The 66057-nt window shown below is 32.5% G+C and overlaps 4 protein-coding genes and 2 pseudogenes across 7 annotated transcripts in view; 3 read left to right on the top strand and 3 right to left on the bottom strand.

Moving 5' to 3' along the window:
- Window positions 1-6681: 6681 nt before the first annotated feature.
- On the bottom strand, window positions 6682-32690 carry LOC101253591 (structural maintenance of chromosomes protein 6B). 3 transcript variants are annotated; one of them, XM_004239963.5, is made up of 28 exons: window positions 32351-32690; window positions 30914-31019; window positions 29328-29461; window positions 28486-28541; window positions 28209-28295; window positions 27662-27982; window positions 26890-27009; window positions 26298-26432; window positions 25310-25386; window positions 25108-25183; window positions 21068-21142; window positions 19665-19769; window positions 18019-18188; window positions 17734-17836; window positions 17223-17335; window positions 16507-16711; window positions 14885-15016; window positions 14645-14759; window positions 14459-14544; window positions 14260-14355; window positions 11910-12046; window positions 11744-11846; window positions 9475-9554; window positions 9299-9377; window positions 9113-9170; window positions 8217-8314; window positions 7341-7435; window positions 6682-6907 (listed from the first exon to the last, which is right to left on the bottom strand). In XM_004239963.5, exons 1-28 carry the CDS (start codon window positions 32493-32495, stop codon window positions 6850-6852), a joined length of 3165 nt encoding a protein of 1054 aa, XP_004240011.2. In that variant the 5' UTR covers window positions 32496-32690; the 3' UTR covers window positions 6682-6849. The 3 variants fall into 3 exon arrangements, with proteins under 3 accessions (XP_004240011.2, XP_010321475.2, XP_069154385.1); XM_010323173.4 differs by having other exon boundaries at window positions 32137-32648; XM_069298284.1 differs by lacking the exon at window positions 14260-14355.
- Window positions 32691-40268: 7578 nt separating this feature from the next.
- On the top strand, window positions 40269-41226 carry ASH2 (acylsugar acylhydrolase 2; annotated as a pseudogene). Its single transcript, NR_144630.1, is given in 1 exon segment — window positions 40269-41226. The product of NR_144630.1 is annotated as an acylsugar acylhydrolase 2 (transcript).
- Window positions 41227-47531: 6305 nt separating this feature from the next.
- On the bottom strand, window positions 47532-48500 carry ASH1 (acylsugar acylhydrolase 1). Its single transcript, NM_001329407.1, is given in 1 exon segment — window positions 47532-48500. A coding segment is annotated over 1 exon segment (969 nt).
- Window positions 48501-56847: 8347 nt separating this feature from the next.
- LOC112941592 (U2 spliceosomal RNA) lies at window positions 56848-57017 on the top strand (annotated as a pseudogene).
- Window positions 57018-59545: 2528 nt separating this feature from the next.
- On the top strand, window positions 59546-63192 carry LOC101256288 (QWRF motif-containing protein 7). Its single transcript, XM_004240195.5, has 5 exons — window positions 59546-60294; window positions 60956-61192; window positions 61330-61419; window positions 61881-61988; window positions 62981-63192. The coding sequence occupies exons 1-5, from the start codon at window positions 59650-59652 to the stop codon at window positions 63062-63064; spliced, it is 1164 nt and encodes a 387-aa protein (XP_004240243.3). The 5' UTR covers window positions 59546-59649; the 3' UTR covers window positions 63065-63192.
- A 23-nt stretch (window positions 63193-63215) lies between these two features.
- LOC101256593 (leucine-rich repeat receptor-like protein kinase TDR) overlaps window positions 63216-66057 on the bottom strand; it is a 5897-nt gene continuing 3055 nt past the window's right edge. The window contains exons 2-3 of the mRNA XM_004240196.5: window positions 65431-65922; window positions 63216-63751 (exon numbers count right to left, since the gene is read on the bottom strand). Of these exons, the coding sequence (XP_004240244.2) occupies window positions 63369-63751; window positions 65431-65922 (875 nt within the window). The 3' untranslated portion in view covers window positions 63216-63368. The remainder of the gene's footprint in view (window positions 63752-65430; window positions 65923-66057) is intronic.

Raw genomic sequence — 66057 nt, 5'->3', positions numbered from 1 at the left:
CAACTAACTCCATAGATAACGTCTTAATGAACATCCATAATAAATTTGATTAAAAAGACGTCAATATTTTGAATCACTAAAAATTTATAGATTATATTACATGAAAATAGTCAAAATGAGATTTACCTACTTTGGGGCTCGTTTGACCTTCAAAATGGTCCTTTTTGGCCGTCAGTGCCAACTAGCTCCATAGCTAACATCTTAACGGACATCCATGAAAAGTTTTTGCTAAAAATACGTAAATTCTAGATCACCTAAAATCTATGCTCACAAAAATCGACAAATGGGAAGTTTACCTGCTCCGAGATTCGTTTGATCTTCAAAATGGATTGTTTTAACCATCAGGGCCAACTGGGTCTGTAGATAACATTTAACGGACTCCACAAAAAATTTTAGCAAAAGAGATGTCGAAATTCTGGATCACCAAAAAAATCATGGATTATAGTATAGAAAAATTGGCAAAATGAAGGGTTTAACTACTTCGGGACTTGTTTGACCTTCAAAATTGACCGTTTTGGCCGGACGACCAATTAACTCTATCGATAATGTCTTAATGTACGTGCAAGAAAATTATAGCAAAGGATATCGGAGTTTTAAATCCCCAAACTCCAAAGACTATAGTACACGAAAATCGGCAAACTTGGGTTTACCTGCGTCAGGGCTTGTTTGAACTTAAAAATAGACTGTTTTAGCTGTCATACCAACTGGATCCATATGTAACATCTTAACAGACGTCCACGAAAAATTTGGGTGTGAAAGACGTCGAAATACAGATTACAAAAAAATTTATGGACTATAACACACGAAAATTGAAAAAATAGGGAGTTTACCTGCTCTGGGGCTCATTTAACCTTCAAAATGATCTATTTTTGCCATCAGGGCCAATTGGATACAATGCTAAAGTCAAAAGAATGTCAAAAAAATAGGCAAAAAAGATGTCTAAATTCTGGATCACCAAAGAAGATCGTGGACAATAGCACACGAAAATAAGCAAAATAAGGGGTCTACCTGCTCAGGGGCTTGTTTGACCTTTAAAATGGCCCGTTGCGGTCGTCAGGGACAACTAGCTCCATAAATGTCGTTTTAATGGATGTCCACAAAAAAAATTGGGCCAAAAAGACGTTGGAATTCAGGATCACCAAAAATTTATGGACTATAATACACAAAAATCAACAAAATGGAATTTACTCATATCGGGGCTTGTTTGACCTTGAAAATGGATCGTTTTGACCATCAGGGACAACTGGATCCATGGATTATGTCATAATGGACATCCATGAAAAATTTAGGCAAAAAAGACGTCATAATTCTTGATCACGAAAAATCAATAGACTATAGCACATGAAAATCTACAAAATAGGGGGTTTAACTGCTCCAGAACTAGCTCGTTTGACCTTCAAAATGGGTCATTTTGGATGTCAGGGTCAACTATATCCATAGTTAACGTCTTAACGGATGTCCACAAAATGTTTGGGTAAAAAAGGAGTCTGAATTCTATATCACCAAAAAGATCATAGACTTATTGTACACGAAAATTTGCAAAATGAGGGGTTTACGTGCTCTGGCTCTTTTGACCTTCAAAATAGGTCATTTTGTCCGGCAAGGAAAACTTGCTCTATAGGTAATATCTTAACGGACGTCCATGAAAAATTTGCGCAAAAAAGACGTCGAATTATGGATTCCCGAAAATCCATGAACTATAACGCGCGAAAATCAGCAAAAATCCTTGTCTCATTTGACCTTGAAAATATGAGTTTTTAGACGTCATGGCAAACTGACTCCACTGCTAATGTCTTAATAGACGTCTTCAAAAAATTTGGGCAAAAAAGACATTGGAATTATGGATCACCAAAAATACATGGAAGATAGCACACAAAAATCGACAAAATGGGGGATTTTACATGCTCCGGAGCTTGTTTGACTTACAAAATTGGTTGTTTTTGCCAACATGGCTGATTGGATCCATAGTTAATGTCTTAACATACGTACACAAAAAGTTAGGGCAAAAAAGGCATCAAAATTTTGGATCACCAAAAAATATCTAGTCCATGAAAATCAGTAAAATAAGGGATTTAATTGCTCCGAGGCTCGTTTGACCCCAAAAATGGGTCATTTTGGCCGTCAGGGCAATCTGGATCCACAGATAACGTCTTAAAGGACGTCCACAAAAATTTTGGAGAAAAGAGATGTCGGAATTTCGTATCACCAAAACTCCATAGACATAGTACATAAAAATATGTAAAATAGAGTTTACGTGCTTAGGGGCTCATTTAACCTTGAAAATGGTCCATTTTGACCGTCAGACCATCTTGCTCCATTGGTAACGTCTTAACAAACATCCACAAAAAATTTGGGCAAAAAAGACATAAGAATTCTGGATCACCAAAATCCATGGACTATAGCACACAGAAATCTGTAAAATGGGGGATTTACCTACTCCAGCCTCAATTGACCTTCAAAATGGGTTGTTTTGACAATGAGCCAACTGGACTATAGCACACGAAAATTGGCAAAATGATGAATTTACCTGCTTCGAGGCTCGTTTGACCTTCAAAATGGGTCGTCTTGACCGTCATGGATAATTTGTTCCATAAATAATGTCTTAATTGATGTCCACAAATAATTTGGGCAAAAAAGATGTCGAAATTGCGGATAACCAAAAATCTACGGACTATACACTAAAATCAGTAAAATAGGGTTTACTTATTTTGGGGCTCATTGACCTTGAAAATTGGTCATTTTGGACGTTAGCGTCACTTGGCTCCATAGTTAACGTCTTAACGGCCATCCATGAAAAATTTGGAAAAGACGTTGGAATTCTTAATCACTGAAAATTCATGGACTATAGCACATGAAAATCGATAAAATTGGTGGTTTACCTGCTTCGGGGGTCTTTGACCTTTAAAATAGATCGTTTTGGCTGTCAGGACTAAGTGGATTCATAGTTAACATTTTAACGGACATACACAAAAAATTTAGGCAAATAAAAAGTTAAAATTTTTGTTACCAAAAAAGATCTTGGACTATAGCATACAAAAATTGGCAAAATAACGGGTTTACCTGCTCCAGGGCTCTTTGACCTTCAAATTGGGTCGTTTTGGACGTCAGGGAAAACTAGCTCCATAGATAATGTCTTAACGGACGTCCACAAAAAATTTAGGCAAAAAGACGTCGACATTCTGAATCATCAAAAATCCATGGACTATAATACACTAAAATTTGCAAAATAGGGGTAACCTTCTCAAGGATCGTTTAATCATGAAAATTGGCCATCTTGATCTTCAGAATCAACTGGCTCCATCGCCAACGTCTTAACAGATATCCATGCAAAATTTGACACAAAAAGACGTTAAAATTTAAGATCACAAAAATTTCATAAACTATAGCACACGAAAATCAATTAAATATGAGGTTTACCTGCTTCGTGACTTGTTTGACCTTCAAATTGGGTTGTTCTGGCCGTCACGACCAATTGTATCCAATGATACTGTCATAAAGGATGTCCACAAAAAATATCAGCAAAAAAGACGCTCGAATTCTGGATTACCAACAAAAATTATAGACTATAGCACACGAAAATTAATAAATTGAGGGGTTTACTTGCTTCGGGGCTTGTTTGATCTTTGAAATGGAGTGTTTGACCGTTAGGGAAAACTGGCTCCATAACTTAAGTCCTAATGGATGTCCATAAAATTTTGGATAAAAAAGACGTAAGAAATCTGGATCACTAAAAATCAATAGACTATAGCACATGAAAATCTGCAAAATAGGGGCTTATCATATTCTGAGCTCGTTTGACCTTCAAAATGGGTCGTTTTGGCGGTCAGTGTCAACTAGATCCATAGCTAACGTCTTAACGGATGTCCATAAAAAGTGTAGGCAGAAAACATGTCGGAATTCTGGATCACCAAAAAAGATTGTGGGTTATTGCACACAAAAATTTTCAAAATTAGGGGTTTAACTGCTCTGGTGCTCGACCTTCACTATGGGTTGTTTTAGACTTTAGGGCCAACAGGACCCATAGATAATGTCTTAACGGGCGTCCACAAAAAAAATTGGCAAAAAAGACGTCAGAATTTTGGATCACCAAAAATTTGTGGACTATTGTACATGAAAATTGACAAAATAGAGTCTACCTACTTCGGGGCTTGTTAGACCTTGAAAATTGCCCGTTTCGACCGTCAGTGCCAACTGTCTCCATTGCTAATCTCATCAAGGACTTTCACGACAACTTTAGGCAGTAAAAATATCAAAATTTTGTATCACCGAAAATTTGTGGAGTTAGTACACGAAAATTGGTAAAATTGGGGTTTATATGCTCGTAGGCTTGTTTGACCTTCAAAATGGATCGTTTTGTCCGATCAGGGTCAACTACTAGATCCATAGCTAACGTTTTAACGAACGTTCACAAAAAGTTTGGTCAAAAAAGATAATTGAAATTTTGGATCACCAAAAATTCATGGACTATAGCACACGAAAATCAGCAAAATCAGGGGTTTACTTGCTCCGGGGCTTGTTTAACTATCAAAATAGGTCGTTTTGACCGTCAGGGCCAACTGGATCCAACTATCGTTATAAAAGACGTCCCAAAAAAATCAGACAAAAATGACGTCAGAATTCTGGATCATTAAAAAAGGTCGTAGGCCCCCTTTTTACGGATTAGTCGACATTTTTCACAAATTTTACGAACGAAAGCTCTTATTTTCATATTTATCATTTCTTTCCTTAATTCTGAATCTATTTCTTGGAAGAAAATAAGTTTCTTGAAATTTTTCATCTCGAATTGTATTCCCACGAAAGGAATGGTGAAATTGAAAATCTAATCCTTCAAATCTTTGTTGTGGAGTCGATAAATTATGTCCTTTGGTTGAATCACAGGGACTTACTTCAATTTTAACTCTATCTCCTGGCAGTATCTGTATAAAACAAAGCTCCTTTGAGGTATCAACTAATGCGAAAGATATTAGACAACTCCCCTTCCCCCCCCCCCCCCCCCCCCCCCTCTTTTTGCAAATAGGAAGTTAAATAGTACACGAAAATAATAAAATGAGGTTTTACCTGCTCCAGTGCTCATTTGACTTTCAAAATGGACTGTTTTGGCCGTCAAGGCCAACTAGTTTCATAAATATCGTCTTAATGAATGTCCACAAAAGACATTAGAATTTTTTATCTCAAAAAATTCATGGACTATATTACACGAAAATTGGCAAAATAGAATTTACGTGCTTCAATTTGATAATGGATGTTTTGGTCGTCATAACGGACGTCCACGAAAAATTCGGTCAAAAAAGACGTCAAAATTCTGAATCACCAAAAATCAATAAACTATAGCACACGTAAATTGGTAAAATAGTGGGTTTACCTGATCTGAGCTCGTTTGACCTTGAAAATGGGTCGTTTTGGCTATCAGAGCCAACTGACTTCATAGCTAACATCTTAATGAACGTACACGAAAAATTTAGGCGAAAAAGACTTTGAAATTCTGGATCACCAAAAATATATGGACTATAGCACATGAAAATCAACAATATATGAGGTTTACCTGCTTCTAGGCTTGTTTGACCTTCCAAATTAGTTGTTTTGGTTGTCATGGCCAATTGGATCTATAACTAACGTCTTAATAGATGTCCACAAAAAATTTGGGCAAAAAAGACGTCGAAATTTGGATCACCAAAAATGATTATGGATTATACACGAAAATCAGCAAAATGAGGGATTTACCTGCTTCAGAGCTCGTTTGACCTTCAAAATGACCATTTTAGTCATCAGGGTCAACTGTCTCCATAAATAACGCCTTAACATACGTCCAAAAAAAAATTGATCAAAAAGACATTGGAATTATTGATCTCCAAAAATCCATGAACTATATAGTACATAAAAATCGATAAATTAGGGTTACCTACTTTAGGGTTCGTTTGACCTTTAAAATGGATTGTTTTGGCCATTAGAGTCAATTCGCTCCATTGTAATGTCTTACCGGATGTACACAAAAAATTTGGGCAAGAAAGTCGTCATAATTTTAAATCCCAAAAAAGATGATGAACTATCAAAAGGGCCCATTTTGAAGATCAAAATTTTGAGTAGTTTAATAAAGATTATAGTCCACGTAGGCTGGTAATTATACTAAAACTTAAATAAAAAAACAAATTAATACTAAATGCAAAAAAAAAAATCAATTCAATACTAACTTGAAAAAAAACACGTATTGGGCCCACAAGATAGTGTCACGTAAGCCAAGAAGAAATAGAAAATTGTTTTTTAAATAAGTTCACATGAGTAATAGAATCTTAGTATAGCATAAGTATCTCTAAGATTTCGGATATAGTTTGGGATGTACTTGTACATTTTCCCTTGAATATTTGTTCATTACTTTTATATGCTTCAAATTTAATTTCCTTTAATATTTAGTCATGTAATTAATACTTATTAAACTTATATTTTAACATGATTTAATAATTTTTAATTATAACATTTCCACCACAACTTATTAATTAGCAACGTTTATTCTACGCACTTACATTATTTAATTTTTTGTTGAATATTTAGTGTCATTAATTATATGAAATTGTGTTATTTTCTTAAAAAAACACATTAAAGTTGTATTTTGATACGACTAAAGAAATATTTGAAATACAAGTAAATGATATATTTGTATGATTACTTTATCAGAAAAACGTGAGGTTGAAAAACCATGTTCTATTGGTTCGATTTGATTTATAAATTTAAATATCCGACACAAATAATTTGATTTTTGATATTCGAAACCCTACCAAAAACCTACTTCATAATCATACCAACCCGAAAACCGCAAAAATAACCACATCTCCCAAAAAGCAAAAACAAAAGCAATCAAGAACGAGGAGCCGCCATTTGCTGCTTCTTTACTCTTTCATCCTGCTTCACCATACTGAATACAAAAGAATGTTTAAGCAGATCAATATTGCAACCAATTCGAAGCAAAGATAGAGAATTAAGATATTGAGATAAATAGCAGGCAGATTCAAACAGTTTTGGCTGAGCTCCCTCTAATAAATTCTGGCCATACAACAGTTTGATAAATTCTATCCAACTGTGTATGAAAACAGCCATTACCCTGACTTTACCTTTTCCTTTGTAAATTGGACACAAATAGTCCAGATGAAAGCTTTTATTCTGGGTAACGACGAAAAAGGATCTTACTGACCTTACAGACTTAAAAGATAAATTGCAAAATTGAGCAGAGACAAACTTATTAGTATGTTTAGCAAGTGCATGATCCATCCTTCTATAAATTTAAGTAGCAAAAACAAATCAAGGCTTTCAGATTGATATATAACTTATTATTCGTATTTTCAGATTACCTGATGTCATGAGGGGTAATAAATATCCACTGTGATCCTTGTGCCAATGCAAAATCCACGACAGCGTCTAGGCTGATTTTTCTGCTAACAGCATCCTGTACATTAATGGGAAGTTACAGATTGCAACCAATTGACTGTTTCTCTACGATGTTTAGTGCAAACTAAACTTGTCCCTATGTAATCTACAGAATGAGGATTCATAGATGCCTGACAGATTAGTATATTTCAATTCTTATTCATGATTAAGACCAGAAAAGTAAACCAATCTCCCGTTGCGACAGTTACCACACTATGCTTGCATCAAAAGATCCATCCATCCAGATACATGGGGTGGCACTAATCTATGAGGAATCTAAAAGACAACACCTCAAGTGTCACAATTCTTTGCAGCTTCTGCATTACTCCATTTGAGCTACCTTTAAATTTACAGAATAATACAAATAATAATCTCATCTAGACATCTGATCCCTGATGATGGCAGTTATAATGGACAAATTGTGAAAAGCAAAACATACAGCTAGGTGGTTTCATTCATTTATCTAACAGAGAAGAGACTTCTTATTACCTTTGTTAATGAAGAAATAGCCAGTAATTTCATGGTAAAGAGGACAATAAAAGAAAAACCAGAATACCAAATCCTAGCGATGACTTAGCTTTCAACAGATATGTGGTTATGAATGTTCTTTTTTTTTTGAAGAAGAAGAAGATTATATGGTTATGAATGTTTTGCTACTATGCCATCTGATCATTACAAACAAGTAGTTGAGATATATTCTCTACTTAAGAGAAATCCTTCAGCTTTTAGAGCAGCTTTTTGAGCAAGTGCAAAGCATTCTTTAATAAAGTTTAAAAACAAAGCCAAGTTGTAAAACTCACCATAAATACATCAAATTCATCCATTGCTCTAAATGGAGCTTCAGTCATCTCATGAAGAGCAAGTGCAAAGCACAAAGTTGAAAAAGAGCGTTCTCCCCCTGATTTTCCATGAGAACAAAGTTACACATCAGATAAAATTACCAGATGCTCAAAGAAGGCATCCATACATACTCCCAGGAGTAATAATTCATTGTCAAAGATAATCACAAAGAGGTACAAATAAAGCATGCAATTAACAAGCAAATTAGATATAATTTGTCATGGCCCCTGAAAATGCAAACATCATAATACATATACAAGCCTCGGGAAATGGGTATTGGAAAAGCTTCAGGTGGAAAATGAAGGGGAAAGGAGAGAATTGACCAGGCCACTCCCCATTAGGATTTTAACATGCGGGGGCACTGCCCCCATCAGAAAGTGACTGAACCCTTGGCCAAAAGTTAAGTTTCCGTTGAGAATTCGGACATCTCATTTATAAGGCTTACGGAAGGACATGAGTCATGACCAAAGAATCTATTGGAACCACTCATTATATCCTCTATGTGTGCACATTTATTCATATCGTATCTGCAATGCTGTCTAGATAGAAAAATATTGTTTCCCTTCCGGTACTTGAAGGCTGCAGCATCGAACTAGTCTCACATCCCAATTCTAATGACCTAAAGTTGATCTTTCTCAAGATGTTAAAGATACTTTCTTTCCCACACCATTACCACATGTGATCACAGTGCCAACCCAACTAGCTATGGATTACGGCTTAGTTGATTGATTGTGGTGTGAGTATCTATATAAATTTGAGAAAAAAGGGATTTAGCATTCAAATTTTCCGTGCTAGGGCATCATCCATTGTTTCTTGCATTCACTATCCAAGTATTTGTAAAGAAAGAGAAAAAAACCTGAAAGTCCTCGTGTGTCACGAACACTGCTGCTTGATGCATCTTGGGGCATTTTTACCTGAGGAATATTTCAGAGAAACAAAAAGATATATGGGGCGGAAACAAAATTTAAAGAATCAGACCACATAAATAATAATGGACTACTAGCTTAGACAAACAGAACCATATCATGTTAGTTCAAATCACCTCTATTGAAAGAGTCTTCTCTTCATAACAAACTTTGATGTGCCCACTGATTCCTTTTTTACCCAAATGTCCATTAAATCTAATGCAAAATTGGCAATCAAGAAAAATTGAGATATGAAGGAACTAACAACGAAGGAACCTACATAATATGGATATGTAAATGATAGAGATCATACTGCCATGTTAACTGTCGCTTCAAAAGAGTAGCATTTCTCTGGAATTTGCTCCATCGTAGCTCGAGGGCTTTATGGCATGCCTGACAATATGTTTAGGAAGATTTATATTAGTTAACTTTAACAAAACAAAGGGCCAGACCCCAAGATGGATTGCATTAGCACTAAGCAAGTGGGTAAAAAAGTTACAAATGGAAGTGAAGAAACAATTAAAAATCCAAAAAGTATTAGGAACAAATAACGGACTTATTATAGCACAATTCCCCATATGTCATAAATATTGGCTGAATTGCAACAATTAAACTAACAATTATAACACATAGCTTAAGGAGGCATTGCCTCACTAACTTAGCTGTGAGGCAGAAACTTGAGTAAAGTTGGAGGTCAAGATTCATGATTTTAAGTAGCATTTCTAGTCATTCCAATTAACTCAGAACGGGTACAGAATCTGAGAAATTAGATGTAAAATTTTCACTAGTCAATCTTGAACAATCACTTAGTAGGTAATCAAATACTAAGTATTTGGAGAAAGCAGCTAGTAATCCATATATAACACGAACAATTGTCTGTCTTACTGTTTACAGATAACTCTAGCATAAAAGAAAAAAACATTTTAACAAAGAAAAGTATTTGCCCTTCGGGGTGGCCCAGTGGTTTGAGCTTGGGACTTCCATGTTGGAGGTATCAAGTTCGAAACCCCTTGCCAGCGAAAGCAAGGGATTGTCTTCTGGGTCGAGCTCGTCTCACCAAGCTTGCTTAGTGCGGGTGACCTCTCCTATGTGGTTTGCAAGCTATTGCATAGGAGTGGGTTTTTACTCTGTGCGCACCCAAAGGGTAGCAGCTGCGGGTTTCCCTTGTCATAAAAAAAAAAGCATTTACCAAAATTCAATAAGAATTAAATGTTGCCATATTCGATAACATTCAACTGTATGAAAATCAAAACAGCCTATAGCGTCCTTTGGTTAGAGGGATCAGATAAAATAATCCCAGTACAAATTTGGTATTGTTTGTCATTTGTTCCAGTATAACTTGTTGTAGAAAAATTCAAGCATCATCTTCTCTTTTTTCAAAAACCGTGGTGTCCGGGTCAACTTGCGTGCCCCTCAACTAACTCCACATGATACTTGCAACTCCAATATTTAGGTATCACTATCATCTTATACTTGATACAAGCGCATACCAAAATACAGGAATTAGATACATGGGTATTAGTGTTTAAAGCAATCACTGTATTATAAAACTCCTCTAAAACTAGTATATGAACCAAATTATACCATAATGTTTTCTTACTGGTACATTATAGGCCCTAAACCGATGTGGAAAACTCTAACACTATCCAGTTCTATAATAAAATCCTCCTTATATCATCTCAGATCAACCATCTCTTCCTTTACTGTAGAATAACCAACATTTTGTGGAATGTCTTTATCAATAAGAAGTACATGAAAGAGTTATGCCTAGGAAAGTTACGCAGACCCTGAAGTTATGGAGCAGTTATGCAAGCATTTCCGGGCATAACGAAAGATGGAAAATCATTCCACCTCCGTGTGGAAAGAAAGAAATCTCAGATGCTTCCAGAACAAGAGCAATTCCATCCAGAAGATTAAGATGAACTGCTTAGTTTTGTTTCTTTTTTGGTGTAAACAGGAGTAAATGGTAGATCTAGAATCAATTAAAGATGTTTTAGGTTCCTTGTAAATTTTGCTATAGGATTAAAGATCTTCCTGGTACTCTCCACAATTGTAATTAGGAATCTGTAACTTATTTAGGCAGGTTCTGGTTTTTGTTTTGGAATAGAATACAAGTTGTTACTGTCTCAAAAAAAAAATATCATCTCTGATTATGATAGAAAGTACTGGAGATTTTAAAGCAAATTGCCTTCTGAGGAAGATCACACAACTTTGGTAAGATTTATCGCTTCCAACATCTCTCTGTACCATCTTCAGGAAAAGATATGAAGAACCAATAATGCAAGACCAATACAAAAAATGCAAAGAGGTTTCCAGGAAAGCTTTCCATACTAGCATAAAGCACCAAGCATCAGTGAGGAAGTAAGTCATTCATATCAATAGCAAGAATATATTTTTCTTCACAGAACAAAATTTAACATCTAAGCACACTTAACATGATGACAAAGCAAAAAAAGACTTGCTAATCATCTGGTAATCACAAGAAACTCCTTCATTACCATTTTCTATGAGCCAGGAAAAAACAATTTTTACGATTTTCAGATGGAGGAGGGTGAACTATAACCATAAAGTAGGTAACTTACACCTAATTTCTCACGAAATGCTTTGTAGGTTTGCTGCTTTCTTAAAATTTTGCGTTCTTTTTTGTTGTACAACATGCGGAGGTCCTCAATGGACTCTGGATGTCTGCATGGAAGTTTATAAATGAGTTTGAATAGATAAACAATCAAACTTAAATCAAATCCTTACCTCCGACTCTCTTGCTGAAGTCTTTGACTTAGCCTAGCTAAATGGGCACTTAATTGCTCCGGAGTGCTTCCATCACAGCCACCTAAAGCCTCAATTTCACTTTCAGGACAGATGATTGAAGCTTTTTTGTAGCTCTCCTGCAGCCAGGGGTACAGTTAAAGCAAGGTACTGTAAGATGCTACCTCTGACATAAATGAAAACTAGAGCAGTGAGAGAGAGAAGCATATATCCACTTATAAGGTAGACCATGAAGAGGGGGGACAAGGCAGTGAGCAGTTAATCAAACTACAAATGTAAGAGCCAATTACATTCGTGATCATAGTTTTCATACTGTTAGTATTTCGGCTCACCAGTAACTGACTTATATCTCTAATAATCACTCTATAAATACAGTAACTGGCCAAAGGTATACTTCCTGTTATTTGCGCAACTATCTTAACAAAAATATTTCCATTTAAAACATTTCATGGAACTCCAATATAAGTCAAATAATTTCAGAAAAAATACCAAGTGCTTGTAGTTCTATGTGCAATACCACTGTACTCTCAAAAAGAGTTCTTAAAAACAAAAGGAGAAACTAAACATGATGTTTCTTTCAATTGCATGAATAGCTTCCACTGACCTTTTTTTTAGGCTGGTTACATTAGTCTATAGATATTCACAGGTATACTACAACCAAAAAGTGTAGTTCCCCTTCAAAAAAGTATTACATCTTTACAGAATCTTTGGGCTTTAATCAGATTGAAGCCTACAAACAATCTAGTACATCAAAAATGTCTTCTATTCTAAGCTAAAATATCTTGTTAACACAAAAAATAGAAAAGAGCTAAGCAGTTAATTCTAATCTTCGGAAGGCTTCCACTGACTTTTATTGAAGTGTATAATTTGTTGGAAACCAATATATGCTTTTCCTAATAGTAACTAGATTTTGTTTTAGTAGAAAAGTCAAAAGTATAGGCCCAACAACAAAAAATTGAGTGATAGAACATTGAAAATATCACAAAAGCACAAACAAAAAAGGCATTTACAATAGGAAAACGGACTAGGAAAGCCAATAGTCTCAATCAGTAAACAACAAAATATTATAATTAATTAAAGACCCTTTGAGTTTAAGCACTTCATCAAGCTTTTCTGGCTAATATTTAACTAGTTGAACATTATCATTAATAATTATGGAAGTTCAACAATGGAGAGCATACCTACCGGAAGGAAGTCATTAGAGCAAAATATGAAGAGGAAGATAACTGGATGACCAAAGAAGTGACTATATTATATGGGGTTAGTGTATGGAGATCCATCAGATCTCCGTGGTCCGAGTTTAAGGCTAACACACAGATCAAAGTGAGGAATGGAGAGAAAACAAAATTCTGGAAAGATGATTGGCATGAGGCAGGTAGGCTAGAGGCCTTGTATCCTGATATATACTCTCTAGTATCTCACCAACAGAAGACTATAGTAGATCACTGGACTCCTCAAGCGTGAAACTTCATCTTTAGAAGACAATTAAATGATTGGGAGATTCAAAGGGTAGCAGATATTTTCAACACCATTGGGCAATTTAATGGACTGGAAGGAGGTCAGGACATTTTGTGGTGGAAAGGCAATCGAAAGGGCAGCTTTAAGGTGGGTTGTGCATACAACTGCTTGAACCACACCAATCAGCCTCAAAGTCACTGGCCATGGAGAGGAATCTCGAAGTCAAAAACTCCACTTGAAGTGGCATGTTTTGTTTTGTTGTTAGCCAAGGAGGCTGTATTGACTCAAGACAACTTAAAGAAAAGGGGGATACCATTATGTTCCAGCTGTTTCTTTTGTGGGGAAACTGCTAAAACAGTTGACCATCTCTTTCTACACTGCAAGATCACAAGTCAACTATGGAGGTTATTCCTGAGTCTTAAGGGTATGTCATGGACCATGCCTGCCAAGATCACAGAAGCAATTCAGAGTTGGGAGGAAGCAGGAAAGCAATCCAAGAATAGAGACAGATGGAGAATTGTCCCAGCTAGCATATGGTGGGCAATATGGAAGGAAAGGAACTCTAGAGCTTTCGATAGTGTTGAGAATAGTATGCAAAAAGTCAAACTAAATTGTCTTATGCTATTATGTTTTTGGTGTAATCAATTATACTCAAATGATACTATCTCCTTAATTGATGTACTAGACTCAATTTAGTAAAAGATAGTAGAATTTGAAGTACGTGTTATAAATACTGATCAGTGTACTGACTTTTGAGGAATAGACGAAGTTACCATTTTCAAAAAAAATATATATTTTGGTTTGGTACAATAACAATATCTTAATCAATCCCTGTTAGTGCTCATACAATTATATGAATGCGCAATTATTATACCCTACGGTTGTGCTCAAGTTCCTGATACTCTGCTTCCGCTCCAGTGAGTTGGGAAAGAACTTTTGTACTCATTACACCTTCATAGTGATTCTTCTTCTGAAATAAGAGTTTAAATTGCACCAAAGTACCATAAATTTTGACAAACATCACCACAGGTAAGAAAAAAAACATGAAGTGTCAACTAAAAGTAGAGCTGAACCAGTTCTGCATCTTTTAAATCTTTATCAATCATCATTAGCTCACGTTCTGCTTCCTCCAATGCACCAATTTCCACTTTTGCTGATTCTATATTTTCAGAAAGGAACAGAATTTATGAGAAGGACATATATAGTAGGAAATATACTGGGAGGTACTCGAACCTGACAAAGAAGCAAAATATGCATACCACACAAATTTTCAAAGGAAATTTTGACCTCATTAGCTTTGTTGTCCGCTTCTTTCAACCTCAGTTGAAGCTTTTCCAATAAATTTTCTCCTTCATGCATCTCATCACGGACTTTCTGTACATTGTTTTCAAGAAAATAGAACTATAGTAGATGCCTTCTAAAAGCCAAGAAAACATTGAATTGAAACTGAAGCACCGGAAATGGAAGTGAAATATGGGTGGACGAAAAGAGGAACAAACCGATAGCTCAACATGAAGTTCATCTACTGTTGATACAGCGGTGGAGCTAGATTCTGCAACATATGACTTTTTAAAATCTTGCAAGCTAAACTCCTTGGACCTCAAAACTCGCTCTGCATCGTGGCGCCTCCTCTACAGGAACAGAGAAACTAATGGTTATATCAGTACTTGTTCATTTCATTCAATACTTAGAAAACCCCACTAATATATATCGGCAGAATTACTCTTTATAAGAACTCGATAAAGGAATGCTTGTAATAGCAATTTCCCCAGGAGCCGTAAGGATCAAAAATCTAAAAGGATATGAATAGCAATCACTTAGACAACGAGAGCACTCCTTTGTCTTGACCATACAAATGATGCTCCAGAAAGAATAATACACCCTATTAGATAAAGGTAGCACCAACTTCTCTGCAGTACCAAGTACATCATATTATTCGTTTCTTTTCTTTTTAGAAGGTTTAGCATTGCTTCACTTTCAATGAGGCAGGCAGGCAGCAAACCTCTGCGAGAAGAAAAGTAACAGCAAGTCGAGGTTTCTTCTTGTACCTAAAAAGCGGTTGCATAATTCTTCAGGAAAGAACCATCCATGAAAAAGCATATTAAAATCTTAGCAATGGATGATCTGACTCCTCCAGTTCTCACAGTTTCAAATTTGTTACCAAATATGGATACAACAACAACATACCCAGTGAAATCCTACTAAGTGTGGTTAGGGAAGATAAAGTGTACGCAGACCTAACTGCTACCTCGTGGAGGTAGAGAGGCTGTTTCCAAAAGAACCTCGGCTCAAGTGCATCAAACCCAAGTAAAAGAAGAAGAAAAACAATGAAGAAAGCATAGCAGTTAATATATACCTTTTCTTTGTTTCTAGGTAGTAAAATCACATTTTCCCCATATATGTGGAGAGTCACTCAGATGTTTTCAAACAACCAGATAGAGGCATTGTCCAGACAATCTAAAGATATAAAGAAATCATACACAAACAACTAATGAAATCAAAGAGAGAAGTTAATCCTAGTAGGTCCACACGTTACTTTAGTATATCATTTTCTGAATGTTAGCTGTTTTTTAGCAAAATGATCAATCACATGAAACCATTCTGGTGATCAGGCAAGCCACAAACACTCTTTCTGCAGAATAATCTTTGAAGGATCCTATTTAAGAATTTGCAAGGGCAGTTTATAATTTTATGTTCAGAGGTTTGGGCTTAGTGGCCATGCACTAATTTTTTCTTGCTCCAAATTTTCAACTGTCTGGTAAGATCAAACAGTCCATGAGGCTTGTTGCTCTTTCACGAATTTAAAGGACGGAACAGCAGAAGTATGATGCAATTGATAGATAGACTAATCATTATCTAGAATGGTTCGAGGATTGTGTATATCGACTATTCATACACAATAAAGTAATGACAGACACATGAAGACCAGAATGCAAGGATAACACTGAGATGATATCCCTTCACAAAAGTGTGATGAAGAAAGAAAGAATCACAGAAGAAAGCAAAACGACTTCTACTTCTGATAAAGTAAAACCTAAGTGAAAATCTACAACCTTAGAAAGGGAGTAACAACTATTACTCTGGTGGAAACTGCACTCATTTAACTTAAAATAACCAATACCTTAGCGCTTTGCAGATTATCATGGAGTCCTTGAAGCTCCTCATTGATACTCCTCTTCATACCCTTGCTTTGTCGAGCTTTGTTCTGTGCCTCAAATGCTTCGCTTTCTAGAGTTTTAATTTTATCATCATATGAACCAGAAAGACGCCCACCTCTCATATTCTTCATGGGTGGAAGAGTAGTTTGGACAGAACCCCGAGAAAACCTAGGAAGTTTGGGTATGTTAATCATGTCAGTGCAAAATGAACTGTTCCATCTAAGCCAAGACTAAAATAAGAAATGCAAAAAGAGTAAACTGGATTAGATAAGGCTCATAAAACAAATTATAAGTTTTAAGTCATCCTGAATTAACATGATGGTTATAGTGGAGGATTTTCTCTTGTAATAAACAAACTATTGTCAGACTTGTTTCCGCTGGCAGAGCATCAGGCTAGTCATCCTAAAACAACAGAAAATAAGCCGATGGAAGGCAATTTGTATTTAACCTTACCCTTATCAAAAAAAAAATTGTAGATTTAATATATCCGGGATATTATCAAAAGCCAATTGGCAAATATTTTGTCCACCAAGTACTTGGTGAATCTACACGTGAACCATGTACAATATAGCCAATACCTTGACCTGACTCATACGTGAAATTACTCATGGGGTTACAGAAAACAACCTAGAATGGAGATAAAAAGTTAAGCAGCATATGAGAGACTACATAATCTTACATTTTGTAACCATCAGAAGTGTAAACCTCTTTTAAATTTGATATCCTTTGATCAAAAGCAACTGTTTTTCCAGCATCATAGTCTTTAACTAGAACTTGCCTCTCAGCACTACCCTAATAAGACACAGGGAATATCAAGGCATCATCAGAAACATGGTAAGCGGATGCAACAATGAGTAAAGATCAACACAAGAGACTGCAAAACTGTCTGAAGTTCATGGCAACAAATAAGAACACCAATCGAAACTAACAACTTAGACAAACCAGAAGTGAGGAGAACAAAAAAATAAAAAATTGCAGTGACTAAAAGAGATAAGCCTAGCTACCATATTCATAATCGATATGACAATAAGGAGTGTTCACTGCAAATTTGTCATCATATGCCTACGCCTAAAAATCAATTAAATTTGAATTCAAAACTGATTATGACCAGTTAAAAGCTATAGAATTACAGAATAGCTTAGCTTTCGAAATTATCAGGAATAAAGTACCCACAGAAATAGAAAATTTACCACATCAATCAAGACATTTAGTACGGTAGGATTGTCTGAACGTAGAACAGAAATTGCTGTTGGATGATGAGTCTGGGGAAGCATGTGATCGGGAATATGCAACCTACACCAATAAATATAAGCAAAAGCTTGATAAATAAATAATCCACTTATCAGAAATAAACTAGATAAGTATCTATCTCCACAGAAGTGAGTGGTATATTTCATCGATCAACAATGTTTCAAGAATTTAAATCATCCGTGTCAATACACACAAACGTCAAACACATAGAGAAGGATCAGTACCTTGGTCTAGAGAACTCATAAATGATAATCTGTAAGTGATTGTAGTTCGCTTCCCTTGCACATGCTCTTAATAAAAGGGAATCTTTATGATCATTTACAATAAAAGCATTAAGCACCTTGCCAACGGCACATTCAATAGCAGTACCCCACTTGTCACCATCAACCAAGCTCTGCGATAACATGTCAATAAATGTTTAGCATGAGTCTCAAAAGTTAAACAAGCAGGAAAGCTAAATGTATTAATTGCAAATGCAATTACGATATCTAATAAAAGCAAAAAAGTGATCGATTTTGGAGTCTAATATGATCATCCACAAAGCTAGTTTTCCTTAACTAGTGCCAGAAAATGGAGTGGCTAAAATTAAAAATACACATGTCTTGGAAGTTGCTATATCATGTATGCTCACTGTGAATCCCCCAAATAGTAGGGGATGCAATTCTAGAAGACACTTACATGTGTGTTCAATCCACCATGAAGAAAGTCTTTTTTGTTAGTATGAATGTTACTTTTACAAAACTGAACCTTGTTATAGTGCAACCCAAATTAGAGGATAACTCTCAAGGATCTCAAGTGGAAAAAGAAGCTTTGGTCAAGGAATGAAATCTCGGGCATAAAATAAGAGTTGGGAAATAGTTAATCATTCACTATACAAGAAACTGGTCGGGTACAAGTGGATGTTCACAGTGAAACATAAAGGCAATGGTTTGATTGAGAAGTTAAAGGCCAGATTGATAGCAAAGGGATTCGCCATACATATGAAGTAGACAACCAGCAAACATTTGCTCCTGTTGCAAAAACAACACAACCAGATTTGTGTACTCCTGAGCAGCCACCCTTGGCTGGGAATAGCTGTCGTTTGATCTCAAAATTGCATTCCGGCAAGAAAAACTTGAAAGAAGAGATGTATATGAAGATTTGTCCTGGATTTGTTGATAAGTAAACTCAAGAAAAGCTGTGTAGTTGAAAAGAATAACTTTTACACGGGCTTAATTTAACAGATCCAGCAAATTCAGTTATAAACAAAGGAATGCAGATCACACTCTCTTTATAACACATCACAAGGGCAATCACTCTTTTTATAATTGACATTGATGACAGTCATAACAAGAGACGGCTCGACTGAAGAAGCTGTTGGCTCAGGTGTTTGATATCATGGATCTAGGGAAGCTGCAATATTTCTTTAAAATTGAAGTAGCCAGATCACAAAAAGGAATCTTCATCTGTGAGAGGAAAAATATTTTGGAGCTCAGGAAAGCAACTGGTAGGTTGGATTACAAACAATCAAGATTGCCAACGGAGAGCAACCATAAGTTGCAAGCAGGGATCAAGATTCCATGATAAATAGTAGTATCGGGCAGACACCCATTCATTATTAAAAAGAAATTCCACATGCTTAGTCCATGAAAAAAAATCTTATGCACAAGAGCAAGAATGTTGAGACATAATTAAGTAATTAACAGCGTGCTTTCTCTAACAACTTGACCTTTTTAGACGAAATGGTCACAAACTTCAACAATTAGCTTGTAAGCTCAGGAAAGAAAAGCAGGACAAGATATACTTCACTAATGTATGATGAGTTCTCTCTCACATCAAGCAGGACAAGATATACTTCACTAATGTACAATGAGTTTTCTCTATCACATACCACATGAGCACCTATTGGACCGATCGGCGCCCTGTTGAACTTTCTATGTTGTCTTTCAATTACCTCCAAGAGGCCCATCACTCTGCCTCCTCCAAAGGCCGTAACCTGAGGGAAAAAATCAGTGTCAAAAAGCAAAATTTGCAGATAAAGAAAGAAAAAATAATCACTTAGGAAATGCAAATAAGTCAGCCGGTTTTTGTGTGTAAAGCCTAATACAAATTCTTATGCTAACAGGAGACAAAACACAAACCAGATGAAATTACAATAAGATTTTATTGTTTTTATATTATCTTTACAGATCACATTGTCATGAACTTTGACATTATTATAAAATTCACCTCCCCGAAAAAAATCCCATATGGAATACTCAAGTTCTAATGTAGATTAATACCCAAATAAACTGAAAAAATTCCACACGGCTGACAAAAACAACCCAAAATCTGCAGGATAGTTCTGTCAAGCCTCAGTTTAATCAACTGAACAACACTACGACTCTTTGTAAACATTATTTAAACCCCAACATACTTGAGGGAATAATCAAGCAAGTCATTCCCCAAATTTCTTCTTTTTCTTTTGACAAAAACATAGCTTGTTGTTAATGTGTTATCAAAGGCTAAAAGCACAAAAAAGCTCTAAGGTCCATGGAGGCTTTAAGCGCAAAGAGGGAATAAAGCGTGGGCTTTAATGGAAAAAGGCACAAAGGGAGAAAAGAATAAATATATATTTTAGTCCAAGTCTAATAATTATAAACATAAATGACAAATATATGACCAAAGAAATTGAAAAAAAATTATGATAAAAGTGAAATATCAAATAATTAGGTTCACTTCTTCATAAGAGGCTCATTGGCAAGGAAACGTTTGCCTTAGAACCTTGATGACAACATGAAGCGCACATAAAGCAAGGCGAAGCGCTTAACACGTTTTGAGCCTCGCTTCAGGGCTTAAGCGCGCTTAAAGCGCGCCTTTGATAACACTGGACTTGTTATAATGCGTCACAGAAAGCAGAGGTAAATCCATACAGAAAAGGCATAAGAACATCCAGAGAAAGATTGAGTTACTCGTTGCATTCACTCGACAAAAATAAAAATAAAAACACAGTATGATTGCAGAAAATGGCATTATAAGTAACTGAGCTCTTGATAGCCAAAATACAATCTAATGGGTGATCATCGAAACAATTGTTGAAAGTGGTAAATAAGATGGTACATCTAGGTCAATAGAAAATCATATAGTAATGCCAAGATTATAACATATCTAGCAATAAATTTGGCAGACAAACAAAGTATCAATTGTTATGAAGGGAAGCTTAGAATTTTGCAATATGAATTTCCTTTCTTCAAGCAAGCTAAGAATAAAAAAGCTCTAAGCAAAACAGTAGTCGAGATATTAGAGGCAAGATACCTTGTTACTTTGATGAAGTTGCAACTCACGAATGCGAGAGCGAATGTCACGATCCCTCTTGTCATTCTCTTCAATCTGAAAGAACCAAATAAGAAGTACAAATTTAATTGGATCTAAAAAATGAAATTAAACGGCAAAATGAAATATATTAGGAGACTACTCAAGAGTCCTTTTACTTCCCCTGTGGCTTTTGGGTTCTATAAAAAAAAAACAAGAGCTAAAATTAAACATTTCCTTGGAATAGAGTTTCTAGCAAAGTCCCCGACACAATACAACATTGCATTTTGTTCCAATTCTATCCTTTTTCAGCAAAAACTAAAGAAAAAACAATACTAGCAGTGCCATAGCAGCAGTATTAGCAGTAATAATCCTAACAATAATAACAAATGACAATTAATGATAAAATCAACAAGACCAAAAATACCTATTAAGTTTACGTATGAAACCTTTGTTGTGCCAATATGCCAAGTGCAAGCCACTTATAAACAAAATGAAAACGAGAAAAAATAAAATTGAAGATGGATGTCTCAAACAGTTGTTAAAGGAACCAAACTTGGAATGAAATAAGTACAGACCATTCTATGCATGAATTACACAGAAAAAACACACTGAAGTTTTGGTTGGCATAAGAACTGATGTTTAGGTTGCATAATTAGACTTTCAGGAAGGGGGAGGGGAGTTCGAGTGTTTGAGATGTTGCACCATTAGCCATCATGTGGGTTAGATGGAAAAGGAAATAGGAAAGCGTATGAAGAGTATTCTTTCTAGTTTCCTTTTGGTGTAACCATGAGGTCCCCATATGTATAGAAGATGGGGTTCTTTTTGTGTAAAATCGCATTTTGTTTGTATGTTCTCTACCTTCTGGTATACAGCTTGGATACTGGGTTGACCACGTCATTCATATATTTATTTACTTTACCAAGAAAAAGAAGCCTTGTTTAGGTATAATTGAAATGGGATTCGGTGCTTAAAAAAGATATATACAAACTTAATGAAACGAAGTGTATATATAGGCATTACCAACAAGTCAGATTTGAGGGGGACTGCACAATTTGTTGTGATATACCTGTTGATGTTAATACAACTATTACCTTAACCAGAATAAGTATGATTAATTACACATTATTGTGTTGCGTCATAAGAGCCAGGAGGTATGCAGAAGGGCACTGAGTAGGGGGGCTTTTATCTCCCCCTATTAACGGCATCACCCAAAATTCACACGTCTATTAAGGTTATGTTACCATACAGAGGACGCAAGAATTGATCGTTCAAGTACTCCAATTGTATTGCAAAATGACAAGAAGAGAGACATATAGATGGGGAAGATATCCATCTATTGAATAGTGGATTTTGAAATGATGAGATCATTTTTTATTGGACAAAAAAGGTCTATTGAAAAAGGTTAAAGAAAATCAAAGAGGAGAAAACACGTTTAGATATACCCATATACGGCAGACCATCTTTCTTATGTCCCCACAGGGAGGGCCACAGATTATATGCTCTTGTAGTGTGAACCAGCCATGCCCCACTCCCCACTGAAGGGATAGTTCAGTGATAGCATATAGTATTTCTTCTTCAATAAGGCTACTTCTGGCTTATATTACTTGGATCCTCCTAAACTGTTTTCTTTTTTGTAAAATAAAAAACTTTTACCAATTGTGAAAATGCTGTACTAAAAATCAAAAGCAGCTCGACAACCCTAACTAATAGTATACACAACTCTCTACTAATTTGGTACACATGCCCAGTAAACTACACTAATTCTTCCCCTTGCTCGATGGATACAAATTGAAATGCTCAAATTTCTATGCTATCTTCCTCCTCACAGCCCCTGCATAAAAGATCTCCTGAATAATGTGTTATGTGATAGCTTCTGGTTTTTATTTTGTTGAAGGACTCTTTGATTTCTCTCATGCCAGATGTAGTATATACATGCAGCCATAGCCATCCAATAAATTTCTACTATAGTACTTCGTCATCTAACAGACAGGTGCTGCCAGTTCAATTCTTCTTGCCAGTCCATAGGTGTTCTAGATAGCTCCTGATGCTTAAAAGCTATTCCATAATTGAGCTTATACTTCACACTTAAAGTACAAGTGCGGAATGCTGTCTATCTCTGTTGAGCACAAAGGGGCGAACCTGATTAATAATTATAAACCTGTTACCAAACATATCCCATATAAAAAGTAAGTCATGTGCTACAAGTCTTAGGATGAAAATCCTTTTAGGAGATCCGTAATTTTTGCACACTAATATCCTCTGTGGTGCCTTAGGAAACTCCCCTGTCATCATGATATACATTATTTCAATGGAGGAACCTTTTCATGTTCATTAGGTCACTTTCCTCAACTTTCAAAACTTTTTGAACCATAAAAGAAGCCTGCTTTGGTACAGTATTTCAGACTTATTTACTTTTGAAGTAGTAGGCATGCATCCATTTCACCCAAAGCTTATCTTTCTTACTACAGAGGTTCCATAACAGTTTGCTAACAGCAGCTCTATTCCATATTTAATGTCCAAGATCAAATTTCCAACAGCTCTGGGCAAGCAGATTTTTTCCCAGGCTAAGAGAGCTCTTTTAGTTACTTCAACATGTCCACCAGTCATCTCCTACACATGGCTTCCACATTTTCACAACTTTAGTAGGCAAGACAAATATTTGAGACCAAACTGTTTGAATTTTTTTTTTTTGGACGACAAGGGAAACCCGCAGCCGCTACCCTTTTGGGTGCACACAGGGTAAAACTCCGCTCCTATGCAATAGCTCGCAAACCACATAGGAGAGGTAACCGCCACTAGGCAAGCCTGGTGCGAGACCAAACTATTTGAATTGAGAACAAGGCATAACTGAATTCTAGAATTAGTTGTCCAACTTGTTACCTTCCCCAACATTCACTGAATCAATGGTTGACATTGAACATAGATAGTTTTAGGATTTAAAGGCACCTTTAAATACCGAAAGGCATCTCCTTTCGGAAAGTCCAGCATGTCTATGATCTGTTACTGACATCTATCCCCAAGCCACCAAGATAAATGAAAACTCTCTGTAGATGCTACAGAAAATTTCTGAGAAACACTCAACATCCCCCTAAAATGTTGCCTTACCATGTTAAATCCTCCAAAAAAAACTGGTACGGTGCCATTCAATGAAGATCCGAGCAACATAGTCGTGGTTGATGCCAAAGTATGTTGTTGTACGAAAGGAACCCTTCCTAGAGTCATGCTCACAATTGCACTTCTACATACACAATGTGTGCACTTTGAGTGCATAGTTCCGCACTAGCAAGAGTAGCCATTCAAGCTCTTAGAGGGCCAGCTCCAACTTCAGTAGCATAGAGCCCAGTTTGATTTGATACAGCACAGTTCATACATGCAGTTTCATCAGCGTATGCGAAGTGGTCAATATGATCAAACCTTCGGGCACATCACTATAGTAGACTTGGTCAATCCAGTCAGCAAACAGTTGCATCACAGCATATATTATATAGCTCTTATAGAAGACTTGTCCCAAATTGTTAGGGACAGACCGAGGGTGCTTACTGGATCTATCTGACTAACCCCTTATATTTAAGTTTACAGAACCCAAGCATTCCCTGCAACAGACGTCTGAGTACCAGCATACTTTCAGCTGTCACGATTAGCCTTCCGTTCATCCGGGAGGCAGTAGCTTTGTCTTTACTTTATAATGTTATGCTTCTTTGGGCTGATTTCACTCTGCTTTATTTAGATACTCCATGGTGATAATGGATTGTGAATGACTGTTGATTACTTTAGACACTGTTTTACAATTATGATTTTTTATCGTATTATGCAATATATGACTGTTCTTTGAGTTAAATGATTTCACATATTGGTCCAGTAATATAGGGTTTTCTCAGCGGGCAATGGTTCAAAATGTGCCAGTCACGCCTCACTCAACTTTGGATCTTGACAAAAGAAAAGAACAGAATTGATCAAAATGGTTATAAAAAGTCAGGACAGCTTTCCGTAAAATTTGGCATGCTTGTTGAACAGTGGAGAATCAGCTAATATCTTCATACCTCATGAACAATTTTGTTTATCTGATCCTTCGCCTGATTAATTTTATCTATTAGGTTATCTTCTTCATTCCTCAACCTGCCATATTACAGCTTCAAAACTTCAGCTGGATCAAGAGAATAATTTCTTAACAAACAAACATTACTCTTGAAGGAGTCAAATGGTAACACAATCAAATATTTCAAGAACATTATATTCAATGACCTTTGAAATACAACATTGGCACTGTCAATCTCAGCTTGGAACTCCTTCAGTTTCACCTCCATGTCAAGCTCTTCAGCCTACAGAAAAATTGGAAGGTATAAGCATGTAAATCACTTTCACAAGATAAACATAAAACCCCACACTTAGCCAGTTGAAGGATTGAATTCAGCAACACAGACATTTTCCCTAGATGACTAGTTTAATTCTTAGTTTTCACCCAGTTGAACCTCAAAGCTACAGTAACCAAAGGTGGAGTCAAGATTGGAGTTTATGTGTTCTGAAATTGCCACCTAAGTCTGTTTTTAGATACTGGGTTCACAATTACATATTTATATATGTTTAATGGATTTCCTATAATCACGCAAAATCTACTAGATTCCTCCAAACCCAACTTAATATTGTAGCTCCAACCCTGACAGAAACAGCTTTTGTATAGAGCTAGAGGTATAGTAACTTATCTAAAATCCTACCTTATTCACCATGTCTGGAAACAAGCTAGAGTATCATTTCATAATAAAAAGGCTATGCTACTCATCAAAAACAAGAAGATCAATTGAGAGGCCAAAATCAATTTCAACATCACTGTACAAGTTTCAGCCCTTACACTTGAAATGCCTACAACTTATAGCTCCTGCATTAACCTCATCCATGGAACGCGACCTTGATGGGTGATCATAAAGGAGATTTATATTATTATTATTATTACTAGCTACCCTCAATGTCAGCATATAACATCAGAAAGCCTCACCCATCCCAACCTCTGAGAAGTGGAGTGAAAAGTTCCAGTTGACTTACTACTTTTAACTTAAATACCGGAATGCTACTGTCAAATTAGGAACCAAATCACATCAAGAAAGGCTTGAAAGGAATATCTGAAGTTAAGAAGGAGGAGCATACTTCCATTCTAGGGTTGCAATATCAGGGTGTACTGAGAACTAATTATATAGAGTACCAATTCACAGAGGTAAAGAAAACCTGTGTAGAGGACCTGTGTATTTCTAATATTCTGCTCATCCATATCACGTATTTGTTGTTCAAACATCTTGACCCGTTTTGCCATCTTTTGAATGTAATTAGATTTACGACCCCGCTCCTCTTCCAGCTCAAGTTTTTCCTTTGTAGCCTAACAAATGAAATTCACATAGATTAGAAAAGTTTCGGCCACAAAAATAAAAGCTAGACAAAGAGCATTTGAATGTATACAGCATTTAGTCATTGTCAGCAGGAAATACAACCAAAAGAGCAAACATAGCAAGTACTGTACGTTTATTTTTGAAGTATGAGATCACTACTGAAGATGATAAACATATACATGCTGATGACTTGATTTCTTAACTTTAGATAAACATATGGAAGAAGTAAGGAGACAAAGAAAATAAGAAGAAAAAAATTCAATATAAAGAATGGGTCTAGAAGGAGTGACAGGAATAGCGATGATTCATATAGGACGACAAGAGTAGCAGAACTGAACATCAGCTACAACTCAAACTAGGACGACAATAAAACCATCTTTTTATCATCATACATATCAAATAACACCATCCGAATCAGAAAAAAAATATATGAAATTGCACAAATACCAAAGAAAGACTCTGCTTCAACTCGTCTGTCATCTTCCTCACTTCTGTTGTCTTTTCCATCATATGAGCAATTTGAGCTTTTTTCTTGGTTAACTGATCATTCAATTCCTCCATCTTCCTCTGAAAACCAAAAAAGTTTGCTTAGTGTGCTAGAGAGTTCTAAACATAAGACATCACATCATAGTAATGTGAAGTGACAACTGAATATGCAAAAACAACAACATACCCAGTGAAACCCCACAAGTGGGGTCTGGGAGGGCAAGTGCACTCAGACCTTACCACTACCTCGTGGAGTAATGACTTAAGGTCTGGACTCTGGGGTGGGTAGAGTGCATGCAGACCTCTCTACCTCCATGAGGTAGTGGTGAAGTATCCGTACACACTATCCTCCCAAGACCCCAACCTAGTTGGATTTCACTTGGCATGTTGTTGTTGTTGTTGTGTGTCATTGGGTGTTAAAACCAAAAGTTTCAAAAGTCTTCTTTTCTTAAAACTTGTGACCAGTCAAATTACGTCACATAAATTGGAGGAAGGGAGCACTTTTTAACATCCACTTCTTTTTTATAAAATAGGATAGCACCATCTAGCAAAGGGCCGCAAGCGCAGCCACTTCTAACAATGGCATGACAGCCATTCTAAAATAAATATTACATCAAGGTAACGAAGAAGTCACCATTAGCATATATGGAAGAAAAGAGAACTTGTAAAAATGGTTCCAGCAAAGGCATTCTAACTCTTGAAATAACTTTCACCGGGGAACCAGAGCACTTACAAGATGCTGATCAATTCGAGATTGACAAGTGGGAATCCGTCCTTTCAGCTCCTCGATCCGTTTGATTTTATCTTGTAACTGCTTATCTACACTGTAGACCCATGCCCATGCCAATTTCTTCTTCAACAGGTCTACCTGATTAGATATCTCCTCTATATGCTCCATGCTTCTAATCTTTCCTTGCAATTCATCAAGTTCTTTCTCTATAGGATTTATCGATTTCTCCAGTTCAGCAACTAATTCATTTGCATTTTTCAATTGACTCTGGATACCAATCAGAAGATCTTCCACTTGCTGAAGTAGTGTTGCCTTGAAAAAGAACTGCAAAGGATGATGATGGTGGCAGACTAATCAATAAATAGGATACCCCTCCACAAAGCAATTGTCATTGATAAACTAAAACATGAAACAGAAAAAGACATAAAATTACAGAACAAAGCTGGCCAACCTCCAAATGAAATATGAATACAGAAGAAAAATGGGCTACCAAGTGGAAGATCAAATAACACAATTATCACCTAATAACGTTAGCAACTAAGCACCTCACCTTGAACTTGTCCTTTGAATTTCCTGAATGTAAGAACTCCCTGCTTTTGTCTTGACTCATTATTACACATGGATTTTCCACATCAATCTGCATAATCAAAAATGAACAACATCTAGAAAAGCTTGTTTCTGCAATGGCATAAAGAGGAAGACAATGATGCCCTCCACTTGCTCATTCGCGCTTTCAAGGAATAAAAGGTCTACCAGTCTCGGCAAAGTAAAGCTCAAACTTCATCAATAAAATTAAGAACAAATTCCCTATTTAGGCAGGCACTCACATTAAAATGTACTATAAGCTCTTGGAGTTCCTCTCTTTTGGAAGCCACCTTTTTACCTGTTAAATGTCAATTAGAAGAAGGAAAAAAAGACAGGGAAAAACAAGAAGATCCAGGAAGAACTTTACAAGCTCCCACCCCATAAGCCAAGAAATAACAAAACAAGCAAGGTAGCTTGACGAACTTTTCTTTTATTTTTGTTTTTAGGCATTTGATTGCTTACTGAATCATCAATTATGACATGAGCAGTCATTTAAATGTGAATTGGAAACTGAATATATGATGCATAGATGCTGCACAGCCTGATCTCCAACTTGGTGATTAAAATTCAGAAGAACAGGATTATTCTCCTAAAGTTGGGAACTTAAAGGAGGAACAAACAGACAGAGGAAAAAGTACTACTCTATTGTAAATTAATCAGGCCACACAACCGATATAAACCCAAGTTACTCTCAAATTTAATTGAGCATTAGCTAACTCGAGATCCAAACAGAGATTTCCATATCAAGGTGCTTGAAGAAGACCCTAACAAGTAACAAACTGTCAAACCAAATTCAGGAAGAAATTTTAAAAAAAGAAGAAGATAAAGTTCAGATGGACTGTGGACATGAAGGTTCACAGCTATCACCTGTTTTACCCCAAAAAATTTGAAAGTCAATAATTAAATACTAATAACATCATTTCTGTGATATTAAAGAATTTCTTAATAGAACATCTCAGGAAACAAAAAATAAGCAAGCAGACAAGACAAGCATATTCATTAACAGATATCCTCAGAAAAAAGCAAAATATAATCATATATCGCATAAGTTTAGGTTGCTGCTATTGAAATCACTGTAGGAAACCTTGGTAATTCTTTAGTACGATAGAACTAGAAGACTCTGAAATCCTGCGCTCTATCATTATGAGGTCACCATAAGTTTCACCCTTGAAAGCATCCTCTCCTCGGTTTTTCATTTCCACGTGAACAAGGGCATGGCTGTGAATAGATAAAAATTAGCAGCACCTTATAAAGAAACTAGTAGAAATTCAAACACAGAATTCAACTTAGATTGTCTTGCTGAAAGGAAAAGTGATTAATGAGATAAATACTAGATTGAAGATCATTTTTTAATAAGTAATTAGTTATCTTAATGGCATCAAGAAGAATATGCATAAAAAACAAAATACATAGAGTGCAAAAAGAAGAGGTTGACAGCTCCATTAGAATGGACCTACGCAAAGGATAGGGAGCTGACAAAGTCCAAAAACATTAAGGGGGATATTCCTGATGGATTTACCAACTTTCCAACAACTCCAACACTCCTAAGCTTCTTAGTTCTTTCATATTTTGGGGGATGACCCAGCAGAGTCCAAAAAATTGAGAGGAACATATTCCAGATATCTGTAGCAACTGTGAACATTGAACAGCATTTCCTTCTTCATAAGAAAATAAGAGATTCTTGTTTATATATTTATGATATTATGAATCCATTTGTTTGTTTTCACTTTTTTATACATTACGGGGCAAGGTGAGGGTGGTTTCCGTGGCAGACAAGATGACGGAAGCAAAGCTGAGATGGTTTGGGCATGTAAATAAGAGGCGCATGGGTGCGCCGATAAGGAGGTGTGAGAGATTGACTATAACAGAAGTTAGGAGGTATAGAGGTAGACTGAATAAAAACTGGGTGGGGGGAGGTGATTTGACTGGAGATGGCAACAGCTTCAACTTACCAAGGACATGAACCTAGATAGGAAGGTATGGAGGTCGAGGATTAGGGTAAATGGTTAGTAGGTAGCCAAATGTTGTCACACTTCTTATGGAAGAAGCAGGGGGTAAGCCTCCTCTCTGCTTTTCCTTATTAGTACTATTATATTTACTCATTTATTTGAGAAGGTAAGGATTTGTATTATAAACCATTAGTACTGTTATATTTACGAATCATGCAGTTTGTTTGTTCTATGTTTATTATCATCAGTTGCTTCACTTGTTTTGTATCATGTATATACATAAATAGACAATCTGCAAATTTGCTTCCCAACTGGATTGATCTTGGCTTGCATATTATAAAATTTAAGAGCAGTTCTTCATGCAGTTAACTTCAAAGGTAACTTAACAGAAAAGGACAGATTACTAACATATGGTTCAATTGATGAAACCATGGCATCATCTTTCAATTCATTGTGTTACCCTGTTGATCTAATATGTGCAATGCACTCAGCTCACCATGAAATAAGTTTACAGTCAAAACAAATTCTAAATATCATCTTGCAATTCACACTCTCCACACCAGAAGGAAAAGAGATAAAATGGAGAGGGGAAAGTGAATTAGTAGATAACTCACAACTTTCTTCCAGCAAAAAATGAGCTTTTAACACAATCCACAAAATAGAGGACAATAAATGCTTCTTGAAAATAGCATGAGATAAGGATAACCAAACAATAATAAACCTGCAGCCCGTCTTTATAAAATCCTTTAGTGAATTGGCCCTTTGTGTGCCTCTAGCACGGCTCCCAAAAGCCACACATAATGCTGTCAGTATAGCGCTTTTCCCACCTACACCAATCAAAAAAGCCAATACACAAACAACAAATAGTTCATCTCAAGCCACATTGTGAAAAAGATAATAAAAGCAAACACCAACTTAGTCAATGATTCACACCTACATGCTACTAAGGGGTCGTTTGGTATGAGGGATAAAAATAAATAGTCCTGGTATAAAAAAATACTCCAGGGATAAAATTTCAGTTTCTTGTTTGGTTGGGGTGTTCCGGATAACTTATCCCACCATTTAAACCATAGTGATGAGATAAGTTATCCAATACACATTGTGGGATAAGTTATCTGAAGATAACTAATCCCAGGACAATTAATTCTATGATAACTTGTTTCCAACCAAGCGCCCCCTAAAAGTTCAAAAAATAATCAAATTAAAGTTACTTGATCTCAAGTCATACTAATAAAGGCACATAAAAGGATTCCCTCGGCTGGGCATCTCAAAGTGCCACTCTAATCCAGCTTATTGAGAGTGAACCACCTATCTGCAACCTCCCCCCCCCCCCCCCCCCCAATACAAGTAGAGACAAATACAAGCGCATTTTCAATAAGTAATATGCAGACACACTAGGAGAAAATGAACCTGGAAAAGTTGTACTTATAGGCACTAAGACAAGTTCTAGCACTTGTACTCCTGCTTTGCAAAGGAAACTAGTTCAAATTTTTACCAAGACCATACTCAATAGCAGGGTATACCCACTAGCCTTTAATTCTGAAATATGATGAATCAAAAAAAGAAATCTTTATTGGTTCTACTATATACATATAGTTGATATATTATACTAAGTCTACATGTATTCTCAAGACTTTTTTGGGGGATTAGTTGCATTCTCACAGAGGACTAGTGAGTGGACAGGGGCAGATGCACAAATTGAAGCTAAGAGTTCAACCAAACCCATTACTTTAGCTCAAACTATATATATGTGTTAAGAAGGCTACTAGTATAAAGTTCGAACCCACTAACTCAAATGATCAGCTGGTTCAGTGACAATTCCGAACCCATAAACTTCAAATCCTAAGTAAGTTGCATTCACACATAGAACTAGTACACATGCACAATTAAAGTCAACAACTTTAGCTCAAACCCTATACGTGTTAAGAAACCTACTAAACATACACTTAAAAAGTCCGAAGCCACTAATTCAAACGATCAGCTGGTTCATTAGTATTCGGAAACCAACCACAACCTTCAAATCGTGAATCCACCTTTGTCAATTGGTAAATAAGCTCCCTGCAGTGACTAAAAATCTTTCCAAAGGCATGGACCTTTGCTGGAATGCAATTTACATAGAACATAACGAACTTAGACAAAGAGGCAACAGAAAACTTACTCCCGTTCTGTCCAGTAATGAAATTAACCCAATCACCGAAATCAATCTCGAGATTACTATGGCACATGAAATTTTCCAATCGAATTTTCGAAATAATACCAGCTTGTAAACGCTTCGGTCTCCCAGTCGGAACCCTATCCGCCATTTTCTCCGGTTACTTGAGGATTCTCACTCGCCGATTCAACCGGAGATTGAACTGACGGCAACGAAGTACAATTGTACAAAATATCTCTCTCTCTTTGGTAGCGCCAAGGTCTAGGTGTTTAGGGTCTACTAGGGAACAGATGGCGGGAAAGGCATGTTTGGATGTAGTTTAAGGAGTTAGTTTATCATGCGCGATAAATTGAGATATTTTTTTAACTAGATTTATATTATATTTGATTGGCGGTATAAACTTCTCTTGCATTACATTTATACAATCGATTAAATATTGTATAGATTTAATATCAAATTTAATCGTGTAATACTCCACTTGCCTCATTTGATTTGGAATTATTTTATATTTATACAGAGATTACAATATCAAAATAATCTATTTGTATATCAAGCTATCTTAATTGTAAGAATAGGATTAAATATAATAATATAATGAATCAGTAATGTTTATATTAGTTATATTATCATTATTTTTATTCAATTTATTGATTTTCTGTTTTACAAATAACATGCATTTGCATATTTTTTAAAATAATATTTGTTTATAATAATATCTCAAATGCGATGAAAAAAATATGAAAAAATTTTAACCGATAATTGTCTTTTTGAAACAACACATACATTAAATCTTTTATATTATTAATAACATGATTTTTCATTTATACCAAACAAAATATATAACTAATGTTTACATTACTTATAACTAAATTAAATAAAATATTATTGTATAAACAAAGCTAATTAGCTAATGAATTTATTATTTTTAAATACAGTATATAATAAAATGAAGAAAAGTTCTCTCGATGGAAAGGAAGATAAGTCCCTTAAAACTTGTGGCTATATGAAGATAAGTCACTCGAAGAACAAAAATTGTGACAGAGAATGCGAATTATCGTGAGGTTAAAAAAAAATTAGTATATTCCATTTGTAATCATGATTATACTTTATTAAAAGACATAAATAGCAATTTTATGTTTGATTATATCTATCGAGTATTCTCTCTCCGTTTCAAAGAGTATGATCTCTTTTTCTTTAAGTTTGTTTCAAAAAGAATGATTTTTTTAATAATATTTTAATTTTATTTTTTCGTGTGGCATGTTTAAGGCCACAAGATTAAACAACAATCTTGTATATTTGGCATAACTTTAATCTAGGACCATAAAATTTAAAACATTTTTTTATTTTTTAAACTATGTATCAAGTCAAAGTAGACCATTATGAAACGAATGAAGTATATATTACGATAGTCACGTGGCATATTATCTTTCTTTTCAAAGAAATATAGAGTTTTTGGAAAAGAAAAATAAAAGTAAGTTTGTAATTTGATGAACCAACACAAGTATCTTTCTACCAACAAGAGTTTCTTTGGTCCTAAACCAAAAGGTTACGGGTTTGAGATCCTTTGGGAATAGAGTCACTTTTGTTAGGGAGCGCTTTACTTCCAATGTGGAACTTTTCGGCGCGAATTCGAATTTAATCGATTCTAATGTGAGTACTGAACACCGAATAGAAAATCAAAAAAAGAAAAAAAAAACATAAGTATCTTTCTTGACTAGACTATTATTTGTGAAATTAAGGGACTATGGAGTTAGAAGTTTATTTAACACGGCGAGATTTTAATCACTACAGGAAGCTTATTTTACCTATTAACAAAAATTTATTGACGATTTGAAGTTTATAATTTTAAAAAAATAATGAATCCATTGATCATTTGAGTTAGTTTACATATCTGTGTGACTTATAAACGATTTTAATTTTTTATTTAATTTATTTTTTTCACTATACCAAAAGAATAAGAAGTTGTATATATTGTATCTTTTTCTTCTTTTTTTTAATCATAGTTCATTGAATTATCACTAATATAGACATAAAAATAGACGAGAACAATTTGAATCCTAATTGGTGTAATTTGTCAAGTTATATGTTGAAACTTGAAATAATCGTTCATCATATAGTAACAAGTTTTTTTAAAAAAATTAAAAGTTTCAAATTTCGGCTCAAAATATAAAATTATTTTAATTTGTGAAGGAGTGATTATATTAAAAAAAATTATGCGAAATATATAATTTAATCATATTTAAATATAAATAACCACAAACAGGTTTGTGTAGTCAAACAAACTAAATAATAAGTATTCGACATGACCTTTTTTTTCCATCGGGTAACCCTATACTTAGGATTGTTCATGGTTATGGTTAACAATCAAACTAAACCGCAATCCGAATCAAATCGATTAAAAGAAATTGATATTTAATTTTAGTTTGATTTTTATATTTTGAAAATCGCTACTATTTGGTTTGGTTTGATTTTATTAAAAAACAACTGCAAAAAATAATCAAAAACCAACTGATTGATTAGATACATAAATTTTATAATTATCTATATATTATACATAAATAAAATAAAAATATTTTGTTAAATTTTAATGGGAAACTTTCACATATAGCCACTAAAAATAATTAATTACTTCCCATAGCTAGAGTTTGATAATTATAATTTGTAACTACATGTTATATGGAGAAGAGAGGCGAACGAGACTGGGGGAGAGAGGAGAGAGGCGAGAGAGAGGGGGACAAGAGTGGGAGAAAGGTGAATTGTATATGTATATTGGTTAGATAATTGTATATTATACATATGTAATTGTATATATGGCAAGAGAGATTGGGAGCGGGAGAGAGAGGCGAGCGGGACTGGGAGAGATCGAGAGAGGGCAGAGAGTAGGAGAGAGGTGAATTTATATTTATATAATTAAGAATACAACTGAATATTATACATATACATTTGTATAAATGGCAAGGGAGATTGGGAGAGGGAAAGGTGAGTGAGATTGAGAGAGGGAGGAGAGAGGCGAGCGAGAGAGGGCAGAGAATGGGAGAGATGTGAATTATATATGTATATAGGCTAAAAAAATTTATATTATAATATTTATTTGTATATCTTGGCGAATTATACATATACAAACTCGAAGTCAACCCACGTAATTAATGTATAATGTTAGTCGCAAGTAGTAATTATAGCAAACTATAGCTATGATGAACAATTAAATAGTATAAGTTTGTTTATCCACGTAATTTTTTCAATTTTAATTAACTTAAGTCATTAACTTTATCATTTTTTCAAGCCCAATTATAACAATGTCAAATTCAAATCCAAATCCATCAAAATATATTTTAGTCTTTACTTATTGTACTTCACATAACATTGTCACACTTTCTCTTAACTGATACACTTTATTCGTGTAATAATAACTCTAATGTTATTTAATTGATTCACTGAAATAGCATTAGTTATTATGTAGATTATTCATGAACTTGGTGTTTGTGTCTATCGAGATACGTACAACCTAAAAGAAAATTATTACTTTCAAATCGAAAAAATCAAAAAAATGAACCAAATCGATGGTTATTTTTTTTGTTTGGTTTGGCTTTAGAAATTTTAAAAACTGACTAGATTGATTTGATTTTAATTTTGATCAATAACCTATCCAAATCGAACCACGAACACCCCTATTTATACTATAGTTAGATTTCTTTTTCCACATTAATTGTATTTAAATAGAATTAGGCATAACAAGTGGCGCTTAATTAGGAATTAGGATGCTTAAACTATGGTATGTAAAATCACATTTCTTGACTAGACTATATTGTAGAAGTTTTACTAAAGATATAACTATGAAAAAAACATTCTCTTGCCTTATTTTCATAATATTACTATTTTAATTTAATAGTTGTCTACTATGATATTTCCAAATGCATTTAACAGTATTGTTTATTGTTATTTGAAGAAGTGTGTACAGTGGTTCCACACAATGAATATTAATTGATGTTTTAGTCGGAGTTTATAAAAATTGAGTAGTTGTTGATTTATATATGAACTATTATAATTGAAAAATCATAAAGATAACTTAACATGATTACTTTATTAGGATATCCATCTTTTAAACAAGAAAAAAACTCAATTTATAGGCTAAGAATAAAAAATTCTAAATAACCAATTTGATTAATGTTGTACTTTAAAGGTGTGAACAAAAAATGAATGGTTGTAACTATGTCGACGGTTTGTGATTTTTATAAATGATTATATATTTTCTAAAGGATTGTAATCGTTTAAAAGACTGTCTCTTTTCAGAATTGTTGTGATCTTTTCAAAAATGTTGCCTTCTTTTCAAAAAGTTGTGATCTTTATCATTCGTTGGCTATAAATAGAGAAGATTTCTCTCAATTTTTTACATTGAATTCTTCCCTTCTTATGTATACATTTCTTACAAAATAAAATCGATCAATCGTGTCTGTGTTTGATTCGTTGCTGTCATTTCGAGAGTTTGTTGAAATTATTGAAGTTTGAGGTGTACCGCTACTTCTTTAATGGTTAATTCATTTTATCCTGAGAAGAATTAATATGTAACCTCGAATACCTGGGGAGATTAAATTTCTTAAAAACACACAATTATTTCTCTGGACTCTCATATAGTTCTTTGTGTTTTTCTTTTCATCTTTTATTTTTCTCGAATATAAGAGCCAACAATTAATCCAAAACTCAAACTTAAAAGAAAAATGACCCAATCCAAACGTAAATAGATTAATTAAATATAAATTTTATTCTTTCTTAATTGTATATAAATATAGAGACAAAAAGGTTATTATTCGCTTCCTTCCCTGCATTTTTACCCGATCACTACTCTATATTAGAAGCACTTTTTTTTCCCATCATTTATCTTTAACATTAATAATTGATTTTTCAAATCAGTTTTCGAGATTTAAATTCATACATTTATGTGATATATTTCAAATTTTGAAAATTAAACAATTTCATTTTAATTGTGATTTCGAACATTAGACTTTTTAAGTGTTTTAAAAATTATAAGTCATAATAATTAACATTTCAAAATATTTTTAAATATGAAGAATATAATTGAAAAAAATAAATAAACCCACTATGTTCGTCGAAATCGACCATTTAAGAAAGGCACTAGAGGACTTAATGTTAAATTAGGGTATTTAGTGCCTATCTATGTCTTTTTATTTATATATTTAATAGAAATTAACTACGTACCCTATACAACTTAAGAAATTGGGAGATTATTTAATAGAAATTTTATGGAAATTAACTACTCTATTAAACTTAAGAAATCGGGCGATTATTTCATAGAAAAAATTATGGAAATTAACTGCTCTATATAAAACTTAAGAAACTGGGAGAAAATTCAAAGGATTTATACTATACACGATTATTTTAAACTTAGGGATATTATAAAATTGAAAAAATGTAATAATTATTTTTTAAAAAAGTAAAACTAATTTAGAGGATATATGTGTTTTGTGTTTTTCTTTTATCACTACAACAAAAACAAGTTTTAGCGATATTAAATATGGACAACTTTCACATATAGCAAACACAAAATTTAAATTCGTATATTATAGCAATGTTTGTATAATTGTGTCTCATAACAAATATATAAATGTATATTCACTATACATATACAACTTAAAGCTATGCTCATTTTGATATACATATATACAAAGAAGTAATTGTATGATTCGTTGGTTTCTCTTCAAATTTGTATACAATTGAATCGAATTGTATAAAACGAGAAAGAGATAAATTATATACAATTTGAATATGTTTAAAACGGAAAGAGAAAGGCGAAAGAGACTTGGGCAGGGAATAGAGCAGAAAATATACAATTGAATCAAATTGTATGAAACGAGAAAAAGAGAATTATAATTGAATTGTATAAAACGCGAAAGAGAGAACGACAAAAGAGACTTGGGCAGAGAAATAATTGTATTGTATAATTATAAGTGTATAGGACAGAAATATAGATATTTGCATGTGTATATATAATATAATTTTCTCTCGCTTTCTACAAACAAAAACACAATTTATACAATTATATTATACAAAGAGTGACAATTGCCGCTAAAAATACATATTTAACAGCAATTAAAAATTTATTATCACTAATGATCATTTTTGTTGAAGTACATACAAACAGGAATATTAAGAGTCTAGAGCTACAGAGGCAAAAAAAATTGAGTAGAATTTCCAAAATGTAACAAAAAATAAGAATCAAACCAAGAGAACAATATTTTGATGAAATATGGATGCGGTTAAATCGTATACAAGAAAACGCAGCCAGACATGAGCCTTACCAGGCAAGTTGACATGTGCCTTGTAAGACGCATGTCGGTGTGTGCCTTACGATTAAAAAAATGTTTAAAATAATATTCCTCCTCCGTTATTAATTTTATTAATGTTTTGTTGTTGTGTTTTCTTTTCTTTTCTATTTTCACTATTTAGATGTGCATAAAAATATAAGTGATGCAGTCAAGTCGCTATTTAAGCGTATTTTTCGAGCTCATTCGATTTTAAAATTATCAATGACATATTGATTATCGATAATTCATTAAAGAAAACCTCAAACTATTTATTAAAAATCAATAACATAATGATAAAAAGAATCAAAATTATTATCAATTAATCATTGAACCCATTCAATTTGAATCGATCATAAATCAATTTGTTACGCAAAATTCTTAAGTTGTAAGGCACATAGGCCCTCACACGTTACTTTAGGTTTTTAGTTTTTACTGCGTTGAGTTTAGATAAAATATTTTCATATTCATATTCATACTCTATACAATAATTCTATTATGAGTACTTTTTCTTTTTAAAAAGATCATATTTTAATAGTGAAAAGTAAAAGCAAAATAAATATTTTCAATATAATGGATAAGATCTGTGATCTTTTTATATTGGATTGATCAATATATATAAAGATATCATCAATTTAATATGTATATTTTATAAAATTTTACAAGCCTATATATGTGAATACATATATTTATTTTAAGTGTGTGTCACGAGAGATTGATTTATAATCTATTTAAATTTAATAATTTTAATATTTAACCGATAACAATTTTAATTTTTTTAACAACAAAGGCTCTCTCAAATATTTATAAAAAATATATGTTGAAGTTGAGGTTCGAATGGTCTATCTTAAAAAATAAACAGATCAATATATTCCAAATTTTAAAATAATCCTGGATAATATGAATCTTTTGAATTTTGTTGTCATTTTTATTCTCTTTTTAAATTTAAATAACGAGATTTTAAAAATTAAACAAAATGTCTTATTTAGAGCTCAAAATTTTTTCTACGGAGATTGCTCATTTGACCACCCTTAGCTAGATGTAGCTCCGCCCTTGTCTCAAGTCCTCTAGTACCTATCTTAGTTGGTCAATTTCAAGGTACTATCTTGATTTTTATAATGTTATCTTCTAGAAGTATATATTTATCGTGCGTTTATTTTTTAATTATATTCTTTACATTTTTAAAACGTCAATTTTTATATAGCAATTTTAGAATATAAACACTTAAAGATCTAATGCTCAAAATTAGAATTGAAATAACATTATTTGACTTTTGAAATTTGAAATTTAAAATATGTCATACAGAGTAAGATAGAGATTTTATTCTCTTAGTTCACTTTTATTTTTTCATTTTCAATTTTTTATATCTTTTTGAGAAATAAAGATTAACATGAATATTTTATCAAATACTTCATACTAAATGATGTATGATCTTAAATCTTAAAAGTCATCTGAAAAATAAATAATAAATGTTGAAAATAAAATATTAAAAAAAATAGACAGAGCAAAGAGTGACTTTTTTTCTCTATATAGACTACATTATGTTCCATTCATCTCCAACTTAAAATACAATATTTTTTCTAACATTTGCATACTTTGTTTCAAGTATGGCCTCTTCCAACGACAACAACAATGATGTTGAAACCGATTTCTTCCCATTCTATCGACTCTATAAAGACGGTCGAGTAGACCGTTTCTATGAACTTGCTGGTGTACACCAAGTTCCACCGTCTCTGGAAGATGTATTATCAAAAGACGTGAGCATCTCTGCTCACGTCTCTGCTAGACTCTACCTCCCAAAAAACACCGCACCCGATCAAAAACTCCCCGTCCTATTGTATTACCACGGCGGAGGATTTGTATTAGGATCTGCATTTTTCAAAACAGAGCATTGTTACCTGAACCATCTGGTTTTCGAATCAAATTGCATCGCGATTTCTGTAGATTACCGTCTTGCCCCTGAGCATGACATCCACACAATCTACCAGGACTGTTGGGATGCTATTCAGTGGGTCGCGTCACATTCTGTTTCTGATACAATTAACAGAGACCCATGGATAGAAAATCACAGTAATTTTAATCACGTGTTTGTAGGGGGTGATAGTGCTGGAGGCAATATAGTTTATAATATGATCATGAGAGCGGGGAGGGAAAAATTGATCGGAGATTTGAAAATTTTAGGTGCAATACTTGGATTTCCTCTTTTGCTAATACCATCGATTGAAAACTTCGATAAAGGTTTGGCTTACAAGATTTGGCATACCATTTGCCCGCTTTCTGAGGGGGAAATGATAATCCAATGGTTAATCCAGTCTCGACAAAGAGCCCTGACTTATCGATGTTAGGGTGCTCGAGACTTTTCGTGTGTACGGGAGAGAAAGACGAACTTATCCTAGCTGAAGTTGGGACGAAATTCGTCGAAGCTGTGAAGAAAAGCGGATGGAAAGGGGAAATTGAGTTGATTGAAGTTGAAGGTGAAGTTCATGCCTTTCAGTGTGAGAATCCTCAAGCTCCTAAATCTAAATATTTGATCAAACGTATCGCTTCTTTTATCCAACGCAAGTGATTCATGTCTTATTTATATTTCCGTAGTAAAAATAAGATCAACATATATTCTATATCTTCAGATTACTGTGTTGTTGTTGTTATGATGTACTATTCACATGATTTTTCTTTATCTTAAATTGACGATATGTAATGCCTACAGTAATTGTTGTGCGGAATGTCCAGTCAAACAACTAACCATGGGACTCAAAACTTAAGAGGGTAATATCTCTAGCTTCTATCAATTGCACAAAAACATTTATATGATTTTGTGGGTGTACTATTAACTATATCTCAATTTCTATCAATTTTTTAAAATATATATATATATATGTATACATATAACTTTTTTGAGAGTTACCGGGTGCACGTGCACCCTCATCGTATAGTGTAGGTCTGCCCCTGATAGCAAACTTGCTCTATGTAAAGGTCCCTGCCCTTGGAAAGATTGTGTCATTACAATGAGCTTATTTACCTATTAACAAAGGTGTATTCACAATTTGAAGTTTATGATTTCGAAATATAAATGAATCCGCTGATCATTTGAGTAAGTTTACATATCTGTGTGACTTATAAACGATTTTAAATATTTTATTTAATTTATTTTTTCACTACACCAAAAGAAGAAGTTGCATATATTGTATATTGTATTTTTTATTTTATTTTCTGTTATCATAATTCATTCAATTGTCACTAATATAGTCATAAAAATAGAGGAGAACAATTTGAATCCTAATTGGTGTAATTTGTCAAAGTTTCATCAATAGAGTAATTTTTTTTTCTAATTTAAAGTTTTAAATTCAAGCTCAAAATATAAATTATTTTAATTTGGGAAGGAGTGATTACATCCAATTATGATACTTTTTTACGTGAAATATATAATTTATTCAGATTCAAATATAAATAACGACAAAAAGGTGTAATCAAAACAAACTAATTAGTAAGTATTGGACATGATTTTTTTTCCCTTAGTGTAACCATATACTATAGTTTTTACACTTTTTTTTCACATAAATTGTACTCCCTCCGTTTAAAAAAGAATAATCTAGTTTAACTTGAAACGTAATTTAAGAAAAGAAATAAGACTTTTTAATTTTGTGATTATAAATTAAAGTTATGTCAAATGTACCAAAATGCAATATAATCTTGTGGTCTTAAACATGCCCTGTGGAAAGTTAAAATTAAAGTGTTATCATAAAAAAAAAAAGGGTCATTATATTTGAAACAAACTAAAAAGAAAATAGGAATATTCTTTTTTAAATAAGGAAGTATTTAAATAGAAGTAGGCATAAAAAGTGGCGCTTAATTATGAATTAGGATGCTTAAACTATGGTATGTAAAAATCACATTTAAAATATTGTCTTCTTATGATATTAATTAAACATCTTGTAATTTGATAACCCAACAGAAGTGTCTTTTTTACTAGACTATATTGTAAAAGTTTTACTAAAGATATAACATTGAAAAAAAAACATTTTGTTCCCTTATTTTTAGGATATTATTATCTCAGTTTGATAATAATTATTCACTATATTATTTTGAGACGCAGTTGATACTAATGTTTATTTGTGTGACAGTGGTCCTCATAAAGACTATTAGGATCCGTTTGGATGAGCTTAATAAAAGCAGCTTCAAAAAAGTACTTTTGAAAGTGCTGAAACTTATTTTTAAAATAAACAGTTATGCGTTTGGATAAAAGTGCTGAAGTTAAAAAAAAATTGTTGATGTGTTTGGCAAATAAGTGCTGATAAATAGCTTTTTAAATCAAAATGTCTGAAATATCCTTAAAAGTTGTTAACATAATAAAAGTTAATTAATTTATATTTTACAGCCATAAATAATTATATTTTGCTATCATTCATATATTTCTTTCTCATCACAAATTATTTATAAGAGGAATATAAACTTATTATAGATTTTAAAGATATATAATTTGAATAGATTAAAGAACGATTTAAGATTTTTTATTTTAGTTTCATCCATAGGTAATAATAATTGTCTATCATTCACATATTTCTTTATTATCACAAATTATTTATAAGAGAAATATAATTTTTTATTTAAGTTATATGTGCAACTTATTTTACATTTTATTAATATATAATTTGAACAGATCACCTGAAAGATTTAAGATTTATTTTATTTTCATTCATTAGTAATAGTAATTGTCTATCATCCACACGTGAAAAGGGAAATAGAAGAAAGAGATGTTAGGGTTATGTGGGTAATTTGGAGATTGTATAAAAATATTAAGGGCAAAAAGGTAAAAATGTGGTCAACTTAAAACAACTTATAAGCTGGAAAAAAAAAGCACTCATACCCAAGCTTTTAACTTTTGACTTAAAATAAGTTATTTTGAGTATTGACAAACAGCTAAATAAGTCAATTTGACCAGCTTTTATGTAACGACCTGCTAGATCGTTTTGAGAACTAGGACTAGTTTGACTCCTTTTGGAAAATTCAAGGGGGATAGTTTAACTATTGATAACTACAAGTACCTAGTTGATGAAACTTTATTTAATATAAGTAATATAGATAATAGATTAGTGGGGTTTCACGGTTAACAAACTCTTGTTCAGAAAATAAAAGGGGTGGAGGCAGAAACTTACTGTAAGCGAACGAGAGGAAAAACAATAAGAATTGCTCAGGTAAACGCAAGAAATTTTCATTCTTTCTCAGTTCTGCATATTAAAATAGGTTGTCAGAGGGCATTAGATTGTTGTTATTATTATATTCTTAGGTCGTTTATTAAGGGTGTTTTTTTTCATGGGTAAGATGTAGTGTATAGTGAGTTGAGAATTTATTTATTATCACGAATTGGGATTTCTAGGGACGTTAGTATGATTATTAGGTGATAGTCTAATAAAATCCTAATCGCTAGACGTATTGTGAAAATCTGGGAATTTGATCTGCAAATTCCCTCCCGTATAATTAACTGTTGCATAAGAATGATGGGAAGAATGTTGAGCCAATCATTGGGCAATGATTGCCAATGATTGGCATGTGACAAACAGGCCAAATTGTCACCTGTGCAGAATGACAAATTGGCACTGTTATGAAATTTTGGGAATTGCCAGTGATTCCCATCGATTGCCAACGATAATTTTTTTTATTTTATTTTTCTGTTTTTTTTTTATATAGATAATTAATTATTAGGTGTTATTTTATATGATTTAACATTGATTTTAGTCCATTTGGAGAGGTTAAGGTTAAGTTCTTGGCTTGAAATTTGACGAATTGGCATATAAATTATACCAAATTTGACGTTTGATTAGAGATATGAGTGAGTTTAGGATCTATGATATACCTATAATAATTTGAATGTCCACAAACTCGCTTACTTATGAATATTGCATCATTGGTAGATTGTGAGCATTCCAAAACTTAACGAAAAGGGAAGGAACTATCTTGAGGATTCGTGACACGAGCTCGACTCTTGAGGTATGTTAAGACTTTCAGACTTGTTGAAGGACGTTTTCCTAATTAAAGATTAAAAATGAAAATAGACAAAGGGGTAAGGGGGAAGGATGGTGGTCTCGTATCAATGGTGTGACGGGCATTGGTACGAGTACCGGTGTTATAAAAAAGAAAATTACTATTATAGAATGTGGATTGAAATTTGAGAATGCCAAAGCATATGGGCATTAGCTGATATATTATTGACTTGAATTCCTTGTGTGATTGTGTTTTATTTATTTCACCCGTATAGTTGTGATAATTGAGGTGGTTACGTATTATGCTCATATTGATTGATTGAGATGCATCATCATCCCCTCTATTGAAATAATATTGTGCACATGCATAGACATGAGACTGAGTATAAGTTGGGCACGTGGAGATCGTCCGTGCTGGGGATGGTGAGATGTTAAGATTGTAATTTGGGCACGTGGAGACCGTCCGTGCGAAAATTATTTGATATTATGATAGTGCGTTGAGATCGTCCGCACAGACACGTGGAGATCGTCCGTGTCGGTATATGGACCTCGCGAGTCCCCCATGGGTCATGAACTCTCGATGTATTTCCGAGGAGTATCATGTATATACGGTTGAGTGAGTACTGGGTATTCTGAGACATATCATTACATGGCATCATATTGCATTGCATTTCATCCCATCATTCATTCTTGATGACTATATGTTTCATTTGGTGTTTGGAAAATATTAAATGTTGATTTCCTTTATTAATGAAACTTAAATAGAGAGTGTAATACATATATATACTTGTATAATTTAAGAACTTATTTTCTTATATAAACTCCCGTCACTACTTCTTCGTTGTCGGTCAATGAGACATACTGGGTACACGTGGTTTCGTACTTATACTACGCTTGTTGCACTCTTTGTGGTGCAGATTCGATTCCGAGTAGGAGCACATCTCGTGAAGCAAATTGAGTCCGGCTTGAAGTTCTTGGAGTTGTGGTGAGCTGCTTGGCTGTTCCGTGGCCCACACCTCCCTCTATCTTTTACTTATTCTGTTATTCAGTATTCAGACAGGATATCCCTTATGTTAGATTTGTCTTTTAGTTTCAGACTTGCATCGTATTTTAGAAGCTCTTGTACTCATGACACCATTTCTTGGGTAGTATTTTTTTCAGTTTTCCGTATTCGTACTTATAAGAACTCAGTGTTGAAGATTTTGGAAAATGTTGTCTTTTCACTTCTTGTTAGTTAAGTTTGTTAAAATATGTTGGTTGGCTTACCTATTGACTGGGAATATAGGTGCTATCACGACTCGTGATTTTGGGTCGTGACATTTTAAGCTGAGCCAAACAGGCTCTTAATTTTTTGGAGTTTATAAAAATTGAGTAGTTTTTTGATTTATGTATGAACTATTATATATATATATATGACTAAAGTCATCTGCAGCCCCTTAAAGTTGTCCTCATAATTCACTTAAACACTTCAACTAGGACCAGTACCTATTGAACATCTGAACTGTTCAAAAAGTATACCTATTTAATACAAAATGTTGAGGTGGCCAAAAAAGTATTTTACACTTCCTCTGAGCGCGTGAAATTTTTTAAATAATATTTTATTTTTATTTTTTCCAAAAAGAACTTAATACTTTTGCTTCTTTGAGTGCCACTTGGCATTTAGATAATTTAATTTTAAAAAATAAATATTTAAAACTAATACTAATTCTTAAAAGAAAAAAACAAAAAGCCCCCACCCAACCCCTGTAACTCGTCTTCTCCACGAAGACCAGTGCATCCATTTTTTTCTTATTTTTTTCTATTCTGTTTCTTTTCGATATTTATTAAAAAATAAAAAATGAACATGCTAATTAAATTTGGAGGAAAGAAAGAATAAAGAACATTGGATTGAAAAAAATTAGTCGATGACCTCCATTTCGGTTATCTTCGAATAAATATTACCATTTAAATTAAAATGTAAACCCACTAAAATTATCAAACATAATATTAGATTGATTCAATAAAATTAATTTAGCTCCTCTCAATTTCTTTTTTTTATTGATCTCAAGATTGACTGAGTGTCTTTCTTTGTCACTCTTATATCAGTCTCTTTGAATATATCTCACGTATTAAGAATAAAAAATAATTATGTATTCAATTAACAAAGAAATTGAATTTGTCCTTTGAGAAAGAAATCTTGCTAAGAAGAAGATGAGAAGAAAGGGGATGGGGTAGGGTTGGGCTTCTTATTTATTTTATTTTATACAAAAAATAGACGGAAAATTTATTTGAAATAATTTTCATTCTTTTTAATATAAATTTATTTTTCTACAATTATTGGGTCTATCGCCACATGTTATTTTTTAATTAGTCACTTTGCCACATCACAGCAAGTGCATTATATACACTTTATTTTTTTTACTTATTGTCGAAAAACGTCTAATAGAAACAAGTTTTGAATAAATAAAAGTGTTCAATAGGTACTGATCCTAGTTGAGGTGTCTAAGTAAATTATGAGGACAACTTTAAGGGGCCGCATCCACCGAATATTGAAACCGACGGACAAAGTTGTCGAGTAATGGAGTACTTTTCCAGGTAGGTTTTGACTTAAGCCTATATATATATATATATATATATATAAAAGATGGATATGACTCGTTCATTTATCACATGGACTGTTTGCTACTATACCACATATTAAACACTTTATAGCTTCTAACAATTTATCTACACCACAGAACACTACCAATAAAATATTCACACTATTACATATGTTTATCGAAAGATATTTAATTTAAGATATGAAAGATAGAATATATGTAAATTTTATTTCTATCTCATAGAGATAGATAGATTTGTTTCTCGAGGAAACTCGTTACGAGTGCAAATAATAATAATTTGTAAAAACAAATGTTAATCACGTTGGATGAAAGAAACTATACGTTTGATCAAATCTTTGGATTTTTCAGCTTGAGGATTTTCACAGTGAAAGCAATGACCTTCACCTTCAACTATAATCGATTCAATTTCGCCTTCCCATCCGCTTTTCTTCACAGCTTCGGCGAATTTTATCGCAACTTCTCCAGGGACAAGTTCGTCTTTCTCTCCCGTACACACAAAAAGTCTCGAGCATCCTAGCTTAGATAAGCTAGGACACTTCTTTGAGACTGGATTAACCATTGGACTATCATTTCCCCGCTCAGAGAGCGGGCAAATCATATTCCAAAGCTTGTAAGCCATTCCTTTGTCATAGTTTTCAATCGATGGTATCATCAAATAAGGAAATCCAAGTATTGCACCTAAAATTTTCACATCTCCGATCAATTTTTCTCTGCCCGCTCTCATGATCATATTATAAACTATATTGCCTCCAGCACTGTCACCCCCTACAAACAGTCGGTTAAAATTACTGTGATTTTCTATCCATGGTTCTTTGTTAATTGTATCAGAAACAGAATGTGACGCAACCCACTGAAGTGCATCCCAACAATCCTGGTAGATTGTGTGGATGTCATGCTCAGGGGCAAGACGGTAATCTACAGAAATCGCGATGCAATTCGATTCGGAAACCAGATGGTTGAGATAACAATGCTCTGTTTTGAAAAATGCGGATCCTAATACAAGTCCTCCGCCGTGGTAATACACTAGGACGGGGAGTTTTTGATTGGGTGCGGTGTTTTTTGGGAGGTAGAGTCTAGCGGAGACGTGAGCAGAGATGCTCACGTCTTTTGATGATACACCAGTCGCTGGATCTTCCAGCGACGGTGGAACTTGGTGTACACCACCAAGTTCGTAGAAACGTTCTACTCGACCGTCTTTGTAGAGTCGATAGTATGGGAAGAAATCAGTGACAATGTCGTTGTTGTTGTCGGAATCTGCCATGGTTGAAAACAGAGTGCAAATATTAGAAAAAACAGAGTATGGATATGTTGTGTTTTCGGTTGGAAATGGATGGAAAAAAGTCTAATTTATTTATAGAAGAAAAAGAAAACTACTCACTAACTTTTTGTCAAAGTACTCGCTAACTTTTTGAATCCGTTTATTTTTACTTGTGTTGCGTTAAAAAAAAATAAAAATTCGATCAAATATAATTATGTTAATCTTCATCCAAAATTACACATGAATTAGTACGAGTATAGAGATGAAATACTCTTGTTAAATTTTCTCAATCTAACAGTAGTTATTTTTGTACTATTTAAAATATCCAACAGTAATTGTTCACTTTATGAAATTAAAATATATTTTTACACTTATTCTCCTATTTTATATTTATCATTAATTATAATTATTTACTCATTTCCCATCCATATTTTTAAGACATTATATTTATTATAAAAGAGTACTTTTCATTTTTCAATTTATATGACACGTTTCTATTTTTTTTAGAATCTAATTTAGGGAAAATTCACAAGTAACCCCTCGACCTATGTCCGAAATCTCAGAGACACACTTATACTATACTAAGGTCTTATTATCCCCTGAATTTATTTTATTAGTAATTTTCTACCCCTTTTTGACCTACGTGGCACTAGTTTGAAAAAAAAATTAAATAGCGTTGGGCCCACAAGATAATGACACATAGACCGAAAAAGGATAGAAAATTATGAATAAAATAAGTTCAGAGGGTAATAGGACCTTAGTATAGTATAAGTGTGTCTCTAAGATTTCTGGTATAAGTTGAGGGGTACTTATACATTATCCAATAATTTATTTTGTTAGTGATTTCGAGCATGAAATTTTTAAGTGTTTTAAAAATAAAATTTACACAATTTTAAAAATTACTTAAGAAAATAACATATGTACAATAACTTACGGTTCGAAATATTTAAAATATATAAATAAAATTTTTATTTATATATTAAAATTCAAAAAATACCACGTAAATTAAAATCGAGCTAGTCCTATCCAACTAATTTCTTCTTGTTTGTTGAGATATAAATGAACTTTCCGTTTGGGAACACGCCTTTGCTTGAATTATTGGTATTTGGTGTGAAGTCAAAATCACTATTTTGCCTATGTGTGGCTGTCCATATTATTCATTTATTACTTTTTTCCTACAAATGTAAATGCTTTCTTTTAGTTAGCAAGTCGGTTTCAAGTGGCTATCCTAATTTTTATAATATTATCTTCTAGAAGTTTTTATCGTATTGTATGTTTATCTTTAAATATTAATGTAAATGTAAAGGATTTTAATAAGAAAGTTATTTTAATTCAATTTATTTTGGAATTAAATAGAAATAATATATATATATATATATATATATATATATATATATATATATATATATATATATATATAATGTAAACTAGCATTTCAGATTATTGATCGATGGTTGAATTAGCATGAAGAATCTATGTTGATGTATGTTCAATAAGTCAAGATGATTTTATTAAATAAATTGCAAATAGTCGTGTGACGTTTGAATAATGAACTCTATTTTTTAATGTGTTGTTTAGTTTATGAAATCAATTATAAAAAGGCTTTTTTTTTTAATTTCTTAAGACTATCTATATATTAGAATATGATACAATAGTGAAACGATTTAATTAGAAAAAATATTGTACTTAAATTAACGACACGCCACAATATAATAAGTAATAACCATCCAACTAACATGAATTGTGGAAGAACTGACGGGACTGTTTCACCCTTAACTAGAGGTATCGATTCAAGTCTTGAGTATAAAGAAAATTATGTTGAGAGTTTCATCCCCTAATGAATCATGTAATGCGCAATTCAAATTTAGTCAGAGCTCAAATACGAATTCTGAACACTAATTAAAAAAGCGAAAAAAAAGACTAATCATCAAGACAAGCTTGTTAAGTATCGTAAGAAAGGTACCAAATGGACTTCTAGATTTAGTAGATTTCTATTTATTTATTACTAAACATTATTTGCAATTATAAAAGTCATGAAGGTCCAATTTCACACGTATACATTATTGCTAAAATAGGGTATCCAAAGCCTATCAATGTCTTTTTATTTAATAGAAAATTTATGGAAATTAACTACTTCGTACAACCTAAGAAATTGGGCGAAAATTCAAAGGATTCTTATAATCCAGGATTATTTAAAACTTGGGATATCTTGATCTTTTTAATAATCTCATAAAATTGAAAAAAAAAACATAAATTTTATTCTTTTAAAAAGTAATAGTATGATTTAGAGAATATATGTCTTTTTTAAAAAAATTAATTACAGAAGGAAATATTAAACACTACTACAAACTTTTCTATTCTTTTATTATTATTTGCTTTTATCTTAAATGTTCATTATATATTTGTTTTTGTATTTGAAAATCGAAAATTGCGATTTGAAATTCTCAAATCATGATTTTTGAAGAATTTTGAATTTTGTTCTCATGATATGAAATCATGAGATAAAATTAACATGAAATCAAATATCCAAACATCGATTTTATCTCTTAATTTTATATCACGATTTTTCACATGCCCAAACTCCTACTAGGTACGTATAAGACACGATCCTTTCTTTTTTTGCTTAGGGTAACCATGTAGTATAGTTAGACCACATAAATTGTACTCCTATTTAATAGAACAATTAGTGACGCTTAATTAGGAAACTTGCACTATGGCATGTAAAATCACTTTTAAAAAATTGTGTTCTTTCTACTTTTATATGATTGAAAAATGAGAACCATATTCTCAACGTTTAAGGTATTATTTCTTATTTAAAAATAAAATAAAATAACATATATTACATCTTAAAGTTATATCCCAAAAAAAAGAGTTATTCGCACACTTTAACTTTAGATGTATCTATTACCCCTATTTTTGTTCATGGTTGAGTTACTACCCTAATTTGTGATTATGATAAATAAGGTATAACTTTTTTAACTTTCACATATAGCCACTTAAAAATAATTAATTACACTTTATAGCTATAGTTTGATAATTATAATTTTTAGCTACATATTATTTGGAGGAGAGAGACGAGCGAGACTGAGAGAGAGAGGAGATAGGTGAGAGAATGGGGGAAAAGAGTGGGAGAAAGATGAATTGTATATGCATATTGGTTAGATAATTGTATATTATACATATGTAATTGTATATATGGCAAGAAAGATCGGGAGAGGGAGGAGAGAGACTGGGAGAGATAGGAGAGAGGTGAGCGAGATCGAGAGAGACGAGTGAGAGAGGTCAGAGAGTAGAGAGAGGTGAATTGTATATGTATATAATTGTATATAGATGTATATTATACATATACATTTGTATAAATGGCAAGCGAGAATGAGAGAGGGTGGAGAGAGGCGAGCGACATTGAAAGATGGAGGAGAGAGGCGAGCGAGAGAGGGAAGAGAGTGGGAGAGAGGTGAATTGTATATGTACATAAGCTAAAAAATTTCATATTACACATATTTATTTGTATATCCTGGCGAATTATACATATACAAACATGACTAATTATACAAATTCGAAGTCAGCCCACATAATTAATGTATAATGTTAGTCGCGAGTGGTAATTATTATAAACTATGGTTATGATGACTAATTATATAATGTAAGTTTGCTTATACGCGTAATTTTCTCTTCTAATAAAATATTTGAAAATAAAAGATAAATACAAAAAATGATATTAATTGTACACGTTTCACTGTTTTATTGTGTTAATAAATTAATTCTATTCTATACTATATTTTTTTGTTCTCTCTGAATACTATATATATGATGCTTTTTAACGTTGGTGATTCAAACGTGAGCTTTAACCTAGAAAATAACTAACTCGTATCACGTGTTTACATTCAATTAATGTAATTTTCATTATTATATGATTTAATAAAGTATAATATATATTAATTAATTAAGATTATATAAAATAAATTATAAATTTAAATACATGCCATGTATATATTAAATTGATATAAACACCCAATACGATTGTAAATTTAATTCTTTAACAATTTTTGAACTACAAAACAAAAATGTTTTAAATAAATTATTTTTATTTAAATAAAATAAGAAGCTATTAGCTGTAAAATGTTTTTTTTTTCACTAACTTTACAAGTATTAAAGTGTCTAAACCTATTTTAAAAATCAGAAAAAGTTAAAAAATATTCTCATACTTTTCACCAACTCGAGCAATTATTATCTTTTTGTGCAATTTGTCTAATGTCTATGCGCACCAATTGTAAAATCTGTCAGCCTCTAATTAATTAAAAGACATCATAATATATAAAAAATTTAAATAGATACTCAAATTTGACTTTAATTGACAAGAATATTATTTGCTTTTTTTAAAAAAAGAAATAAAATCTCACGACATCTTATAATTTGTTCAGAAGAGAAAGACTTTTTCAAATATTTTATTGTAAAAATGACTAGATTTAATTAGCCGGTGCTTTATTTTTTTAAAAAAGAAATGAAATCTCGTGATTTGTCCAAGAAGAGAGACTCTTTCAAATAATGATCAGAATATATATTAATTTTATTTGTTGGAAGAGTTATGCGGTGTTTGATATCCTCGTTAAAGATTAATTAATATGTTAAAGAATTTTTTTGTATTCAAAATTTAAATTCGAAACCTCTTATTGGAAAAAAAAACCTTGTCCCATATACTACATTCTTTAATGCATAAAAAATTATTTTGATAAAATCATACCAAAAAAACTTGATATATTTTCTTCATCTATAAAAGTTACTCTCTCTATTCACTTTTAATTGTCATGATGATTTTTTTAAAAATAAAATAATAAAAACTTTTAACTAACATTTACAATGTATTTTCCGTCATATATAATGACATGTAAGAAATTGAATATAATTTTTTTAAAAAATTTTAAATATCAAAATTTGTTATTTAAAATATCGAATTAACGTTATTTAATTTAATGAAAAGTTCATTATTATATTTTGGGGGAACATCCAGGAAGGAAGAAGTCTCATGTTCATATTTCTAAAAATTTTTATCACATGATCTCAGTTCACACATGAAAATCTTTTTTTTTTATGTAGTAGAAAATTAGAGCCCATGATTAGAAAATTTTGAAATTTAAGATTTAGGCTAGAAATATTAAAATTTAAGATTTAAGTTATTATGTTTTTTTAACTCTTTTTAAAGTGTTGCTTTTTTTCCAACTCCAACTCCTTTATTTGATGTTTCATCTTTTTTAGAACTAACTTGTATTACATCTTCTAATACTCTCTTTCTCCTTAATTATTTGTTCACTTTTGAAAAAATCAAAATTTTCAAAAAGTTCTATTTTTTTAAAAATTAATTAATTGAAGACATAATATATAAAAATAATAATTATTCTTTCTTAATTTATCAAAATAAACAAATAGAAAAGATAAAAATAAAATAAATAAATAATTAGGAATTGAGGGAGTATTAGTTAAATACAAAACGTATTAGCTAAATACAGAACTTTTTTTTTGCTAGGTGAAAACTAATCAACTGAAAATGTAATAGATAGATGTATTCAAGTTCATAGTTTAAATTAAAATTAGTGGTTCGAAAATGTAATAGATAGATATACTATCATATAGTATATTGAAGACACTAAGAGGTCGTTTGTAAGGAGTATTAGGAGAAATAGTCCAGATATTATTATGTGTGGTATTATTTAATACTATGTTTGATAGGAATTTTGGAACAATCTATGAATTAGTTATACACCCCACATGGTATTAGAGGGTGTATAATTGATACCTTCCAATTGGTGATATTAGCTCTAATACCATGGGATTAATCTCGATAAAGACAAAAATATCCCCTCAAATTCTTTTAATCATTTTATTTATTTTTTTGATTTTATATTTTATATTTATACTAATAAATTTATTTAAATAAATAAGTTTACAAAATGTATTATTTAGATATAATTTTTTGTTTCTAAAATATGAGTTATTTAATCTATTAATTATTAGTATAAAATATTATAATCTAACTACTATGCTAATGTTGATGTATGAATTTAAGAACAATTCATAAATAAAATATTGTCTCTTAATGAAAGTCCATTAAAATTAAATAAGTAGTCTAAAATAAGAGTGCGTGTGTATATATACACAACACATCTCGAGTATAAAAAATAGTTTAAATTATTTTGCTATGTTTACTTTTTTTTATAATTTTATTTTATGATAAAGAGTTTTTTTAAAATTTATTTATACAAATAAAGTTCAATAAATTTTCTCTATAAATTATTATCGTTGTGTGACCTTTTGAGATATATTAATTCCGATTTATTAAGATGACAATTATTTATTCTCAAATAATTTAAGTAAAAAAAAAATTAAGTGAAAAAATAGTGAACATGACAATAAAATTTCTATTCTCCTAGCAAGTTAAAAATGTTATAAAAAATAATATTCTTCGTTAATTATCTACCTTGACTCAATTACATGAAATAGAAAATTTCATAATAACTCTAGGGTATAATTGGAAAGAATTTTTTTTTTAATCTTTTAAACCACAGACAAAATTAGATAAAAATAAATAAATTAAACATTTGTAAAATAATCACTACATTGCTAATCCCTGCATTGCTACATTACTTATCTCTGCATTATTGATCTTTGTACCAAACTACACCTAAAGGTCAGTAATATTGCAAAGACAAAAGTTAGTAACTGTTAATTGCCATTACTTGTCATGTAAATTACAACTAAGCACACTTAAGATAAAATTACTTAACTTTAATTAATGAACTTAAATAAAAATATAGAAATACTTAAATTAAGAAAAGGTATACTCCCATCCATCTTATTTTATATATTACTTTTCAATTTTAAAATTTAAATAAATTTATTTTTTTCATAAGTTTTTCATAGATATTTTTAATATTTTGTATTTTCAATTATTAAAACTTATACTGCTTTTCACGAGATTTATAAATAAATGTCACATAATTAAAATAAAAAAATATAAATTTTTAAATATACAAGTAGAAAATTATTTTCCTTTTCAAATTTAAATATACACATTTAAACATCTTAACTCGTCTTTACTTGTGCAAGGAATTCCTCAAATAGTTTTCCATTGTGCTTATTAAAGAATAATGATACATTTCAGCTCAAAATTCGTCTCTTTTATATTTTATTTTATAAATGTTAAGAAAAAGGGAAAGGTTGCGCTACAATAAAATAATTATTATTGGTAATTAATTTTTAGATATTACTAATTATATATTATTAGCGGTAATTGACATTATTTGTATATGTTCTAAAGCCTTTAGCGAGATTGATTCTAATGACACTTAACTAATGCTAGTAAAAACTTTAGCATTCTTTATTAATGTCAATATTTAATGCCGCTAAAAGTTTTTTTTATTGTATTGTTGTGAGAAAGAAATGATAGGTCGGTTGCTTTCTGTTCATATAATGCATACAACTCTGGTTGCTGGTTGGGCCAGTTCAATGGCTCTGTATGAATTATACCAGAATAACAACCCGTAACCTAGTTGAGGTCAAATCCTATTTGACAAGATTACAGACTCGAATACTCACGACTCGTCTTTCTGTTCTCTCTATTGACATCTCAGAGTGTCGACTCCTTGCAAGAAGATATTAGAATATAAATTTGGAAAAGATGATGAAGAGAGGAGTTCATTTTTTTTAAGGTACTAAGGAAATAAATTTTATCTTTTCTTAGTTATTAAGATATTTCTCTCATTAAGTTTAAGAAGTCCAAAAATACTTGCGAATCACGAAACTTAGAAAGTGTACCTTTCTAGAATTGTGCCAACAATATGGATGAATTTTTTCCCAAAAAAGAAAATTGAGACCGTTTATTATAATTATTATTATTGAATTAGATAGTTCTAGATAGTACAAGTTTTTTGATTGATAATATAAATATGAACAAAAATCTTTTATTAATTAATTCAAAGTGTGTTTTCAATTTTGCAAGTTTTTCAATTTGTGATAGCTACGTGTACTGCTTTTACTGGTGAAATGTATCATCCACTTGCATTCAATATTTAATAGTTAGCGTTCCGCGTATTTTCTTTTATTTTTTTTAGGTTTGTGAAATTAAAATTGAATATCGATATTATTTGCAGAGATGAAAAAAAGAGAGCATTTTGTTTGAAATTTATGATAATGAAATTGGGAAACAGATTTAGAACACTTCTTTTTTTAATTTGATATCCAACTCTGAAGTTGGATTTAGATATTTTATAATAAAATATCAAATTTGAAATAAAATATATTTATATTTCTTTTATATAAAAAAATGAATAATTTTCACAGTCAAACAACAATTTTTATACCTTTTGGGCTTTTGGCTTAAATCAAGTGTAGTATCTGTACTTATCAGTATAAAATTTGATATGTGAGTTATCGACTCACACAATAACTCTATTTTCTGAGGGGAAAGATCTACCAAGGTAGCTTGCTATTAGGACCTTCAAGCATCGCCTTGTTGTTGCACGCTATAACCTTGACTAGAAAAAAAATAATTGCTTTTTAACATAGAGGCGTTTGTTGTAAGGTCATCCACTAGAATTATTTTTTCGAAACATACGAGACATTTAAGTTATACAAATAAATAAATGATCTTAATATTGGTCCGCACTGAACCAACCCATTTTGTATGGAAGAGGTAGGTAGAGAGGCAGACAATAGTAAATAGATGAACAAATATATAAATTTAGTTTATATACATGACCAATGAGATATAAAAATTATATTAGTTAACATTTAATAAGATGTGAAATCAGAATCTAAAATTGATGAGTTTAGTAATAAATAAAGTTATGAATCATAACAAATAAGATGTGAATTCCAAATTTAAAATTGATGAGTTTACTAATGAAATCACGAATTATAACGAAGAAATTGTGAAATTAGATCTTAGGCCTAACTCACACCCCAAAAGCTAGCTTAAAAGGGAGGAGGATTGCCCAAGCCTCATAAGGAGTCCACCCATCTCATTAACACCGATGTGGGACTTTTGTCATTCTTTAACACCCCACATCACGCCCAGTGCTTAGCATCTGGTGTGTGGGCGCTGCTCTGATACCATGTGAAATTAGGTCTTAGGCCTAACTCACACCCCAAAAGCTAGCTCAAAGGGAGGAGGATTGTCCAAGCCTCATAAGGAGTCCACCCATCTCATTAACCACCGATGTGAGACTTTTATTATTCTTTAACAGGAATTCAAAAAATAATAATGTAAACTTGTGCAATGAGTGAATATATTGAGCTATCAAGGGTATCCAAACGTTTTGATAAAGGTATTGATCAGTTAAACTCATTTTATGATTATAAAAATATGGGTCCATATCTAACATGTGTTGATGATTTAGTGAACTTTATAGATATGTATAGAGATTTGTGGTGCAAATAAAATATATTGAGCCATTGCTCAAATGTTACAACCGCCTTGCCTTTAAATGTTAACTTATTTTCAAATTACAAAATCCCTTAACAAAGGAACATTTGTAGATATTTTTGTGCACCCTAATATTATAAAGATCAATTAGTACGTAGAAGTTAAACTTTGTGTGAGTTTAATATAAGAGACAATTGTTAGAATTCTGACCCTCAAAATTGTTTAAGAAATAGGTTTATTCTATATATTCCTTTGCAGATTACAATAGTTACGTTTTGTGAAGCAAATAAAATAATAACACAATATTTTATCGCAGAAATCCCAACTCTTAAGGGTAAAAATCACGACCTACACCTCTGTAGGATTTAACTCCACTTTATTAAATTTCAAGTCTCAACAAAAGACTACAAAGCTATGTAACATGAGGAATCATAAACTCTAATTTCTAGCTAAGAAATTATAAACTCTAATTTCTAGCTACCCAAAGACACAAAACCCCCCGGTTTTAAATCTTCTAATGTTATTCAAATTCTACAACTTGTCAAACAACTCTTACTCACAAAACTCAGATTGTAATCAAAACTCTTGATTACAATTACAATTTTTCCTCACAAATTGCAACACTCCTAATAAATCTCAAACATCTTGATCGTGTTTTGATCTTCTCTATGTAAGTGCACAATTTTTTTCAAGCGAATCTATCACTCTATTTATAGATTTGGACTCGAACCAAAACATATTTCAACTAGAAATCCTACTTCATGTTGGACTCCTCTTTTATGTGGAACTCCTAGTTCAACTCGAATTTGTCTTCAATTTTCTTTCTTGACTTTAACTTGATTTCATTATCTGATCATGCTTCCTACTTCATTCCAGATTTGAAACCACATTCACGTCATTATAATTCCTTCTTTGCTTTGGATTTCAAGTTTGTCTAGTTTTCCTATTTGATTAAGAAACTATCTTGCTTGCGAACTCCTTTATGAAAAAGACTTTCTGTACTGGTTGCTTGTCGAAAAAGCAATACTTCCACATCTTTATATCTTCTAATTCGCGAGGTCGACGTTTTCCTTATCTAAGTCGGATTCGGTCAGTAAGGAACATGTCGAACAACTTGTTTCTTTCATCAGTTCCTATATTTGTCAATTATTAAAATCTTTCTCATTCTAACAAATATTCCCCTTTTGATGATGACAAATATACATTACGAACACCGCAAATAAGACACATCTTCCTCCTTTTGCCATATTAGTGTTATAACTTTTTAATTTTGCCATACTTTAAAACAACGAGACTTTAATAAACATATATATAAAAAATTGTATTCAAGTCATCAAAACGGAGAACATCCTAATAAGCGAAATTTCTTCATTTAGTGAGCTAGAACTCTATGTGGTGCAAATTCATAATAAGTTAAAAGCTTCAAAATAATCAAACTATTAATTTTGAATACAAACTTAAACCATTGACCTCCAAAAAGTCATCCTAGCTCATAATTGGGTTGACTAATTTTCGTGTTAGCCTCGAACTTCAATTTTGTTTTTAACAAATATATATATATATTATATAAATTAACGTGCCCTCAACTACTAGCTAGCCATCTGTTGATTAATCATAGTATATAGTTTCTCCCCACCTCATTTCTTAATTTCTCGACTAGTCGTTTCATACACTAAAATCATTCTTCGAAAACACAAATAAACTCCTAAAACATTAATTCCATCAATTTTATCAATGGAGAAGGAGAAAAATCGCGATCATCGCAACAATATTATTCCTCGATCATCAGCTAATTCTCCGCGTTTACTTAGAAGTAAAAGTGGAATGTCACTCCCAGAAATTCACACAATCGACTCTGTTCCACCAAAGCTAGTCAATCGGTCAAAATCGACCACAAAATTGCGATCTAATAGTAGAGGAGAAGAAAATGTTAGCCCATTGAAGATGATCAAGAATAACAAAAAATTTCAAGAAAAGGAAGATCATCATAATCATAGTACTTTTGCTAAATTCTTACAAAAACGCGATAATGGATCAAAATCATCATCAACAACAACAACAGCAACAACAACGTGTGTTAGTACAAATAATAATTCGCGATCTGCATGGGCATTGTCACCGGGACGTCCTTTACCTATAGTCCCTAAGTCACCTAGCTCGAGAAAGTTGAAAATGGACACGTCCAAGGACGTTAGTGATAGTGGTGGTGGTCGTGGTGGTGTTACTGGCGTTTTAAAGTATTTTAAACAGAAAAAAGTTTCGCCGATACTAGAAGAAGATTTTCATCAATATCGTCTTGTGAATAATAGATTAATACAATGGAGATTTGTCAATGCTCGTGTTGAGGCTTCTATGGCTGCAATCAAGAGGGTTGCACAGGTAAATATGAATTAATTATTCTTCCATTGGTAGAGTAAAATATATATATATATATATATATATATATATATATCTATCATGGATAATTAACTCACCTTATAATATTCATGCGATATTTACAAATTAAAATTCAATGTCCTTCGTCATACATCCAGATACATGTATCTTGAATAAATAAGGTCAAAATTAGGTGTAATTTCTTCTAGATAGATTATATCCAAGTGGCTCGCATGTATCTGTCATCTGGGATACATAACATATCTCGCTCGCCTTACTCGATTCTCTCCCATTTCACTTGCCACTTTCCCATGCGATAGGTATTCCAGATATATGAGAATTACACCAGATACATACAGATACATGTATCTAGTGTCAATTGTATGTATCTGGTATACATACGAATCTTGCTCCCCTACCTCCCCAAACTCTCGCTTCTCTCCCTATTTTTGTGTATATGATAGCAAATATACATGTATCTATATGTATTTTCTTTAATGAATGATAGAAAACTCTTAATTAGTGGTAAGATATACGTATAACGTAATATTATGAAAATATAGATAATAACAGTATATATTGTAGTGAAGTATATATGTTTACTTATATAGTTTTTTTCCTTTCTTATATTCTCATTTATTTTTTTTCTTGATGATGAAAACAGAAGAAGATGTTCAATGTATGGTTAAGAATTTCAATTATGAGAAACTTCACAGCTGAGAAGAAAATTGAAGTCCAAAAAATGAAGCATGATATAAAAATAAATAAGATAATGAACTCTCAAAATTGTTTACTTAGAGAGTGGCAAAGATTAGAATTGAAAAATTCTGAAGCGGTTGGAAGGGTAGCAAGAAAATTATCAGCAATTTCTCTTTGTCTTCCACTTGTTGATGGAGCTGAGGTATTCGTTGTATTTTTCTTTTATACGTTTCTGAAAAAAATTTAATTAAAAAAGTTTTTTTAAACTATTTTATTCTTTATATTTTAAATAACTATTTTTTAGAAATTAATACAAATAATTTTCAATTATTTGGATAGGCAAAAGTTATGTCAATTTACGATGCTATGATCTCAGCAGAGGAAGTTATGGACGGTATCCAGGATTTTATTATGAATATGCAATGGCAGGTAATTAATATAAAATAAAACTATCCATGGCAAAAACATCTAATAATAATATAATAATAATAATAATAATAATAATCTTTTTGTGAATTTCATATCTTAATAATTATTTGTTCTTTCATTTACCTACTTAAACTACCATTTCCTTTATAATTGTATTAAACATACTTCGTTCCTATCTCTGTTGTTAATTGAAATAAATATTTGACAAGCTCAGTGTTGATATGTGTTTAATAATATAAAAATAATAATATATAATTAATCTATGCAACTCGTTAAGAAATGTTAATTTAAATTTTATTTCGACAATTAACTCTTAAAAAGATGTTCATAGGAAATTGGCTCATCGTTAAGGTATTTTCAATGAGCCAATTTCTGTCCAAATTATTTGTTTTTTAAAAAATAATAATTAAAATAATGAAGAAAATTAATAATATTTTTTTGTTTTTAAATTGGTTTTCCAGGTTGAGCAGTCATGCTATTTCCTCACACAACTTATAGTAATTTTAAAGCAGGAGGAAGAGTTCTTGGAGGAGCTAGAGAGTCATTTAAAAACAGTTAATTCATTAGAGGTAAGATTATTATTTTTTATTATTATTACTATAAATTTATTTATTTATTTATTATTATTATTATTTTTAAACTTCTTTGATGACCATAAATTAAACATGCACACTCTTGTTTGTCATGAAAATTAATTTTCGTCCTATCAACATTACAAGAAAATTGTGAATTACGTGGGGATTTTTCTGGGAATTAGTATAAAGATCTTCGAGAAAATAAGATTCCCGTAAATTTTTATACTAATCCCTAGAAAAATCTCCATATAATTCACACGCATCTTATAATAATAAGTATACATTTTTCTTAATATGAGCATACCAAGTATTTCAGTTGCATTCAATGCAGAATTTAGGGGAAAATCACATATCGAATATATATTTTATCAAGAGAGGTCAAGATTTTCATTATAACAATATATGGTCAATGAGCATTATTAACGTCATGCCTTTGAGATCGAACTTTTGATTTATGCTTTTTAGTACAAGATTTTAAGTCTTACACATTTACAGTTTAAAATTGAATCGTATTTCATAAATATATATGTGATATCTATCTAGTGCATGTGATATGCATGAGTTATTTTTCTGAGTTATTTTCACATTCTAAATCTATAATTTGACTCATGCATCTTCTTAAAGGATCGAAGTTGAATAAAACCAAAGTTTCATATTTAATTTTGAATTAGAGACTTAATAGTCGATATCCACTATATATACATAGCCTTTCGAGCTAACAATGTGGCTTCGATAATTTATTTGTGGTGACCTTATTCGATTTGTTGTTGTGGGGGCAAGAGTCGCTAAAATGTGACTTTTTGTGACAACAAACTGTTGCCATATTAAGTTTCATCGATTACCCTTTTCTTGATGATTTTTTAATCGTCAAGAAAAGTGTCTTTTTTTTCAAAAGTAATTTATTTCTAAATATTTTGGTGTTAGATTTAGTACATCTGTAAAAGATACATGTTACTCCAAAACCAATAATCTCTTTGTATGTGTAGGTAGAAGAGGAAACCTTGAGAGTACATTGTATCCAATTGGCTAAGGAGAGGATGACAAGATGGGAAGGAGAAGATCAATCCTAAAGATAATTTGTTTTCTTAGCAAAAACACACATTTTTGAGATCTACTTAAGTTCATTATATTTTTGATGTATTTTGTAATCCTTAATTATTATCGATACCTATTTGTTAGTTCACAGAGTTTATAACAATCACGAGAAAATTTCACTAATAATCACTCAGAAATCAAAATACCTGAAATTTCACTAGTTAAAAGTTTTAAAAGAAAACATTGCGTACTTATCCTATACGATTATACCAATCCCCCACAATTGAAAAGAAGAAAAAAAACCCCGAATCTCCAATTATATTAACACTCCACATTGGCCTATTGGGCCAAACAAACAAGACCAATTGAATTGTCACCACCACTTCCGGGCAACTTCCTCTTGGGCTTGGCCTCTTGTAACATGGACACAACATCCCTCATGGAAGGCCGGTCAGCCGGGTTCCGGCTAGTACATAGCAACGCCACCCTAAGCATCAACATCATTTCCTCCCTCACTCGAGGACACGAAGCACCGATATTTTTATCCAAAACATCGTTTACACCGTTTTTAACCTTCGTCTTGGACCTCACCCAATCCACAATGCTATTTCCATCGCCAAATTCCGAATCTACAGATCTCTTTCCAGATAAAATTTCCATCAACACCACTCCATAGCTATAAATGTCACTCTTTTCGTCCACTTGCAATGTATACGCATATTCTACACCATAAAAAATATATACACATATAAAGTTAGATCAGTAATTTGAATCTTATATTATCTATAATTATACATAATATATAAAAAAATATTTTAAACACATTTGATTCGATTTGATTTTACGACTAAAACTAGCAAGTAAGATGATTAAGTGAGATCACAACAATATATTTTGCACAAGAAATTGAGTTATCATAACATTTTGGCTTTTATAGCCCAAAGTATTTGACTTTTGAATTTATATGTCTAATAAAGAATATAATACTAGGACTAATAAATTAAAAGGGTTTTATAATCATGAAGATTCATATATAATACTTTTGGGAAAATCTTTGTGGGTCCAAAGAAATAACATAAAGTGAAAATCAAAAGCCTTAAGAGCCAAGGGACTAATTCACGCGCAATAGTGGAAATGGTCCCTAAAAGGTTAAAATAATTATATGTAGTAAATCACGGAGAAAAAGAGCAAATAAAAAAAAATGGTAATGGTGGTGCCACTATAGGCGAACCCTGAGTTTAAAGACTTCGAGTATATCACGGGTTTATTCTATTAAATGATCATGAGTCCGAATACCTTATCGAGCAATGATAATATTATAAATAAGTCTTACTTACAACAAAAACTATAAAATGTGTTTCTGGTTCGGCTCCAACCTAGGTCGTGAGAGCAAATGCATTAACCAGTACCAATTGTCATGCTATACTTTTCATGGGTCACTGTTAATTATATCTAGTTTTTACCAGTTTTTCAAGATAGATATACATATATACACGTTTTTTTTCTGAAGTTAACGGGTGCACATGCAACCCCACCTATACATGTGAGTTCGCCTTTGGGTGTCATGGTAGTCTTACTCTTTTACGTTAATTTAGCTAAGGATACGATATACGACCAAAGCTGACAATATATAAATACGAGACCAACAGAAATATACCCCCGAGGCGAGAATTAGGCCTTTTCTATCGTCACTGAGCCAACAACACACTTTGTACTGAATTTCTCAATACAAATATATAATTATACAAAAATTACTGAATTTCCGAAAAACTCCATCCAATACCCTAAATCCGCCCAAGCATGAATATTCATAAAGAAAGTGGACACATTGAAAAGGACCAAACAAAATGATGAAGTTCACCAAAAATACAATAATATGACATGATACCACGTTAAGCACGCAAGTGACCCTTTTCATCACCCTACACAACAGACTAAACCGATACAATCGATGACGAAATATTTTTGGATAAACAATAACACAACATAAAAAAAAAAAAAGAGCACAAATTAAACCTTAATTATTATTAAAAGAATAAGCATGAATAAATCCAACTTTTTTTTTGTTCACTTGGTCTTTTGTGGGAAATATTTTTAAAATTTAAGATAACTAAAAAAAAGAATTTCGACTATAAGAAATGTGATTTTCATGGCCACCTCAAAAGTTGTCACTAAAAGTAATATTTCAGGGGTTCTTATCGATAGCTAGCTCAGTCACCACGATTTATATAATTTGTGACAGACTTTATAAAAACGCCACTAATGCGGAGTATGGACGCCTATAAAGACTACAAACATATATATAGCACAACATGATAGTATCAAATCCATGCATGATGTAGTTTCTTGACTACTAAATCGATCGTTAGAAAAAAATTAAGTGAGATTCGAAATTACTTACCGGGTGCAATGTAGCCATAAGATCCAGCAATGACGGACATCGATTCGTCGCATTCAATCAATTTAGCAACCCCAAAATCAGCAACCCTAGCTTCCATTTCACCATCAAGAAGAATGTTGCTAGGTTTTAGGTCACGATGAACAATGACAGGATCACAATCATGATGAAGATAACAAATCCCTTGTGCAACACCAAGTGCAATTTTGTACCTAGTAAACCAATCACCAACCAAATTTGCATCTTTGTTCTTGTCATGTAACAAGTCATCAAGGCTACCATTAGGCATGTACTCATACAACAACATAGTACATTCATTGTTACTACAACAACCTAGTAGTCTCACAATGTTCCTATGTCTTACATTGCCTAACACATCCACCTCCGCCAACACGCCACGACGTTTCCTCGTCGTCTCCTTATGTTGCTTCCCCGCCCATAGCTTCTTCACCGCTATGATATCGCCACTTGGCATTTCCGCCTTGTACACTGTACCTATATATAGACATGCACACACAGAGCTGGATTCAGAATTTAATTTCAATCTTTCAAACTTTCATGTACTTTAAGATTTTGCGCATGATTTCTCTATGTTCGACTTCACTAACACTATAGATCATCTACTAGTTG

This window comes from Solanum lycopersicum, chromosome 5, assembly GCF_036512215.1.
Source record: "Solanum lycopersicum chromosome 5, SLM_r2.1".
NCBI lineage: Eukaryota > Viridiplantae > Streptophyta > Magnoliopsida > Solanales > Solanaceae > Solanum > Solanum lycopersicum.
Note: the sequence above shows the minus strand (reverse complement) of the source record. Positions and strands in the feature narration are given on the sequence as shown.

Bases quoted from the DNA above. Each gene is read 5' to 3' on its own strand.
- LOC101253591 (XM_004239963.5), bottom strand. From the start codon at position 32,495: ATGGCGGATAGGGTTCCGACTGGGAGACCGAAGCGTTTACAAGCTGGT. The intron at 9,378-9,474 runs GTATGATCTCTA...ATTTTGCATTAG, and splicing joins AAGCGACAGTTAACATGGCA to ATTTAATGGACATTTGGGTA. The intron at 9,171-9,298 runs GTGATTTGAACT...AATATTCCTCAG, and splicing joins AGAAGACTCTTTCAATAGAG to GTAAAAATGCCCCAAGATGC.
- LOC101256288 (XM_004240195.5), top strand. From the start codon at position 59,650: ATGGAGAAGGAGAAAAATCGCGATCATCGCAACAATATTATTCCTCGA. The intron at 60,295-60,955 runs GTAAATATGAAT...TGATGAAAACAG, and splicing joins CAATCAAGAGGGTTGCACAG to AAGAAGATGTTCAATGTATG. The intron at 61,193-61,329 runs GTATTCGTTGTA...TTATTTGGATAG, and splicing joins CACTTGTTGATGGAGCTGAG to GCAAAAGTTATGTCAATTTA.